The sequence below is a fragment of the Salvelinus fontinalis genome, chromosome 30 (assembly GCF_029448725.1).
Source record: "Salvelinus fontinalis isolate EN_2023a chromosome 30, ASM2944872v1, whole genome shotgun sequence".
In the NCBI taxonomy this organism is placed as follows: domain Eukaryota; kingdom Metazoa; phylum Chordata; class Actinopteri; order Salmoniformes; family Salmonidae; genus Salvelinus; species Salvelinus fontinalis.
In genome coordinates this window covers 25,299,486-25,371,574 of record NC_074694.1, presented here as the reverse complement: position 1 = coordinate 25,371,574, position 72,089 = coordinate 25,299,486, and the positions used below count along the sequence as shown (strand labels likewise).

General features: G+C 43.6%; 2 protein-coding genes across 11 annotated transcripts in view; both read left to right on the top strand.

Moving 5' to 3' along the window:
* The window catches only part of sdk2b (sidekick cell adhesion molecule 2b), a 506,291-nt gene extending 486,709 nt beyond the window's left edge, over positions 1-19,582 (top strand). For 4 of the 10 annotated variants that reach the window (XM_055890147.1, XM_055890145.1, XM_055890143.1 and 1 more), the window contains 3 exons: positions 368-509; positions 10,402-10,458; positions 14,094-19,582. In XM_055890147.1, coding sequence (XP_055746122.1) covers positions 368-509; positions 10,402-10,458; positions 14,094-14,543 — 649 coding nt within the window. In that variant the 3' untranslated portion in view covers positions 14,544-19,582. The remainder of the gene's footprint in view (positions 1-367; positions 510-10,401; positions 10,459-14,093) is intronic. The other 6 variants (XM_055890151.1, XM_055890149.1, XM_055890148.1 and 3 more) reach the window with 3 other exon arrangements.
* A 10,772-nt stretch (positions 19,583-30,354) lies between these two features.
* On the top strand, positions 30,355-61,824 carry cdc42ep4b (CDC42 effector protein (Rho GTPase binding) 4b). Its single transcript, XM_055890140.1, has 2 exons — positions 30,355-30,467; positions 57,076-61,824. The coding sequence occupies exon 2, from the start codon at positions 57,306-57,308 to the stop codon at positions 58,326-58,328; it is 1,023 nt and encodes a 340-aa protein (XP_055746115.1). The 5' UTR covers positions 30,355-30,467; positions 57,076-57,305; the 3' UTR covers positions 58,329-61,824.
* The last annotated feature ends 10,265 nt before the right edge of the window (positions 61,825-72,089 follow it).

Here is a 72,089-nt window from a genome sequence, read left to right as displayed (position 1 = left end):
GTGCCTGGAGAGTTCAGTACATTTCACTGATCATCCGTGTGTATCCTTCAACTGCTTCCCTGATTCCTTTCATACAGTTTCTCTGTGCCATGTCACTCTGATGTGTGAGTGTGATTTTTTTGTGTGATTTAATACAATTTGCCTAAGAGGATGGAACTTTCTGTTTCCAAAACGCTATATATCCATTTTCAGAAATGTTGGTAAATTAGCTTGTATTGTTGTGAAAGAGATTGGTGTGTTTTTTCACTATCTAATCATGGCATGGGGTTATTCGATGACAGCATGTATTTGTTTAAAATCCATCACTTGATGGTTTCATTTTACGGTATGTATATATATATATATAAATATGGTCCTGTCTCCTCAGGTCTCCTCCTCGGCCCAGCCCAGGCAGTCTAAACTACTCTGATGAGGATTTGAGCACCACCAAGTACAACGATCTGATCCCGGCTGAGAGCAGCAGCCTGACCGAGAAACCATCTGAGATATCAGACTCTCAGGTACCAACAGTATGTACTACTACTCTTAACGTCTCCCATCTCACTGTATGTCACACTGTCTGTCTGTCAACATATTGAATACCTCTGCACCTCACCTTCACATTGATGCTATGCCCCTAGATGCTGATCTAGGGGTGTGGGAACAGCATTTCCCCCACTAATGGTGAAGATTAGGCCTGGGGGGTAGCAGCTATATCCTAGATCTGTACCTAGAGGAAACAGCACGCCAGAGTGATTGGCTCAGTACATTATCCAGACACCTGGTTGTGATCTAATGTAACCTTGTCTGTGAGCACACTCAGGGCATTGATAGGTTTGGAAGTGAAATGTGTCCCATGTCTCTCCTGGTCTCTATGGGGCTGTCAGTCTGAGCTGGAGGCAGGTTCTGGGAGTAGATCCAGTGGCCTGTGCCCAGCTCTGGTGGTGGTCGGAATCAAGCACAGAGGATGCACATGCACACATACACACACAGACTGGAGTGTCGGCTGTGTTCTCAGGCCTAGACTGGATTCCTTCCACAGCCCTGTCCTCGTCTTGGGCAACCGTTACCCATAATGCCCCTCAATACCGGTCCCAGTCTGCTGTTGGCATCTGCTGAATCAGAGGGACAGACAGGGCTGGGGCCCAATGAACAGCTTTCATCAATGGACTGGATGTCTCTCTCGCTTCCTCTCTCTCATCTTTCTCTCTCTCTCTGCTTCTCCTCTCTCTCTTTATCTCCCTCTCTCTTTATCCCTCAGATCTCAAATGAAATTTGAATCTCGCCTTCCATTTTGATCTTTTTCCTGGCTAGCTCGTTTCCCCCTGTGTCTATACTGATCCCCTTGTTGCTGTTTTTGCTCACGCTCTTTCCCTCCTGTACTCTGCTCTTGTGGTTTGTGTGAAAACCCTGTGGTTGGTAGTCTGGTTTTGATGGCAGTCAGATGAAAGTGAGGGGAAAGCGGTTCTAAAATCCCCTGGTTTCAGCCTTCCTTCTATGTTTTCTTTCATCTTAGAATTTTCTACTCTAGCTTTCCCAAATGATCTAGGACTCTATTCCCTATATAGTGCACTCATTTTGACCAGAGCTCTATGGCACTGTAGTAGTGCACTATAAAGGGGATAGGATGCCATTTGGGATTCAGTTTCTACTAAATCCATCCCAGTGTGAATTCAGTTTCTACTAAATCCATCCCAGTGTGAATTCAGTTTCTACTAAATCCATCCCAGTGTGAATTCCAAAGAGCCAGAAGTCTCTCCACCTTATCAAGAGCTTAGCTTATTTCACATCAATGGAGAAATCTCCCACTCAATCAACTGCTACGGACAGGATCTTTCCCTACAACCAAAACATCCTCCAATATGAGACATTTTTACATGTCATCATCGGGCTGACATATCTACCGTTCCACACCCCTGTATTGTCAAACAAGTTCAACTACAGTAGCCATATCTAGCCCTCCAGCCTTCCAACAACCCCTGCCACCACCCCAGACTTAAGGGGGCCAGGCAGGAGTCCCATTTGATGGGCTTGGCAGCCGACAGAGCCTAGCCTGTTCCTCTTAGCCCCGCGGCTCCCCTGCCATACCCTCTGACAGCACAGCCATATCATCACCCAGATGACCAGGAATGTGATGCTCCTTTGAAGTTTTATTGAGAGGATAACTCCAGGTCATCAGCTTTCACACACGCACACGTACGCACGCATGGGTTGGGGTTGGGGCTGTCTTCATTAAGCCCTATAGGCCTCCAGTCCAGTCCTCCAGTGGCAGGTATAAGTTGGCTATTGTCTTCCTCTTAAGAAGGGATTTGGAAGAAAAATAAGTTAATGTGGGGTTGTCATGGCAACCAGGCCACCACAACTGTGCCTGGGCTGTCTGCAGGTAGACAAGACAAACAGTCTCCAGAAGCCAGGAGACAGTGTTGACTTAGACGGTTTGTTCAGTCAAGTGTCACCGTCTCTCTGTGTGTCTGTGTGTGTGACACTCTGGATAGAGACCAGCAGTAGAGAAGGGAATGAGCTCATCTCTGAGGCGATGGGAGATGGCTTGAAGATAATGGCTATGTCCCAAATGGCACCCTATTCCTTTTGTAGTGCCTTATTGCCCCATTTCAAAAGTAGTGCACTATAGAAGGAATAGAGTGCCATTTGGAACTCAACCAGTGTGTTGCTCCATCATGGGAGAGGAAAGAAAATATCTGTGTGTCCTCCACCCATGGACGTTGTGTGTTACTGGAGCTGAGACATAGACACCACATTGAAAAACGTCTGCTGTGTTATGATTGTCTCCCATAACAACGCAGATGATTGTTTTGAATGGAACTACTCCGAGGGTTCGTCTGTAGCATTATTAAAATGCCATTAAGTCATATGATGTCACTTCCTGGAACCAAGCAAAAATAGAATAGGATGTGAGTATGGTAGAGTCACTAAAACATAAAAAGATAGAGAAAGATTATTTCCATTAAATGTTTTGTGTCTTCTCACTTTTGTTTTGTATTTCACTTGCTTTGGCAATGTTAACACGTTTCCATGCCAATAACGCCCCTTTGAATTGAATTGAGAGAGAAACAGAGGAAATACTTGACAATAAAAGACTATAATTCCTTACATAGATTTTTGATGTTATACTGAGACAGCAATGTTACATTTTCAGACAATAGCCTAGAGCCAAATCTGTCAGTACTCTCTGATGAATATGTGCATCCTAAACAACAGCAGTGTGTGTGCAGGGGGGGTTAAAACTCTGTAGTCACACTAAATCCCTGTCTCAAATGATGTACAGCTTTATTTTAGGGGATTCCGCAATCAACTTTTTATAATCATATTTACACACACACGAACACACACTTACACGAGCACATAAACACACACAAACACACCTCATCCTCCTCCCTCTGTACTGTCCTAGTGTTTGTCTGCTGCCTGGGGGTCCTGCTGTGCTCACTAACAATGATGAGAGTGAAATAGTGCACCCCATCCTCCCTTTCTGTTATAATCCATGATCTCTCTCTCTCTCTCTCTCTCTCTCTCTCTCTCTCTCTCTCTCTCTCTCTCTCTCTCTCTCTCTCTCTCTCTCTCTCTCTCAGGGTGGTAGGGTTATGGAGGGGCTATGGGAGATTCTTTTAACCCCAATTCCCAAGATAAAGTTCACAAGAGTTTGACAGCTAGAACAGCACTGAAGACCCAACAATGCATTCCACTCTTGCCCCCATCTATACTGAACAAAATATAATCCCAACATGCAACAATTTCAACGATTTTACTGAGTTACAGTACATATAAGGAGGAAATCAGTCAAGTGAAATAAATTCCTTAGGTCCTAATCTATGGATTTCACATGACAGGGCAGTGGCGCACCCACTGAGCAGCCAGGCCAAGCCAATCAGAATGAGTTTTCCCCCCCAAAAGGGCTTTATTATTTATTACAGACATAAATACTCCTCAGTTTCATCAGCTGTTCAGTGGCTGGTCTCAGACGATCCTGCATGTAAGTAACTGGATGTGGAGGTCCTGGGCTGGTGTGGTTATACGTGGTCTGCGGTTGTGAGGCCGGTTGGACCTACTGAGAAATTCTCTAAGACGACGTTTGAGGCAGATATGGAAGAGAAATTAACATTCAATTCTCTGGCAATAGTTCTGGTGGACATTCCTGCAGTCAGCATGCCAACTACACACTCCCTCAAAACTTCAGACATCTGTGGCATTGTGTTGTGTGACAAAATTTCACATTTTAGAGTGGCCTTATTGTCCCCATAAGAAGGTGCACCTGTGTAATGATCATGATGTTTAATCAGCTTTTTGATATGCTACACCTGTCAGGTGGATGGATTATCTTGGCAAAGGAGAAACTCACTAACAGGGATGTAAACATATTTGTGCATAACATTTGAGAGAAATAAGCTTTTTGTGCGTATGGAACATTTCTGGGAACTTCTTTTCAGCTCATGAAACATGGGACCAACAGTTTACATGTTGTGTTTATATTTGTTTAGTGTATTCTAGGGCAATGAGTCTTCTGAGAAGACTAGAGATTTTCTCAGAGAATACTGTATGTCACTTTGACTCCACATCTTCTGTATCTCTGTCTCCATAAAGAAGCTTGTCTTTATCCCTGGCTGTTGAGAGTTTTATCTCTAGGAGGACGAGGTCAATGTGATCTCTGACCTATTTTGAGTGTTATTCCATCTTTTTTTCTTTTCCTAAGACATCTTTTTCAGACCAGTTTCCTTCAAGTCATTAGCGGAAAAAATATATATTTCACCTTTATTTAACCTGGTAGGGCAGTTGAGAACAAGTTCTCATTTACAACTGCGACCTGGCCAAGATAAAGCAAAGCAGTGCGATACAAACAAAAACGCAGAGTTACACATGGAATAAACAAACGAACAGTCAATAACACAATAGAAAAAATCTATATACAGTGTGTGCAAATGAGGTAAGATTAGGGAGGTAAGGTAATAAATAGGCTGTAGTGGCAAAGTAATTACAATTTAGCAATTAAGCACTGAAGTGATAGATGTGCAGAAGATGAATGTGCAAGTAGAGATACTGGGGTGCAAAGGAGCAAAGAAAAATAAAAAATATGGGGATGAGGTAGTTGGATGGACTATTTACAGATGGGCTATGTACAGGTGCAATGATAATGAGCTGCTCTGACAGCTGATGCTTAAAGTTTGTGAGGGAGATATAAGTCTCCAGCTTCAGTGATTTTTGATATTCGTTCCAGTCATTGGCAGCAGAGAACTGGACGGAAAGGCGGCCAAAGTAGGAATTGGCTTTGGGGGTGACCAGTGAAATATATCTGCTGGAGCGCGTGCTACGGCTGGGTGCTGTTATGGTGACCAGTGAGCTGAGATAAGGCGGGGCTTTACCTAGCAGAGACTTATAGATGACCTGGAGCCAGTGGGTTTACAGTCTAACCAGACACCTAGGTATTTGTAATTGTCCACATATTCATAACCGTCCAGAGTAGTGGTGCTGGACGGGCGGGCGGGTACGGGCAGCGATCGGATGAAGAGCATGCGTTTAGTTTTACTTCCATTTAAGAGCAGTTGGAGGCCACGAAGGAGAGTTGTATGGTATTGAAGCTCGTCTAGAGGTTAGTTAACACAGTGTACAAAGAAGGGCCAGAAGTATACAGATGATGTCGACAGCAGCATATTTTAGCAATTCATCAGCATAAAATTTCAACCTTAAGTTGCTATCAACACGAAAATGAAAACCACCCTCCGCCAAAGAAAATGGCATTCAGAAATATTCCACATGTTAATGAGATGAAGTCTTAATCTCTCTAGATACTCTAGTTACTTAACATAATAATTATGCAAAGAGCAGTCTTGGATCTGCCACTGGCTGGTATGGTGTCTCTCTCTTTTCCTTAGATAGAAGGGTAACTCCCCTGGGGACTGTGTAGAGCTGAGTTTCATGCCTAAAGCCTTGGCCCATTCATAGCATCTCCCCTAATTAGCCTTTAATGTGTTCGAAGGAATCACCATTTCACAGGCTGTACCACCTCAGGGCATAATTTAACGCATCTTATTTTAGTGTAGATCCCACAATAGGACCCTTGAGTTTCTTTTGGACAAGGATGTGGAATTGAGAGAGTGAGGAAGGGAAAGGAGGGAGGGTGGAAGAGAGGGAGTGAAGAAGGGAAAGGAGGGAGGGTGGAAGAGAGGGAGTGAAGAAGGGAAAGGAGGGAGGGTGGAAGAGAGGGAGTGAGGAAGGGAAAGGAGGGAGGGTGGAAGAGAGGGAGTGAGGAGGGGAAAGGAGGGAGGGTGGAAGAGAGGGAGTGAGGAAGGGAAAGGAGGGAGGGTGGAAGAGAGGGAGTGAGGAAGGGAAAAGAGGGAGGGTGGAAGAGAGGGAGTGAGGAGGGGAAAGGAGGGAGGGTGGAAGAGAGGGAGTGAGGAAGGGAAAGGAGGGAGGGTGGAAGAGAGGGAGTGAGGAGGGGAAAGGAGGGAGGGTGGAAGAGAGGGAGTGAGGAAGGGAAAGGAGGGAGGGTGGAAGAGAGGGAGTGAGGAAGGGAAAAGAGGGAGGGTGGAAGAGAGGGAGTGAGGAGGGGAAAGGAGGGAGGGTGGAAGAGAGGGAGTGAGGAGGGGAAAGGAGGGAGGGTGGAAGAGAGGGAGTGAGGAAGGGAAAGGAGGGAGGGTGGAAGAGAGGGAGTGAGGAAGGGAAAGGAGGGAGGGTGGAAGAGAGGGAGTGAGGAAGGAAAAGGAGGGAGGGTGGAAGAGAGGGAGTGAGGAAGGAAAAGGAGGGAGGGTGGAAGAGAGGGAGTGAGGAAGGGAAAGGAGGGAGGGTGGAAGAGAGGGAGTGAGGAAGGGAAAGGAGGGAGGGTGGAAGAGAGGGAGTGAGGAAGGGAAAGGAGGGAGGGTGGAAGAGAGGGAGTGAGGAAGGGAAAGGAGGGAGGGTGGAAGAGAGGGAGTGAGGAAGGAAAAGGAGGGAGGGTGGAAGAGAGGGAGTGAGGAGGGGAAAGGAGGGAGGGTGGAAGAGAGGGAGTGAGGAGGGGAAAGGAGGGAGGGTGGAAGAGAGGGAGTGAGGAAGGGAAAGGAGGGAGGGTGGAAGAGAGGGAGTGAGGAAGGGAAAAGAGGGAGGGTGGAAGAGAGGGAGTGAGGAAGGGAAAGGAGGGAGGGTGGAAGAGAGGGAGTGAGGAAGGGAAAGGAGGGAGGGTGGAAGAGAGGGAGTGAGGAAGGGAAAGGAGGGAGGGTGGAAGAGAGGGAGTGAGGAAGGGAAAGGAGGGAGGGTGGAAGAGAGGGAGTGAGGAGGGGAAAGGAGGGAGGGTGGAAGAGAGGGAGTGAGGAGGGGAAAGGAGGGAGGGTGGAAGAGAGGGAGTGAGGAAGGGAAAGGAGGGAGGGTGGAAGAGAGGGAGTGAGGAAGGGAAAAGAGGGAGGGTGGAAGAGAGGGAGTGAGGAAGGGAAAGGAGGGAGGGTGGAAGAGAGGGAGTGAGGAAGGGAAAGGAGGGAGGGTGGAAGAGAGGGAGTGAGGAAGGGAAAGGAGGGAGGGTGGAAGAGAGGGAGTGAGGAAGGGAAAGGAGGGAGGGTGGAAGAGAGGGAGTGAGGAAGGGAAAGTAGGGAGGGTGGAAGAGAGGGAGTGAGGAAGGGAAAGGAGGGAGGGTGGAAGAGAGGGAGTGAGGAAGGGAAAGGAGGGAGGGTGGAAGAGAGGGAGTGAGGAAGGGAAAGGAGGGAGGGTGGAAGAGAGGGAGTGAGGAAGGGAAAGGAGGGAGGGTGGAAGAGAGGGAGTGAGGGAGGGTGGAAGAGAGGGAGTGAGGAAGGGAAAGGAGGGAGGGTGGAAGAGAGGGAGTGAGGAAGGGAAAGGAGGGAGGGTGGAAGAGAGGGAGTGAGGGAGGGTGGAAGAGAGGGAGTGGTGGATGGTAACATTTCAGGAGAACGAAACATCTGTTCCCCACACACTCCAAAGCCGTAGTGAGGGTGTGCCGGAGTGGGATGCAATCCAGTGTCAACCAGCTACACACACACACACACACACACATGCATGCACATAACACAAACTTCCCACGCTCAAAGTCTGTACACAAACATGCACAGCAGCAGCATTTCAGGACACAGCGTTAGCAAATACTTCTGGAGTGAGGTAATGTCACTTGACTTGGAGAGGCTTAATCTGTTCTGAGATCAGTGTGAGGGCTGCTTTGCTCGTTTGTCTCTTGTTGTGTTGCTGAAAGTGGAGGAAGCATGACAAGAATGCCTTTCATTCGGTCCCATCGCTGCCTAGTGGGGTTGAAGTGCTTACAATGAAGCTACAATGCTATAATGGGACACTCAGAGACCATTGATACTTCACATTGGATGATGCAAAACTTTTTATAGGGAATTTCCTCACTAGAGAGAAAAATGTTCATGTAACTAATGATATTACCACAAGATTTATTCGCTAAGCAACTCAAATTAAGTTAGGAAACTGTTAAACAGTGTGCTATATCCCTGTCTACTGAAGTGGTTTTAAAAGCTGAGGACTTTGCTGTATGCAATATCTGTTTTTGATTCACTGTAGAAAGAAAAGAAGAGGAGAAAGAGAGCACAGAGGAGGAGGGTGATATTTCTAGGAATCAGATAGCCGTGGCCTTTGATTTATCGCTGTCGTCAGCTCCTTTGGCAGTTCTAAATTCTTTTGACATACATTAATATACTAGTTTGGCATGAAAGCTGTAGTGGATGATGAGAGGTGGGGTATTGGGGGGCGATGAGGGCGCGGGGGCAGGGGAGGATGGAATATGAGCGTGGCCATGTGTAACACAGGTGCAGTAGTACAATAGCATGAGAGCTGAGTGTGCTCTCTGCTTTGTTTGTGGAACATCAGGGGCCAATGGCAGCGCCCTGGGGGGAGGGGGGCAGAAGGACAGGGAGAAAAGGAGAGAGAGAGGAACATTTGTGAGTGTAATGTTTACTGTTTTTTTTTTCACTTCTGTTTATTATCTATTTCGCTTACTTTGGCAGTGTGACATATGTTCCCAATGCCAATAAAGCCCTTAAATTCTGTTTAATAGAGAGAGAGAGTACACAGTGGCAAAATACCTGACCACTGTGACTGACCCAAAATTACGGTAAGCTTTGCTTTGCTATTGAGTAAGGTCACCGTAGACAGACTTGGCCCTCAAGAGAAGACAGGCACACTGCCTACAAAATGAGGTGGAAACTGAGCTGCACTTCCTAACCTCCTGCCAAATGTATGTATGAATTTGAAAACAAGTCCAAGTTTGATCAAGTCCCATATCTACTGGCTGAAATACCACAGTGTGCCATCACAGAAGCAGTATTTGTGACCTGTTGCCACAAGAAAAGGGCAACCAGTGAAGAACTTACACCATTGTAAATACAACCCATATTTATGCTTATTTATTTTCCCTTTTGTACTATTTGCACATCGTTACGAGAGAGAGAGAGGGAGAGAGAGAGAGAGAGAGAGAGAGAGAGAGAGAGAGAGAGAGAGAGAGAGAGAGAGAGAGAGAGAGAGAGAGAGAGAGAGAGAGAAATCTGCGCCACCATCCCTGGGCTGCTGAAAACGGACACTATCTGGAAAAGAAAAACTCTTTGTTACACTATCTTTTGTTATATGCTGCCTTAGCATTTTAGCTGAACATGATGAAAGCTACTGCCCTTGGTATGAGATAGCATTTTAGCATCTTTGGCTGTGATTGGTCGATTGGCAGCTTTCTTTAGGGCCGATTGGGTGATCATGAACAGACCCCACAGAGTGGTAAAAGAGTTGTTTCTTGTTTGTTCATCTGGAATGTCGGGTGTCACGAAACAAAGGAGCTTAGGCCCCGCATCTAGCAAAGACACAAGTGAAGGGTTCAGCGACTAGAATGTGCCTATTGGAAATACTCAAATTCCTGTTGCGATTGTTTGAATGAAATGGAGAGGAACATTGGTTGGCAGCCTACATCCTGAGGTTGGGCAGGAAGTTCACAGAATACATTCTATAATAATAATACAATTCTGTGGGTGTTTATAGTTGTCCTATTTCACACACGTACAAGTGTGTATAACACGCATGTAAATTGGAAACGTGTTTTTTGCATATCCCAACTCCCCCGACACCCTCGGAGAGCGGGGCCACAGGCTTGTTTGTCAGATCAGATTTAGGTGGTGGGTGTCAGGTATGGCTGGTAGAACAAGTGGTCCTCAGTTGGTAGAGCGTGACGCTTGCCAGTCTGGGCTGTGGGTTCGGTTACCAATACGGAAATTGGATGCACACACTGCTGTACGTTGCTTTGGATAAAAGCGTCTCCTAAATGGCATATTTTATTATGTTATTAAGGGAGGTGAGTTCACCGGTGTAGCGCCTCTTAAAGTGGTGGTGATGATGGTCCCAAAGAGGGATCTGAACCAAAGAGGTATCATGGTGGCCGTCATACTGTACTGTGGTGTTTTAAACCATGCATGTCTTTGTCCATGTCACCCATAGGAGGCCCTCGTGTTCTCGTATGGGACGGGTGGCCTGCGTGTGCTTCCACTAAACTGGGTGAGGATATGTGGCTTTCTGCCTGCTTGTGTGACTGTAGACTGGTAGTAGGAGACTGACTTATCGCTAGCCCCCATCCCCCTTGCTCCTCTCTTCCTCTTCTCCTCTCTTTTCCTCTCCTTCCGTAAAACTCCTCTAGGATCCTGTGGTATCTCTCCTGTGTCTTCCTGGTGTCGTACTGTGTATGATGGATGCCCATAGTAGATGTTAGCTCAACATGTGGCTGTTGTAGTGATGATGGTTTTAACGTTAAACCCAGTCATTCAACCCTTGTGTTAATGATCTGATTACTCTGCACGTCCAGTAACGAGTCACCCTCCTCTCCAATCATGATCATGCATAGACAACCTTGTGTGTTTGGTGGTGGGTGGGTGTGGGTCTTTGGTGGTGGGTGTGGGGGCGTATGTGTGGGTGTTTGGTGGTGGGTGTGTATGTTATCGAAAGACACTTTGCTCTAAACATCCCAATAACACACATTATCACATCTCTAACTTCTCAGGGAAATACAATGCCATCAGAAAGTATTCACACCCCTTGTCTTTTTCCACATTTTGTTGTATTACAGCCTGAATTAAAAACGGATTACATTGAGATGGTGTGTCACTGATCTACACACAATAGCCCATAATGTCAAAGTGTAATTATGTTTTTAGAAATTTGTACAATAAAAATGAAAAGCTGAAATGTCTTGAGTCAATAAGTATTCAACCCCTTTGTTATGGCAAGCCTAAATAACTTCAGGAGTAACAAGTCAGATAATAAGTTGCATGGATCTAACTCTGTGTGCAATAATGGTGTTTAACATGATTTTTTAATTACTACCCAATCTCTATATCCCACACATAAACATACAGTGCATTCTGAAATTATTCAGACCTCTTCCCTTTTTGCACATTTGATTACGTTACAGCGTTATTCTAAAATGTATTCAAGAAAAAAAATCATAATCAATCTACAAACAATACCCAATTATTACAAAGCAAAAAATAGTTTCTTTGCAAATGTATAAAATAAAAAAAAACTGAAATAGCTTATTCAGACCCTTTGATATTAGACTCGAAATTGAGATTAGGTGCATCCTGTTTCCATGAGATGTTTTTACAACTTGATTGGAGACAATCTGTGGTAAATTCAATTGATTGGACATTATTTGGAAAAGCATACACCTGTCTATATAAGGTCCCACAGTTGTCAGTGCATGTCAGAGCAAAAACTAAGCCCTGAGGTCAAAGTAATTTTCCGTTGAGCTCCGAGACAAAATTGTGTCGAGGCCCAGATCTGTGGATGGGTACCAAAAATTGTCTGCAGCATTTAAGGTCCTCAAGAACATAGTGGCCTCCATCATTTTTAAATGGAAGAAGGCAGGGACTGCGAGATTAATTAGGATTGAAGGGAAAGATGAATGGAGGAAAGTATAGAGAGATCCTTCATGAAAACCGGTTCACCTTCAAACAGGACAACGACCCTAAGCACACAGCCAAGACAACGCAAGAGTGCGCTGGGACAAGCCTCTGAATGTCCTTGAGTGGCCCAACCAGAGCCTGGACTTCAACCCGATCGAACATCTCTGGACCTGAAAAAATCTGTGCAGCAACGTTACCCATCCAACCTGACAGAGCTTGAGAGGATCTGCAGAGAAGAATGGGAGAAACTCCCCAAATACGGTTGTGCCAAGCTTGTAGTGTCACACCCAAGAAGACTCAAGGCTGTAATCGCTACCAAAGGTGCTTCAACAAAGTACTGATTAAAGGGTCTGAATACTTATGTAAATGTGATATTTCTGTTGTTTAAAAAAAAATGCAAACATTTCTAAAAACCTGTTTTTGCTTTGTCATTATGGGGTATTGTGTGTAGATTGATGAGGGGGGGAAACTATTTAATACATTTTAGAACATGGCTGTAGCGTAACAAAATGTGGAATAAGTCAAGGGGTCTGAATATTTTCCAAATGCACTGTATCTGTAAGGTCCCTCAGTTGAGCTTGTCAATTTCAAGTACAGATTCAACGACAAAGACCAGGGAGGTTTTCCAGTGGCTCGCAAAGAAGGGAACCTATTGATAGATGGGTAGAAGGAGAAAAAAGCAGACATTGAATATCCTTTTGAGCATGGGGAAGTTATTAATTACACTTTGTATGGTGTATCGATACACCCAGTCACTCTAAAGATACAGGCGCCCTTCCTAACTCAGTTGATGGAGAGGAAGGAAACCGCTCAGATATTTCACCACAAGGCCAATGGTGATTATTATTCTTTTTTATTATTCTTTTTTGTATTTTCTCCCCAATTTCGTTCTTGTCTCATCGCTACAACTCCCCAACGGGCTCGGGAGGTGAAGATTGAGTCATGCATCCTCTGAAACATGACCTGCTAAACACCCGCCCGCTTAACCCAGAAGCCAGCCGCACTAATGTGTCGTAGGAAACACTGTTCACCTAACAACCAAGTTCAGCCTGCAGGCGCCCGGCCTTCCACAAGGAGTCGCTAGAGCGCGATGAGCCAAGTAAAGCCCCCGGCCAAACCCTCCCCTAACCTGGACGACGCTGGGCCAATTGTGCGCCGCCCTATGGGACTCCCGATCACAGCCGGTTGTGATACAGCCCGGGATCGAAAACTGGTCTGTAGTGATGCCTCTACCACTGGGATGCAGTGCCTTAGACCGCTCGGGAGGCCCGCCAATGGTGATTTTAAACCAGTTACAGAGTTAAATGGCTGTGGTAGGAGAAAACTGAGGTCGGATGAACAACATTGTAGTTACTCCACAATACTAACCTAAATGACGGAGTGAAAAGAAGGAAGCCTATACAGAATAAAAATATTCCAAAACATGCATCCTGTTTGCAATAAGGCACTAAAGTAATACTGCAAAAAAATGTGGCAAAGGAATTTACTTTTAGTCCTGAATACAAAGCATTATGTTTGGTGGAAATCCAACAAACACATATTTTGAAGCCTGGTGGTGGTTGCATCATGTTATGGGTATGCTTGTCATCCACAAGGTCTAGGGAGTTTTTTAGGAAAAAAATAAATGGAATAGAGCTGAGCACAGGCAAAGTCCTAGAGCAAAACCTGCTTTCCAACAGACACTGGAAGACAAATCCACCTTTCCGCAGGACTATAACCTAAAACACAAGGCCAAAATGTAATATACACTGGATTTACATACCAAGACGACATTGCATGTTCCTGAGTGGCCTAGTTACAGTTTTGACTTAAATTGGCTTGAAAATCTATGACAATACTTGACAGAGCTTGAAGAATATATATTTTTTTATGATGGGCACAGACGTTGCTGTAATCACTGCCAAAGGTGATTCTAACATGTATTGATTCAGGGGGTTGAATACTCATCTAATCAAAATATATTTGTGTTTTATTTTCCATTAAAAAATGATATTGTAATTTTAATTACACTTTGACATTACAGAGTATTTTGTGTAGATCGTTGACAAAAAAAAGACAAATCAATTTTAATTCCACTTTGTAACACAACAAAATGTGGAAAAAGTCAAGGGGTGTGAATTCTTTCTGAAGGCATTGTATGTGCTAGTATTCTGATAATAACTCCTCTCTCCCTCCCCCTGTCCCATCACCCCCACTCCTCTCCCCCTTCCCTCTCCCCCTCTCCCCTCTCAGGGCAGTGACAGTGAGTACGAGGTGGACCAGAACAGACAGAAGACCCACTCTTTCGTGAGCCACTACATCAGTGACCCAACCTACTACAACTCCTGGCGCCGCCAACAAAAGGGCATTTCCCGGGCTCAAGCCTACAGCTACACTGAGTCAGAGTCAGGCGACCCAGAGCCCTGCGCCCCGCCACCACCCCTGCCCCCATTGCCACCCCAGCTCACCTCCACCACCCCTCCGCTTAAGCTCCAGACCCAGGGTCAACCTCAGGGCCTCCCACCCCAGGGCCAGGGTAGTCTCTTCAGGCCGAAAGGCAGTCGGACTCCGACCCCCTCTCAGCAGCTCTCCACCTCTACCCCCTCCAGCCACTCCAACACCCTGTCCTACTGGCCCCCCAGCAGCCCCAGCCCGGCCCCTGGATCTCGAGCCCCAATTGCCGGGTTCTCTTCCTTCGTTTGATGCAGAGAGAGGGATCCGTGCTCCCTTCTGAAAACAAAGCCCACCCCGCCACCCAATGTGTGTTTGTTTAGAGAGTAAACACCCAACACACAACAAACAAACCCTCGAAGTCTATCATTTTCATTTTGGTTTCTGTCATGGCTGGTGTTATTCAAAACAATTCTTGCTTGTATTTCTTTTTATTACTGAGTTATGTTTTAAGGATCATACTGTATACAGACAGGACAGAAGTTACATACTTTCTTTCAGTACTTTTTTCCTCTTGTGTGCGTGCGTGTGCTGGTATAGTTTTATTTTCATTTTTTAATGACGACAGCTACTGAGACAGCTCCTTAGAACATGATAGTATCTATTCGCTTTTCTGTTAGTGCTGCTGCTTGATCAAGTTGCATGAGGTTTCTTTTGGTATTATTTATTTTTATTTTTCATTGTTACACTTCTACACACATTCAACAAGAGAATAATCTAGTTAGGTTCTGTAAAAAGTCAAGATATTCTTGTAAAAAAATATCTAGAAGACGATAAAAGTGTCATGGTGTCGATCCCCACTCGGATAACAAGCACCAATGGAAGTGGGATCCCAAAATGGAGCCATACAAGCGAATTTGAATGATAGACAGAGGCACAGGGTATAGAAAGGACAAGGTGATGAAAGTGAAAAACAAGGAGGAGGGGGGAAATTGAGGCCGAAATGAGCCCACCATTATTCTGGCGGTTTTGAGATGCCGGGGCCTGTCCAATTTGGCCAAAGGAAGTTTCTGTCTTCATGTGAGACATGTTAGTGACCTCTGCCTAAAGATCTATGGACCATGAACCTCCTTGGAATCAGCTCTCTGGCGTGGCATAGCCTATAGCACATGCACAATTGAGTCTGACAGCATTTCGATGTCACTGGCAAGTCACATCTCTGTGTCTCTGTGCTGTACGTACTATACAAGGGCCCGGTCGCCTCGCCAGGGAGGAGATGGGAAATGAAGGGAAATGTACTATATGTCTAAAGAGAACATTTTCAGATTGGTCTTCAAGTTGTTTATTTCATTGTCCTTCAGTGTATCAGACATGCATTGGTTGATTATAAATAGGGATTAATATTGTCCGTAAAAATTACCACTTTTCCTTCCCGACAAACTTACAAGCCCTTCCCGGGAATAATGTTATTCCCGTTCAAACCGGAAATGCTATTTTAAAGCATATATTACCAGCAAAAAATATCTGACGGAGTTATACCACTGTAAATTGATAAATATACACAGGAATCTAACAGTTACTTGTATTTGTTGCATTAGACAAGTTATCTCAGTCAACACACATAAGTATATGAACCCTTTGGAATTACCTGAATTTCTGCATAAATTGGTCATAACATTTGTTCTGATCTTCATCAAAATCACAACAATAGACAAACACAGCCTGCTTAAACTAATAACACACAAGCAATTATACGTGTAAACATTCACAGTGCAGGGTGGGAAAGGTATGTGAACCCTTGGATTTAATAACTGGTTGACCCTCCTTTGGCAGCAACAACCTCAACCAAACGTTTTCTGTAGTTGCCGATCAGACCTGCACAACGGTCAGGAGACATCTTGGACCACTCCTCTTTACAAAACTGTTTCAGTTCAGCAATATTCTTGGGATGTCTGGTGTGAACTGCTCTCTTGAGGTCAGGCCACAGCATCTCAATCGGGTTCAGGTCAGGACTCTGACTGGGCCACTCCAGAAGGCTTATTTTCTTCTGTTGAAGCCATTCTGTTGTTGATTTACTTCTGTGTTTTGGGTCGTTGTCCTGTTGCATCACCCAACTTGTGTTGAGCTTCCATTGGCGGACAAATAGCGTTACATTCTCCTACAAAATGTCTTAATAAACTTGGGAATTCATTTTTCCGTCGATGATAGCAAGTTGTCCAGGCTCTGAGGCAGCAAAGCAGCCCCAAACCATGATGCTCCCTCCACCATACTTTACAGTTGGGATGAGGTTTTGATGTTGGTGTGCTGTGCCTTTTTTTCTCCACACATAGTGTTGTGTGTTCCATCCATCCAAACAACTCAACTTTAGTTTCATATGTCCACAGAATATTTTGCCAGTAGCGGTGTGGAACATCTAGGTGCTCTTTTGCGAACTTCAGACGTTCAGCAATGGGTTTTTTTGGACAGCAGTGGCTTCTTTCGTGGTGTCCTCCCATGAACGTCATTCTTGTTTGGTGTTATACGTATCGTAGACTCGTCAACAGAGATATTCGCATGTTCCAGAGATTTTGGTAAGTCTTCAGCTAACACTAGAATTCTTCTTAACCCCAGCATTCTGCGCTGTGCTCTTGCAGTCATATTTGCAGGACAGCTACTCATAGGGAGAGTAGCAACAATGTGGAACTTTCTCCATTTATAGACAATTTGTCTTACCGTGGACTGATGAACATCAAGGCTTTTAGAGATACTTTTGCAACCCTTTCCAGCTTTATGCAAGTCAACCATTATTAATCTTATGTCTTCTGATATGTCTTTTGTTCAAGGCATGGTTCACATCAGGCAATGCTTCTTGTGAATAGCAAACACACATTTTGAGAGTGTTTTTTATAGGGCAGGGCAGCTCTAACCAACATCTCCAATCTCGTCTCATTGATTGGACTCCAGGTTAGCTGACTCCTGAGCTTTTGGCAAAGTCATTAGCCTAGAGGTTCACATACTTTTTTCCAAACTACACTGTGAAAGTTTAAATGATGTATTCAATATCGACAAGAAAAAAACAATAATTTGTATGCTATTAAATTAAGCACACCGTGTTTGTCTATTGCTGTGACTTAGATGAATGACCAATTTATCCAGATAATTCCAAAGGTTTCACATACTTTTTGACACTGTATTTTAGTTGTAATATAGGACAATGAAGCACTGTTGGCCTACTGATAAAATATTATGAGCTTATTACAGCCTAGTGAAAATTATATTCATTTTAGCCTACCATTTACTGAAATATTTCAGCCAGCTTGTTGTTACTTCCCTCTCCCCTTGCACCTGGCTATCAGTGGATTGCAGGAAGGTTGTGGCTGTTTTTTCTTCATGGTAATCTGCTTATTGTGGTGACTTGGTCTCAGGGAACATATCCGATGCTGCACTAAACAAACAGATAAGCAAATGGCCGCAATAGCGGCGGAGATTCAGCACCATGGATGGAGCCGCAGTTTATACATTTCCCGCAAATCTGACTTTAAAGTCAAGCCCGTGACCTCGCTTCTGTTAGTGTAACATCATGGAACAACGTTGCAAATGTCTATTTCCTCTTGAGCGCTTTTGCAGGCACAATGTATCAGCCTTTTTGTTAACAGTGAGAAGCAGTTTATATTTTGGAGCTTCTGCCAGTGCCACACAGCTAAAGTTAGGAGATTTGTGAATGTGAGATGGAGACTGCGTTATTACGTTGAGAGGTCGCGTGTAGCCTGCTACAGTTTCATGATAGTCAACAATGCCAGTTAAAAATTAAAAGACATTTATTGGGGACTTGTGTTGAGTAGACTGAATTGGTAGGCTGCTTGTGTTGTGATCCCTAGACTAATGTGTGAGTGAAGTTGGATAGTTAAAATCCATTTCATGCAGATATTCGCACATGAGTATTTTGTATTTTTCCAAAGAAATTATATATTATTGTTCCAGAGATCGTCATTTTTTCTTCTCGAGAATCGGGAAGGAGCTTGGGATCCCTGATTCCTGTGTTAATCCCTAATTATAACATAGTTATTGTGAGATCTGACACCACTTAAGAATACAGACTGCTGAATGGGACCTTACCAGGGTCTGCGGCACAAATGGCACCCAATTACCTACATAAATAAATAGTGCAAAAAATAGTGCACATCCCACATGTCATTACTACTACAGGGGCTCATCAGCCACTATGAGCCTTCCCTTGATCTGATAGGTGGTGGGTGGGAAGACATCTAAAAGCTCTACCTACCCTGCTGATCTAACCTACCCTGTGGAGTCACGACTCACTCACAACCCTCATCAACACACCGTCACCGCACTTGCCCAGTGGCCCACAACAACAACATCAGACAGTGACATTGTCCTGCTTCCACATCAAACTATAAAGAGTGGAAGTTATAAAAACACAGCCAGCATCTTAAGTGTTCTTTGAGTTCAATGGTTCCTACATGCGGGCACACAGAGAGGAGCAGGCTCAGACACTGGGGCCATTTTTAAAAACAGACAGAAAATAGACAGTTCCGCTGGTCTCCACAGAGTTTTCAAACCCAGAGTAGATTCAAGGCAAAGTCTTAACATGTCATTACTTCCACCCTGTGAAAGTGATACTGACACTTTTTATTTTAGTCAAAAAGCAACTTTATATCGAAGGAGTGTTTTTGATTTGACGGCCCGCACGTGAGCTTAGCTAGCTAACGTCGCCATGACATCGCCTACAAACGTGATCGGGGATTTCTATTGGAGAAGCAGTTTCTGGAGGTCTTCATCTATAGGCCCTTTGGGATCTCTCTCATTTGGCTCAGATGCTGCTCTCTGTCAGTGACATTATCATGGGAAGTCTTTGAGCTCGCGCAAAGAGATGTCATGGAATGGATTCACCTCTCTCTCTCACGTTGTGTATCAGTGATGATGATGAGGATGAAGATGATGACGAGCGAAAGGCACAATGCAGGTGTGACTGACTGTAAGTCCTATTTGAATATGAGACTATTGTCTGTGCTGATGTGTGATTATTGATGATAACACTTCTTCAACATTAGCATTATCCACTGTGTGTCTGGATACAAGAGACTGTACAGGATTCCCAGGAGAAGAAGAGGGAGGGCAGGTAGGCACTGCCCAACTTGCGCCTGCCCTCCATGGCCAGCTGAAAAGTCACATACATTTAAGTACAGACTCAGTGGTGGTGTAGTCACAGTTGTATCATAATTCCAAAATTCTCATCTGCTTTTTTCTCTGTGGGGTGATTTCACTGTACGCAAAATAAGCCTATCATTATACTGAATCTGAATGGATATATGATCACGGTACATTTCCAAAATAAATTATTTTTCAATGGGTTTCCTGGTACTGTATGGATACTGTAAAGGAGGGGAAGTGATGGAAATAGTGGGGGAGGAGTAGACAAATAGGGGAGGGGTTGATGTGAATGGAGAGTGGCCTTGAAATTGTATGAGTGTAACCCTGGTAAAATACACTGAGACAGCGTTAAGCGTTAACAGTGAATGTGTAATTATGTATAATATAATGTGTCATGATAAAAACACAGCCTAAAGTGTTCTTTGAGTTCAATGGTTCCTGCATGCGGGGTCACACAGATAGGAGCAGGCTCAGACACGGGGGTCATTTTGAAAAACAGACAGAAAACAGGCACATCTGCAGGTCTCTCACTTGGATCAGGTGCTGCTCTCTATTGGTGACATCATAATCGTGGACAGGAAGCCTTTGAGCCGGCGCCAAGAGATGATGTCATGGAATGGATTCACCCCTTTCTCTCACGTTGTGGAACGACGATGATGGTGATGATGACGATGATGAAATGCACAATGCATGTGTGACTGACTGTGAGTCCTATCTGAATAGGGGACTGTTGTCTGTGCTGACATGTGATAATTGATGATAACACTTCTTCAACATAAGCTTTATACAAAGCATCCACTGTGTGTATGGATACAAGAGACTGTACAGGATGCCCAGGAGAAGAAGAGAGAGGGTAGGTAGGTACTGCCCGTGTGGCGCCTGCCCTCCATGCCCAGCTGAAAGGGCACTTCACATATAGGTAACTGGCAAAATAATGGAAACACAAGTGAACGAGGGATACAAAGTATATTGAAAGCAGCATGCTTCCACACAGGTTTGGTTCTTGTGTTAATTAAGCAATTAACATCCCATCATGCTTAGGGTCATGTATAAAAATGCTGGCCAGCCATTAGTTTGGCTACCATGGCTATGCCCATATAGGATGACAATGTCCCTATCCACAGGGCATGAGTGGTCACTGAATGGTTTGATGAGCAAGACAAGAATGCAAACCATATGCCATGGCCATCTCAGTCACTTATGGGAGATTCTGGAGCGGCGCATGAGACAGCGTTTTTCACCACCATCAACAAAACACCAAATTATGGAATTTCTCGTGGAAGAATGGTGTCGAATCCCTCCAATAGAGTTCCAGACATTTTTAGAATCTATGCCAAGGCACATTGAAGCTGTTCTTGCGGATAATGGTGGCCCAACACCTTTTATGTTGGTGTTACCTTTATTTTGGCAGTTACCTGTATATATACAGTACAGGTAAAAAGTTTGGACACCTACTCATTCAAGGGTTTTCTTTATTTTTATGTTTTTTACATTATAGAAAAATAGTGAAGACATCAAAACTATGAAATAACACATATGGGATCATGTAGTAACCAAAAATGTGTTAAACAATTCAAAATAGTTTTATATTTTAGATTCTTCAAAGTAGCCACCCTTTGCCTTGATGACAGCTTTGCACACTCTTGGCATTCTCTGAACCAGCTTCCTGAAGAATGCTTTTCCAACAGTATTGTAGGAGTTCCCACATATGCTGAGCACTTGTTGGCTGCTTTTCCTTCACTCTGTGGTCCAACTCATCCCAAACCTACTCAATTGGGTTGAGGTCGGGTGATTGTGGAGGCCAGGTCATCTGATGCAGCACTCCATCACTCTCCTTGGTCAAATAGTCCTTACACAGCCTGGAGGTGTGTTTTGGGTCATTGTCCTGTTGAATAACAAATGATAGTTCCACTAAGCACAAACCAGATGGGATGGTGTATCGCTCCAGAATGCTGTGTTAGCCATGCTGGTTAAGTGTGCCTTGAATTCTAAATAAATCACTGACAGTGTCACCAGCAAAGCACCCCCACACCATCACTCCTCCTCCTCCATGCTTCACGGTAGTAACCACACATGCGGAGATCATCCATTCACCTACTCTGCATCTCACAAAGACACGGTGGTTGGAACCAAAAATCGCAAATTTGGACTCATCAGACCAAAGGACAGATTTCCACCAGTCTAATGTCCATTGCTCATGTTTCTTGACCCAAGCAAGTCTCTTCTTCTTATTGGTGTTTTTTTAGTAGTGGTTTCACACAGTCTCACAGTCTCCTCTGAACAGTTGATGTTGATATGTGTCTGTTACTTGAACTCTGTGAAGCATTTATTTGGTCTGCAATCTGAGGTGCAGGTAACTCTAATGAACTTATCCTCTGCAGCAGAGTCTGGGTCTTCCTTTCCTGTGGCGGCCCTCATGAGAGCCAGTTTCATCATAGCGCTTGATGGTTTTTGCGGCTGCACTTGAAGAAACTTTAAAGTTCTTCAGATTTTCTGGATATACTGACCTTCATTTCTTAAAGTAATGATGGACTGTTGTTTCTCTTTGCTTATTTAAGCTGTTCTTGCCATAATATGGTCTTTTATCCAATAGGGCTATCTTCTGTATACCAACCCTACCTTGTCACAACACAACTGATTGGCTCAAATGCATTAAGAAGGAAAGAAATTCCACAAATTAACTTTTATTAAGGCACATCTGTTAATTGAAATGCATTCCAGGTGACTACCTCATGAAGCTGGTTGAGAGAATGCCAAGAGTGTGAAAAGCTGTCATCGAGGCAAAGGCTGGCTATTTGAAGAATCTCAAATATAAAGTATATTTGATTTGTTTAACACTTTTTGGTTAGTACATGATTCCATATGTGTTATTTCATAGTTTTGATGTCTTCACTATTATTCTACAATGTAGAAAATAGTAAAAATAAATAAAAACCCTTGAATGAGTAGGTGTCCAAACTTTTGACCTGTACTGTATATACACTTACAAGTACAGACTCAGTGGTGGTATAGTCACAGTTTTATCATAATTCCAAAATTCTCATCTGCTTCTTTCTCTGTCGGGTGATTTCACTGTACGCATTATACAGAATCTGAATGGATATACACTATATACAGTGGAGCAAAACATTTTTTAGTCAGCCGCCAATTGTGCAAGTTCTCTCACTTAAAAAGATGAGAGAGGCCTGTAATGTTCATCATAGGTACACTTCAACTATGACAGACAAAATGAGGAAAAAACAATCCAGAAAATCACATTGTAGGATTTTTAATGAATTTATTTGCAAATTATGGTGGAAAATAAGTATTTGGTCACCTACAAACAAGCAAGATTTCTGGCTCTCACAGACCTGTAACTTCTTCTTTAAGAGGCTCCTCTGTCCTCCACTCGTTACCTGTATTAATGGCACCTGTTTGAACTTGTTATCAGTATAAAATACACCTGTCCACAACCTCAAACAGTCACACTCCAAACTCCACTATGGCCAAGACCAAAGAGCTGTCAAAGGACACCAGAAACAAAATTGTAGACCTGCACCAGGCTGGGAAGACTGAATCTGCAATAGGTAAGCAGCTTGGTTTGAAGAAATCAACTGTGGGAGCAATTATTAGGAAATGGAAGACATACAAGACCACTGATATTCTCCCTCGATCTGGGGCTCCACGCAAGATATCCCCCTGTGGGGTCAAAATGATCACAAGAACGGTGAGCAAAAGGCCCAGAACCACACGGGGGTACCTTGTGAATGACCTGCAGAGAGCTGGGACCAAAGTAACAAAGCCTACCATCAGTAACGCACTACGCCGCCAGGGACTCAAATCCTGCAGTGCCAGATGTGTCCCCCTGCTTAAGCCAGTACATGTCCAGGCCCGTCTGAAGTTTGCTGGAGAGCATATGGATGATCCAGAAGAAGATTGGGAGAATGTCATATGGTCAGATGAAACCAAAATATAACTTTTTTGGTAAAAACTCAACTCGTCGTGTTTGGAGGACAAAGAATGCTGAGTTGCATCCAAAGAACACCATACCTACTGTGAAGCATGGGGGTGGAAACATCATGCTTTGGGGCTGTTTTTCTGCAAAGGGACCAGGACGACTGATCCGTGTAAAGGAAAGAATGAATGGGGCCATGTATCGTGAGATTTTGAGTGAAAACCTCCTTCCATCAGCAAGGGCATTGAAGATGAAACGTGGCTGGGTCTTTCAGCATGACAATGATCCCAAACACACCGCCCGGGCAACGAAGGAGTGGCTTCGTAAGAAGCATTTCAAGGTCCTGGAGTGACCTAGCCAGTCTCCAGATCTCAACCCCATAGAAAATCTTTGGAGGGAGTTGAAAGTCCGTGTTGCCCAGCAACAGCCCCAAAACATCACTGCTCTAGAGGAGATCTGCATGGAGGAATGGGCCAAAATACCAGCAACAGTGTGTGAAAACCTTGTGAAGACTTACAGAAAACGTTTGACCTCTGTCATTGCCAACAAAGGGTAAATAACAAAGTATTGAGATAAACTTTTGTTATTGACCAAATACTTATTTTCCACCATAATTTGCAGATTAATTAATTAAAAATCCTACAATGTGATTTTCTGGATTTTTTTTCTCCTTTTGTCTGTCATAGTTGAAGTGTACCTATGATGAAAATTACAGGCCTCTCTCATCTTTTTAAGTAGGAGAACTTGCACAATTGGTGGCTGACTAAATACTTTTTTGCCCCACTGTATACAAAAGTATGTGGATCTCTTCAAATGAGTGGATTCAGCTATATCAGCCACACCTGTTGCTGACATGTTTATAAAATCGAGCACACAGCCATGCAATCTCCATAGACAAAGATTGGGAGTAGAATTGCCTTACTGAAGAGCTCAGTGACGTTCAAAGTGGCACCGTCATAGGATGCCACCTTTCCAACAAGTCAGTTCCTAAATTGTCTGCCCTGCTAGAGCTGCCCCGGTCAACTGTAAGTGCTGTTATTGTGAAATAGAAACATCTAGGAGCAACAGCAGCTCAGCCGTGAAGTGGTAGGCAATACAAGCTCACAGAATGGGGCCACTGAGTGATGACGTGCGTAGCGCGTAAAAATCGTTTATTCTCGGTTGCAACACTCACATCCGAGTTCCAAACTGCCTCTGGAAGCAACGTCAGCACAATAACTGTTCGTCGGGAGCTTCATGAAATGGATTTCCATGGCTGAGCAGCCGCGCACAAGCCTAGGATCACCATACGCAATGCCAAGCATTGACTTGAGTGGTGTAAAGCTTGCCGCCATTGGACTCTGGGGCAGTGAAAACGCGTTCTCTGGACGGATGAATCACGCTTCACCATCTGGCAGTCTGACGGACTAATCTTGGTTTGGTGCCTGCCAGGAGAACGCTACCTTCCCCAATGCATAGTGCCCACTGTAAAGTTTGGTGGAGGAGGATTAATGGTCTGGGGCTGTTTTTCATGGTTCGGGTTAGGCCCCCGTCCAGTGAAGGAAAATCTTAAAGCTACAGCATACAATGACATTCTAGACGATTCTGTGCTTCCAACTTTGTGACAACAGTTTGGGGAAGGCCCTTTCCTGTTTCAGCATGACAATGCGCCCGTGCACAAAGCGAGATCCATACAGAAATGGTTTGTTGAGATCGGTGTGGAAGAACTTGACTGGCCAGCACAGAGCCCTGACCTCAACTCCATCAAACACCTTTGGGATGAATTGGAATGCTGACTGCGAGCCAGACCTAATCACCCAACATCAGTGTCCGACCTCATTAATGCTCTTGTGGCTGAATGGAAGCCCCCGCAGCAATGTTCCAAAATCTAGTGGAAAGCCTTCCCAGAGGAGGGGGGGCTGTTAGAGCAAGGGGGTGACCAACTCCATATTAATGCCCATGATTTTGGAATAAGATGTTCGTTGAGGAGGTGTCCATATACTTTTGGTCATGTAGTGTATGATCACTGTTTTTTCTCAAAATAAATAATTGTTCAATAATGGTACGGATACTGTAAAGGGTGTGGAGGAATGGTGTTGATGTGAATGCCGAGTGAAATTAAATTGTATGACTGTAACCATGGTAACATAAGCTGAGAAAATGTTTTTAGTAAACAGTGAATGTGTTGAGTAGAAACATCACATGAAATTATAACTAATAATAGGTCATATGCAACAATTATTATCTAAGATTGTTTCCCTATAAAGGCCCACAAGTCTTTCACATATGGATATCCAATACTTCAGAGGAACACTGAGGAGGATGAAGTCAATGTTTGTGTGACCCACTTGACTTTCAGCAGTGTGTAGGTGGTGTCTGTGTGTATGGTTAATGGGTAGTGATAAATCGTATCAATAGGCCTGTGAAATGATTTTACGTGGCTACAGCTGTCCCCTCCTGACCTTGCCCAGTCCACCCCAGTCCACTCTGCTCCACTCGGACCGCTTTATCAAGGTGAAGGAACACAGAGCCTCCCTGTACCTTATTTATGGCCTGCCTTGGTATGGTCTGTCAGCAAGCCTTAGTGCTCAAAGAAATACTTTCACTTTCTCTTGTTTTATCCTGCTCTCTCTCCCTCTCTCTTTTCTCACCCCTATCCCACTGTAACCAGCTAGCCAAGCCAAACAGAGTAACACAGAGGCTACAGTGAAACGAGAGAGAGAGCGCGAGAGAGTAATGAGGGGAAATGACATAACTCAATGATCTCAATGAGAGGAAGGAGTTGAAAAACATCAATGACAGTAAATCATTCATCAGCTCATCACTATTTTAAGCAGACTGTCCAAACTGCATCCCTGGTCCGAGTCATAGACACAGGCAGACTCAGACTGTGCCATAATGTTGTTTGTAGAGGATGTGTGTCAGATGGTGTTGAAGCTAATGTGATCCCAGTCAACCTGATCCAGCACTAACCTACTAAAATGTCCAAGCCAGGGATATGATTGGTTAGGACAGAGGATAGAGAAGATAGAGTACAGGGATTGGAATGGGCTGGCCTACACCCTTGGTTAATCCTTTTGTTGAAAACATATCTCTTGACGGGGGATAGAGGCAGGAGGCTATACCCATTAACTGGGGTTAGGGGACTCCTCAGAGGTACTGAAAAGCTTCACAGAGCCTCTCTGAGCCTCAGAGACAGACATACAGCCTGGAAAGGACATTAAAATATACTGACAGAAGCAAAGTTCAAAGGCCTTTGAAAGATTAAAATCAGGGCCTGTTTAATCATTTTGGGACTACTCCACTCATTTCCATCTGTGGCTTGGTGACTTTTCATAAAGCGATCCTCCATGATTGAATAGGGCTCTCCTTCTCCTAATGCCTGGCTGGGGGAGTTGGGACACATGGACCAGGTTGTAGGCTGTGGCTTCTGACAGAACTACTGTGGGAAATAAGAGACTCCCCATAAAAGCGAAAAAGTTGCTTTTACAAATCACACAAATTGAAATATATTTACTATTTTGCTGCTTTTCTCTGAATTGTATGTATTTTTCACCACATGCTATAGTTGCATGTGTCCTGTGAAACAGCTGCCCACAAGTGTTTCCTATTTTGGCTAAATCTGCCCATTATAAATGAATTAGCCAGGTTATTGCTTTTCCGGACCCTTTTGGGGTAATTTACCACATGTGGAACAATCTGGGTGAGATGTGTTCTACTTAAGAAATTAGAGGTCCCCTCCCTCTGGGTCATTAAAGTCCCTGTACCCCCTACGCACGCACACACACACACACACACACAGTCCGTGTTTGATTAGATAACACACAAGGGGGCACACAAGGAAGTAATCATAAATCCCTGGGCCCCCTGGGTAGAGGGATAGTGGTACCACTATCAAAGCATTGTATTTAGGCACCGTCCCATTGAAGTTCTGACGGACCCCGACTTCAAGAGCCAGCCATAAAATCCTGGACCCCTAATTGGCCTATTATGATATCTAATGACCTCTGATGATGTTATCGGCTGGGCGAGGGACCAATCACATAGCGATGGGATATTTAATCAATAAGGCATGAGGGGGTGTGGTATATGGTCGATATACCACGGCTAAGGGCTGTTATTGTGCCTGGATACAGCACTTAGCCGTGATATATTGGCAATACACCACTAACCCCAGAGGTGCCTTATAGCTATTATAAGCTGGTTACCAACATAATTAGAACAGTAAACAAGTAGATTTGCATCATGCCCATGTTATATTGTCTCATATACCATGGCTTTCAGCCAATCAGCATCCAGGGCTCGTACAATTTCTATTAAAAAAATTGATAGAGAACAGTTAAAACATTCCATCACTATGGGTGAGGCTTATTAAGATGATATATGTTTTGCTGTGTCCAACATGAAAGAGTAATTATTTCAATATAAAGATTAATTAAACCAATTGTGCCACATTTTGTTTTTGCTTTAGTGTTTTTCTCTTATGTCCACCAAATGTTTATTGATTTTTTTATCATTCACGTACGATTGATTTAAACAAATGATGCTGATTGATTTGACAGAAGGTTATGGAACAATACAACAGAAATAGCTTTGGTGATATCAAGCCTTCCAGAGATGATCAATATTCTCTCAGAATATCTTTATGTTATCATGATCTCATACCGTGACACTGGAAAAGCAATTTCAACCAGCTACTAGACACAGTGGTGGAGATGACTGTGGGACCTTCACAATGACAGTGTGCATTCCAAATGTGAAACCTATATTATCTACCAGGATTTATTGTAATATACTGAGTATGTATTCTGTGTGATGAAATATATTCTTTATGATACTATGATGAGAAAAATAAAATAATTTGAAGGCACTCTAATGCTTTACTGGCTCTGGGCATGACATTGAGGTGACCTGATCTGAATCTGATGATGACAAAAATACATTATTGCCGAAATAAAAAAAATATTAAAAAAATTACAAACTGTTGTTGTCGCTTGCTTTCTCTAAGTTACTATTTTGTGCATGTGTTAAAACTTCTTATGGCTGCAAGGGGCAGTATTGAGTAGCCAGATAAAAGATGCCCATTTCAAACGGCCTCGTACTCAATTCTTGCTCATACAATATGCATATTATTATTACTATTGGATAGAAAACACTCTCTAGTTTCTAAAACCGTTTGAATTATTTCTCTGAGTGAAACAGAACTCATTCTGCAGCACATTTCCTGACCAGGAAGTGGAATGTCAGAAATCGATGCTCTGTTCAACTTCCTGCCTATACATGGGCATAAAACGTAAGAGTCTGCGTACACTTCATAGACCTTCCCCTGGTTGTCAAGAGGCTGTGAGAGAAGAAATGTTGTGTTCATCTTGGTCTGAGGTGGAATTAAAGCTCTTTGTATGACGTGACCGTCCATTTCCTGTTTCTGGAGCGCGCGAAAGGGGACATGGATTTGCCTTCTGTTTAGCTGTCGTTATGGACGACTAACATCTCCGGTTTAGATTTTATTTGATACATGTGACCATATCATCGTAAAGTATGTTTTTTCAATATAGTTTAATCAGATTATTGAAATTTTTTCGGGAGTTTTGCCGTGTTCCGTTCTCTGACTTTGTTGACGTTGGAGAGATCCGTGCCACTTGGCAAGTGCCCATGCTAAATGAAGAGGGAAATTTGCTGTTCCAGATCCAAACAACGACTGTTCTGGACAAAGGACACCTTGTCCAACATTCTGATGGAAGATCACCAAAAGTAAGAAACATTTTATGATGCTATTTCTAATATCTGTCGCGCATGTGAACTGGTCGTCGGCGCCCAAGTGTTTCTGGCTATTGTGGCTACGCTAATATAACGCTACATTTTGTTTTCGCTGTAAAACATTTAATAAATCGGAAATATTGTCTGGAATCACAAGATGCCTGTCTTTCAATTGCTGTACACTATGTATTTTTCAGAAATGTTTTATGATGAGTAATTAGGTATTTGACGTTGGTGTCTGTAAATATTATGGCTGCTTTCGGTGCAATTTCTGACTGTAGCTGAAATGTAAACTATGATTTATACCTGAAATATGCACATTTTTCTAACAAAACATATGCTATACAATAAATATGTTATCAGACTGTCATCTGATGAAGTTGTTTCTTGGTTAGTGGCTATTTATATCTTGTGATAGCTACTGATGGAGTAATAAACTGTTATAGTAAAAAAAAGTGGTGTCTTTTGCTAACGCTACATATTTTGTCTTCCCTGTAAAACATTTTGAAAATCGGACATGTTGGCTGGATTCACAAGATGTGTACCTTTCATATTCTCTATTGGACTTGTTAATGTGTGAAAGTTAAATATTTAAAAAATATATATTTTGAATTTCGCGCCCTGCACTTTGAGCTGGCTGTTGTCATAAATGTACCGACGTCTGGCTTGCACGCCAAACAGGTTAAAGCTGCAATATGCACCTTTTTTTGGCAAACCGAGTTATATATCTGTCATTCTCATTGAAAGCAAGTCTAAGAAGTGGTAGATCTGTTCTATGTGCACTATTTCTATGCTTCCCGTACTTAAGTATAATTTTTGTATTTTGTACACCAGCTTCAAACAGCTGAAAAGACAATATTTTTAGTTATGGAAAATATATTTCACAGTGGTTAAGTGATACAATCTCTACACAATGACTTCTTGTTTTGTCACATAAACTGAGATTAGGTGAACTTTCAGAATTTTTGCAACCAGGAAATAGCAGATCGATTTCTGCATATTGCACTTTTCATATGATCATTATGATGGTGATGGTGATGATGATGATGATGATGATGATGATGATGATGATGATGATGATGATGATGATGATGATAGTGATTATGAAGATGATGACTTGTAGAAACTGAATGTGAAACTTCACAAAAGAAAAAGAAGCCAACTTGATTAATCAAGTAAGATGTAATTAGTCAAAATGTGTACACAGCTACATTCGTTTTTGACTCAGCCTATATATTGTTACTGGCCCTTTAATAAACCGCGGCAGGAGGTGGGAGAGGTGGTTCTCAGAGAAAGGAGTGGGAAGGACTGTTTTGTGCGCCACTGCACTACAAACTTGACGGACGTACATGAGGACAGCGCACCGATAACTTATCTTATTGCTGGGCTGGTGGAAAATTCATAACACTTTGGAGGTGAAGTACTCAGATTTAAAAACTATTTTAACGATATTTGATTCTGTGAAAGGATGAGATCCATTGTCCTTTAATAACAGCGGTTGTATCCTCTTACTAACGTGACATGTAATCCTGCTCTGTTCAGAGCTCAAATGTGAAATTCAACTTTCTCTTATCTAATTGGAATTTTGTTAACCTCCCTGTCAGGAAATGAAAGTAACATTATAATTGTGGATCTATTTGTATGGTTTGAACTGCTGAACAGCGTGAAGACGTATTTTTCTGTTTCTTTATTTACAGTTTTCATATTTTTTTGAGGATCATAACATCTTTCATTTTGCTTTCAAATAGCTTTACTGTTGAATCGGAGGACAAAGTTGGTAGATTATACTTTTTCCTTTTTCATTTCATTTGAATGTCAAATATGTTTGCGGGAAATCCCAGCGCCGTGCAGCTTGTTCGGTTTGACTGGCTGGTTCCTTATGGGACATCGTAGTCCATTGTGCGTTAACTATGAACCAACCATACAGGCTAGGATTCCCCTTTTCTCTTTATCAATGTCTGTAACTCTACCCACCGCAGAGTATGTTCAAAATATCTTATCATCTCGGTTAGTTTTGATAAGACCCCCATCATTACAACAATTGAACCTCACCTTGGGTGAGCTGCTTGTCTGAAAGTTGTTGCCTACCACTTTAAATCAATGACCTATGGGATTAATGTATGTATTGCGTAGGCCCTTTGTTACTGCTATAGTGCAGTAGCATGTGCTGGCTGCATTACTTGAAGCGGGAAATATGTGACTAGTAGGCCCAGGTGCAACATTACTCAGCTCTGCCATCCCGCGCGCGGCCGTTCACACACAGGCATGTTGTTTACAAGCTCTTTTGAAGTCTTGGCTGGACAGATCTGTGAGAAGATCAAAGTAATGTGAGCTACTTGATTCCTCCTTTTATTATATGAACTTTAATTGAGCATAAGAGGATATAAAGAGGCTTAAATGTTTATTTGAGATTACGAAGTAGTTTATTTTGAGAGAAAAACAACACATTGACGCTCCAAATCACTAGTTTGTTAATATTGTAGATAGAATGTTCTGTAGGACTTGGCTATATGCTTGGCTTAATCTGAAAATGAAAGATGTGGTAATAGTGCATCACTGATCCAATAGTTTGACAGGTTACATAACAATTACTCTACATGGGGAAACAATGAGCATCACCATCTCATGCCATTTTAACATGATTAGAAATGTACAAAAAGCTAAACAAACTAGACTGGAGTTGTTCTGAGTTGATGCTTTTGTTTATTATTAAATGTTTTCCCTGAGTGTTTCTCCTCTTCCACAGCCAAATTGTATGTTTTACCAGTTCATTATATATGCCCTGAGGCAACTTGGCACCCCTCTTGTTCCTTGGTGGATGGGTATCACATCAGCTGAGTGATTTCGATTAGCCCTGATGGATAATTACAGGAACTGGTATTGTGTTGTATTTGAGTCATCATGTACTGTAAGTATTTAGGGCAATTATCAGCTATAAACAGTATCAGCCATAACATAGCCCCCAATTGACCACGTATTTTCTCAATACAAGTTCAGTAAGTATGCAAGTATGCCTCCCTTCTAGTAGCAACTGTTATTCTAAACAAAAGTATTGAGACATGTTGACAAATGAGCTTGGTTTGGTGTTGGGTTGCACTGCTTTATTTGAAGCTGTGTGATTGATGGTGTCTGGGTCTCTTGGTAACCCCTCTCTACTCGGCTGTACTGGATTCTAAGGTCAGTGTTTGGCATTTAGCAGACAACCTCACCCCATGACACCTGGAGAGGAGATGCAGAAGAATGGGAAACTGAAAGTGGTGCAGTGTGGGTGTTCTAGCTCATGGACAGACAGACAGACCAAAGCTGAACTAGAGGAGCTGTGTGCCTGTCCTCGCAGGCTTTCTAGCTGAGCTTTAGGGCGAGTGATACTGCATTGATGTTCACACTTCTCTCCCCCGTTCTCTTTATATCATTCTCTACTAACCAACCCTAACCTTCTATCGATCTCTTCCTTCCCTGCTCTCCTCTTACAATTTGGTGTGCTGTGTGGACAGTTGGCACACACTCCAGACCCCTCAACTCTGTCTCAAAAGCCTCTCTTGGTCTCCCGGTGATCGTTCCATCCCAATCTATTGTGTCTATTAGTGTGTGTCATCTCTCCCGGAGTCTAGCTGCTTTATAGCTGCATGGGACCTGCTGCCTGCTGGTTTGTGTTGTGAAGGCTGATGCTCCTGCTGGCTGCTGCACAGTAAAGGGGCTCAGCTGGCTACCTGCCCAGTTCTGCTCTGCACTTCTCTGAGGTCATACTCTGCCTACAGTCTGCAGCACTGGAGAAGGAGGGAGGGAGGATTCAGACGCATTGACCACGGCTGCTTTTCATAAAACCGCTGACTTCAGGCGTCTTTCAGTCAAATTGTGTACATTTTCTTGAGTTGCCAAACAAATTCCCCAGTGATTTGACCGTGAGTCAACGAGTTCAGTGAAAGTTGCATTGTCCTCAAAGTGATTCTTAGGGCTGTAGACTGATACTCATGGCCCATAAGACCAATTTGAGTAATGGTTTTCTGTGTGCACTTGTTTGTGTATCCTACTTGTGTATTATTGATTTATGTTTTAGTCAAACATATCTGTTTGTGCTTCTTGTGGTCAATTTGCCATCTACAAATGATTTGTAATTATGTTCCTGCACGGGGCTGGATCTAGTTGCTGATCCCTGTCCTAGGGTAAGATGAGAATACCCCTGCTATAGGCCTTGCTAGTGTGTGCACAAGTTCTTGTGGTTGATAACAGGTTACTCGTCTTGGTTATATTCCCTCCTGTTGATCTTGGACAGTACTGGAGTCCCAGACAAGGGATATTGTGTCTTGCACAATTACAGGAACTACCTTTCTCCTGAAAGGGAAGCAGATGCCTTTGAGCTTCGAGACGTCTTGTCGAGGCCATATAACCGTCGAACCCTTTTCAACATTGAAGTAAGAAACAGTTCAACTTGAACATTTTGTGTTTGAACTTTACCTGTTTGAACTTAAGTGTTGAACTTAATTTTTATGGGGCTTAGCTATCTTCACCTGCTGGAACTTGAATGAGTATGAAATGTTTCTGAAATTGCAAGTTGCCTAATTTATTAACCTTGCGCCAGTTTTTAACAGAAGTTGGCATTTATAAAAATGTAACTCGACTTGAGAATGTGCTCACCTCCCTGCAAACTTTAGACCACGCGTACGCACATCTGCGAGTTGTTGCAATATTGCAAGCTGGCAAGTAAGTATCTTGTGCAAATGGGGGAAATTATGAAAAGCATCCATAAAAATAAACAGGGAAAGTTATTAACAAGAATGCAACAATTTGCCGTTTACTGAGAATAATTTTCCAGTGTAATTGCAAAAAAATGTATTTGCCTGCCCTACAATGTTTCACAATTCGCGTTCAGTCCATCATATTTCGGTTGGGGGGGAAAAGTCCATGCCAGACATTGTTGAATTCAAACGTTCAGCTGACAAGTCCACAACAATTTGCCATTGTTTTCTCTTTCAGAAACTGACAATCCTTTTCCAGGTACAGCATAAATGACTGCTAAAGATTGAAACATTCTGACAATACAGTAAATAGACCAGTAGCTTATGTAAAATATTTAATAGTATGGGTAGGTCACTGTATTGCTGTGAGATAGGAGAGAGACATTGTTGCCTATTTAATCTTAGAGCCTAAACAGAAGCAGGACATATAAACACAATCTATTGATAAACTAAATATTGAATAACAATCCTTCTTTTGCATGCTGTGGCCTAATGCCAATAGTTCCAAATTATACAGCAAATAAAGGGCATTATTGTCACCATAAGGTGACTGAGTTTTCCAGGCAGAGTTTTAATGCTCGTTCACTCATGCAGGTTTACGACAGGTCTGTTGTATAACGGGAAACATACATATTTATGCCATGAATCTTTTATAAATGTATTTACGCAACTGTTATGGACGCTGTCAACTGAGATTGTAGTTAGCTAGCTAACCCTTGGAAAAAGGCAACCACATTCCAGCTCTTGTCGTCACTAGGCTGTAATCCTATGACCCTTCTCTGAGCTACTTGCAGGGTTCTCCTGTGGCTCTAACTCTAGTGCAGTGGCTTACTACACGTTGTAATTTCTCGCCAACAAAAATAATGGCCATGTCCGAATACCCATACTTTCGTTCTAAATAGGCCATTTGATTATGCGGAAAAGGAAAGTGTAATACCATGCGATGTTTAGAAAGTCAACTATACTTTAAATGCCCGGATGTCATACTCTTTTCTAACTAGTTTTTGTTTTCCTTAATAAAATGACTGCGTATTGCATTGTAGGTTACATCTTTGAAAACAGAAGTATTTTTTGTGAGGGGTTTTCTGTTTTCTTACTGAAAAGTATTTCTTGTTCTCTTGGCCTTCGTCAGCGCTTTTAAACTAAATACTTAACCATTTATTTTTATTTCTGAATGTGACGGCACCGGGGACTCGGGCTGTAGCTGCGTTATTGATGCCAGGTTTATCTTTTTATTTGAACATGGATTGTTTTAGTTTGTAAACTAGGCTATCTTGGGGCTCCCGAGTGACGCAGCCGTCTAAGGCACTGCATCTCAGTGCTAGAGGCGTCACTACAGATACCCTGGTTCGAATCCAGGCTGTATCACAACCCGGCCGTGATTGGGATTCCCATAGGGCGGAGCACAATTGGCCCAGGGTCGTCCGGGTTTGGCCGGTGTAGCCCTTCATGAATAAGAATTTGTTCTTAACTGACTTGCCTAGTTACATAGATATTTTTTTATTTCATTTATGGATCAAGCCTCAGCAATAGTAACCAGCCTGCATATAACCAGCCTGAGTAGGCTTGTAACTCCATTCCTATTCTATTCATAGTTTAGATAAATTAATAGAATTGGAAACTAGCTATTATCAGGCTGTTGAATTTGGAATAATCCACCTGCGCTCAGCCCATCTACTCAGCAAGTCAAGAGCTGCTGCGTACTTTTTACTAAACAGTATGTGCTAAATAATATTCGACGAGGAGCACATAGTATGCTATTTAAGTATGTTGTACGTTAGTATGGTATTCAGACAAGCCAGTGACAAAAATATTAGTCAAACATATATATTCTTTTAAATTTGAAAGATTGTGAGCTTTTCAGTGATCAGCAGAATGTTAATATTAGCAGTACAGATGCGAAGTGCAGTTCTGTACAGCAGTGGGAGGGATGCGCTGAACCTGTTCAGTCTACATCAGCTGGTGAGCTGCGGGGGAGCAAGCGATAAGGCACATCGCGCAGGCAACTCTTGCTTTCCTGTAGCTAACCAGTCACCAGCCTTCTAGTTAAGGGGCCACGTTTAGTTGCAAAAAGTTCTCTAGTTAACTACCCTTGCTTAAGAAACACAAGCTGCTTTACGAAATAAAAACAATAGCAGCATTGAGTTTAAAGGTAAAACCACAGTTTAGGTATTTATTTATTTTTTTCCCCCCTTGCGTATAGAAAAGTAGGCTGTCTTTCATTTTGTAGTCTTGCTCAACTCTCCCACTTTCTCCACTGCATTTTATAGCCAGGTTCTGCAGCCAATGTAGCCAAGTCTCTCCTTTTCCTCAGAGAAACAGCTTGACAGCTAGCCCTTACCGTTCCTCAGAGAAACAGCTTGACAGCTAGCCCTTACCGTTCCTCAGAGAAACAGCTTGACAGCTAGCCCTTACCGTTCCTCAGAGAAACAGCTTGACAGCTAGCCCTTACCGTTCCTCAGAGAAACAGCTTGACAGCTAGCCCTTACCGTTCCTCAGAGAAACAGCTTGACAGCTAGCCCTTACCGTTCCTCAGAGAAACAGCTTGACAGCTAGCCCTTACCGTTCCTCAGAGAAACAGCTTGACAGCTAGCCCTTACCGTTCCTCAGAGAAACAGCTTGACAGCTAGCCCTTACCGTTCCTCAGAGAAACAGCTTGACAGCTAGCACTTACCGTTCCTCAGAGAAACAGCTTGACAGCTAGCCCTTACCGTTCCTCAGAGAAACAGCTTGACAGCTAGCCCTTACCGTTCCTCAGAGAAACAGCTTGACAACTAGCCCTTACCGTTCCTCAGAGAAACAGCTTGACAGCTAGCCCTTACCGTTCCTCAGAGAAACAGCTTGACAGCTAGCCCTTACCGTTCCTCAGAGAAACAGCTTGACAGCTAGCCCTTACCGTTCCTCAGAGAAACAGCTTGACAGCTAGCCCTTACCGTTCCTCAGAGAAACAGCTTGACAGCTAGCCCTTACCGTTCCTCAGAGAAACAGCTTGACAGCTAGCCCTTACCGTTCCTCAGAGAAACAGCTTGACAGCTAGCACTTACCGTTCCTCAGAGAAACAGCTTGACAGCTAGCCCTTACCGTTCCTCAGAGAAACAGCTTGACAGCTAGCCCTTACCGTTCCTCAGAGAAACAGCTTGACAACTAGCCCTTACCGTTCCTCAGAGAAACAGCTTGACAGCTAGCCCTTACCGTTCCTCAGAGAAACAGCTTGACAGCTAGCCCTTACCGTTCCTCAGAGAAACAGCTTGACAACTAGCCCTTACCGTTCCTCAGAGAAACCGCTTGACAGCTAGCCCTTACCGTTCCTCAGAGAAACAGCTTGACAGCTAGCCCTTACCGTTCCTCAGAGAAACAGCTTGACAGCTAGCCCTTACCGTTCCTCAGAGAAACAGCTTGACAACTAGCCCTTACCGTTCAACATTTTTATTCTTTCTATTGATCATTGGTTGGCTGGATTTTACATTGATAACTCATATCATGGGCCATTTTAAGGCTAGGCTACTTGCGGACCGGACCGTAAACCATTTGTTAAAAAATGGTAAAACAAGGCTATGTATGGAAGTCAGTGATTTTATGTTTACTATAGGTTCATGAGGCAAAACAAATGTGATGACTAAAATGGTCCACTGTTTTTGTCATTTTGACAACTACACTAAATCATTATTAAAATGTGACTTAATGATATTTTAGTCAAAATGACGTTGACTTAGGGCTGTTACGGTGACCGTAACAGTCAAATTCCACGTGACCGTTTTAGTCACTCTAATTGGGCTCCTTCAAGCTCTGGTACTGCTGATGGTCATTACTAGCTTACCAAACTTGCTAACTGCCTGGTACTCCACACTATTGTCCCTCTAATCACTCTGACATCAATGCAAATGTTTTCAAAAATCTAATCAAACCCTTCATGGAAGCCCATGAGGTCATGTTGCGCCACATTTCAGTCGACTATGAGAAGTGTTGATGGGAATCCTCTTTCTAATAGATTCCATCTGCTTTCTAAAGGCTAGGCCTACTATAATTATTTCTCAACCTTCTTAATATTAAGCACATTGCTTATATTTACAACAGGAGTATAGCCTACCTGGCTGGCATTAAAATGAACCATGGGAAAAGCGTCCTCCATTCGCTATTTAAATGCATAGATGACATGTATTTTTTCCCCCCCTGCTTCTTTCTTGAGACCGGTGCATGATGTGGTCCATTCTAAATCAAAACAAATTTCACACGTGTATATGTAAAGACAAGATTAAATCAAGAATAGTCTGATGGGTGACAATATTAGCCTATCACTTGTGAATGATATATTATCACTTGTGAATGATTCCCAGCTTGTGTAGTAAGGCATGAAACAGCGCATGCCTGTTTTTGGTGACATTTTCTAATCATAGTCGCACACCTCACGTAACCTGGCCTATATGTTTTAATAAGGTTTGTATCACAACTAAAGTGGCCAAATAACTTATTTTAAAAGTAAGCACAATCTGCTTTACAAGGGGTGTAGAGCCTAACTGGCATACATACGCATTGTGTGCGTTTCATGTTTGGGGAATATCATTTTCACCATAAAAATGCACCTTTATAATAAAAGCATTACATGCATAATTGCATTTGCGGTCACTTTTGAGAATGGTGTTTTCCTGCTAATTGATTGCATTTTGGAACATTCAAGCTGTCACGCCATGACCTGAGAGATCTCTGTTTTCTTTATATTTTGGTTAGGTCAGGGTGTGACTAGGGTGGGTACTCTAGTTTTGTATTGTCTAGGGTTTTTGTATTGTCTAGGGTTTTTGTATTGTCTAGGGTTTTTGTATTGTCTAGGGTTTTTGTATTGTCTAGGGTTTTTGTATTGTCTAGGGTTTTTGTATTGTCTAGGGTTTTTGTAGGTTTAGGGTTTTTGTAGGTCTAGGGTTTTTTGTAATTCTATGTAGGCCTGATATGGTTCCCAATCAGAGACAGCTGTTTATCGTTGTCTCTGATTGGGGATCATATTTAGTTAGCCATTTCCCTTTTGGTGTTTGTGGGATCTTGTCTACTTTGAGTTGCCTGAGTGCACACCTGTAGCTTCATGTTTCGTTTGGTTGTTTGTTGTTTTGTTTAGTGAGTTTCTCTTTATAAAAAATATGTGGAACTCTACTCACGCTGCACCTTGGTCTCATCTTTACGACGAACGTGACACAAGCTTATAGTCAGTCTACTGCCTTGCGCACATTGCTGCGCTTATAATGTGAAGAAATTGCCTAATAGTTTATCAATATTTTAAGCTAAACATTTTGATCTGTTGCATCAGCCTCATTGCTTTAAAAAAAATGTTTTGATGCAAAAGGTTGTATTTAATTTGGGATCTATCGCATCTCACAACTGTCCCAGACTTTGCTCGGAATATTTATTTCTCGCATAGAATAGTTCAACTTTTGTACTATGGGGGATAGTAGAATGACCTAGGTTTGTTAGGCCTATTCATCTTGTCTGACAAAGTAAATGTGGACATTTTTTTTCTTTCTCCCCCCCCAACATCTTCAATATTCAGGTGCGTCCCCGACGTGCCTGTCTACACTTGTTGCCTGTGAGAACGACCCGAGCACATGATGGGCATTAGCTCAATTCTTATTAGCTATCTAAGAGAGCCATGTGAGGGAGAGGTACTTTGGAGCACGCAGCCAGAAGATGGAAATTATAAATGTTATTTTCAGCCCAAGGGCACAATGGACACTGGCTGCAAAAGGCATGGACATTTTTTTAGGGGGCGTTAAGGCCGCACAAAGGGGATGCCACCGGGAAATTTGAGGCATGATCAAGTACTTGTCAAATTGTAAATGAGAGACTGATGAAGTGCGTGCAGCCTGCTCAAAAAAAACAAAGCAGAGCTCATGTCTTTCATGCAACTTTTTTCAAATCATTAATCATATTATGCAGCCTTAGAATGTATTAAAAATCAGAACTAAAGTGTCATAACTCTAAATGAAGCATAATAGGAGGACCTTTTTCTTTTGGTAACCGCTCGACACACTCCCTCAAATCGACTTGAGAAAATATCCTTTCTATTTTATTCAGCCATCTTCTGTTCTATTCTTCGTACTATAAAATAATGACACATAATTCTAAGCAGATCTTGTCTGCTAAATAAACTAGTGTAGCCCACAGCTGTATGGCATTCTGTTTTTCTGAAATAAAACATTTCTTTATATCATGCTTCTATAGACCTGTCCTTAAACAAATCATGGATTTATTGTGATGGTGTAGCTTATATTAAACGGATTTATTTTTTTATTTTTTTAGTGTAGATGTTCCAAAGGTCTGCATCAGCGGCTTGTAGGCTGTGTGGAAGCCAGGAGATGCAAAATGTGTTTATTAATTAACGGTCAATTACCGTGAGATCAGCAGTTATTTGCTTGACAATCACCGACTGACAATTTTCATGGCTGCCACAGCCCTACTATGACTAAACAAAATGAACACTGGTTACAACCCCACCAAATGCCTTGGGCCATGCCGTAAAGGACAGAGTTTAGCCAGGGATAGGTAGGATGATACTCAGAAGCTAGCTGGCTCTTAGCGCTGTGTTGAGATGCACCTGATTCTATACGGTGCATTCCAAAAACCTACCTGCGTTGGTTACGGTCAATGTAATTTGACAAGCATTTAGATACATTTCCAGCCAAACCGGCTATGTATGACTCTGTGGTTCAACACTACTCCGGGCTGTTGTATTCAGTTTCTGCTTGACAAGATTGATTGTGATCTAATGGTTGTAGGACTACTGGTTCTACTGTAGCACTTGACCATCAGCTATTTTACACAGCTTCTACAGTACAGTTTTTAGCCTGAAGTCTAGGTTTGAATGACTCATTATTATGACAAGTGTTTAGAGAATGGATGTGGAGAAGCTGTGAAATTTCAGATAATACTACCTTATTAGCATGTCCTGAGCTAGCTCAAAGGTAAAGACAAAAAATCATGTAATTTTGTCAGGGTTAGTCACGTTCTGAGGCATCATCGGTAGTTTGTGGGACTGACACTTGTCACAGTACAATACATTCCTTGCTTCACCATGAAATGACACAACTCGACACACCTGTCCTACTCTGCTCTACCCATTCACTGGAATCTGTCACCGAACACCTGAACCTCCCAACATGTTTTGAAACATTTGTCACAGCCACCCAGTGATTTGAGCATTCCAGTGAGGACTCCACCTGAAAGGAGATGCATACCTACAGCTGGAGTCATGAAACCCAATCTCGACCCAACCTCACCAACACTCTCTTGAGAAAGAGAACCCTGAGTCTTTATGTGATCTCATTTTTGTCTCCATAAATTGGGTCTTTAGTCCAAAAATGGCTGACTTTTTGGTGGGGGGGACATCACTGTCTCTTCAACCAAATTGAACAGTGTTTTAGGGGAGTGTTTGTGTTCTCATGGTCATTACAATATGTAATTGATGCAGCAGTGTTTACACATTTGTAGATTCAAGTTGAATTGTCCCTCCTTATGGTGGGACTCGGTTGTCTGTGTCCTGATTTGATAAAAGGTCTCTATGGAGACAAGGTTAACCATTAACCCTGACCGGGTTAACTCCCTTCAACTCTGACACACCGTCACTGCTGTGACTGGCCTAGTAGTCGGGCAGTTGAGCAATATGTGTAGGCTAGAGGAGTCTTATGTATTCAAAACACACATTGTGCGGAGTAGTGTGCATCTGGTCTGTCCATCAGTGAAATGCTATGGTCTGTTCACAGTTCAGTGGTTCTCCATTGTTCCCTCTCATCGTTCTCTCCCTCCGTGTGGGCTTAGAAACCGGTGGTATCTCTCAAGCGTAGGCTTCAGCTGCTGAAAAGACAAAGGAATGCCGTCATCTCTCCCCAGTGGTCTCCTCTGTGCTAGCCTTGGACACTCCAATAGAGGGCTTATCCATCCCGTGACTCCTAGACCACTGTGCCCCTAGGCCTGTCTATATAGGCAGAAGTAACACTACCCTGATGACTTAATATCTCTAATATTCATTTGTCTGGCAGCAGTATCCTTGTCATGCATTTCCTTTTACTCTGGGTGAATATGAATAGAGGGTGTTCTGGGGCTGGACTGTCCGGATATGTGTGCTGGGTTGGTTCTCAGGAGATGGCTGTGTGTGTGTCCTGTATGTGGAACCCCGTTAAGGTTTGGCTCCTGTCTCCCTTTTACACTGGAAGCACTGCTTTGTTTCTTTTTGATCTGGGTCCATTGTGATCTCAGTGACTTTGTCGGTTCGTCAGTTCCACTGGCTTTGTGGTAGCCTATAGGGACAGACTGGGGCAGTGTTTGTGTGTGCTTGTTAGCCGTGAGAGAACGTGTGTTTACATCTCTGTAGTGACGCCTCAAGCACTGCATTAGACCGCTGCACCACTCGGGAGGCCCAACTAGCTACTCATTATGTGATCAAGATTAGCGATTCTACCTCTCGCTTTGCTCAAACACACTAACACTCAGTGCTGTGTGTGTATGCGTGCGCACTGTGCAAAGCCTTTATGACCCTTGACCTCCATATGGGGCTGTGTGAGTAAGGAGCTGTTGATGGACTGAGTTTATTGCGCCCACACACACACACACACACTCTTATAGCCTGCGAACTAGTAAACATGCATGAAGACATTCTCCCAGAGCTCTACTGCATGTTGTCTCACTGTCGTCAAACATAAATCGTTTATTGTTTCCAGGAAATCAGACCTGCTTGTTAGTTGAATGCAAAATACACACAGAGAAAAATGGTGAGGATAATTACAGTACAAGGAGGCAGAATGAGACTGGGTGATAAGAGTGGTATGTGGGTAGAAGAGGGATTCATCTGGCTGATCATGAGCTGCCCACTGATTTTGTGATTAAGTGCCACAGTGTCTCAAAGTATTTGTCTCTATCCATTAGATGTGACACTCTTTGTGCATTTCCAATGAGGATTTCCCCCAGTGTTTTATCCATGTCTCACTGGGCCATGGCTCCGGTGGACCTGCTTTAACTTGGGGCGGAAGCAAGGCCACTGGTACTTTTCAGCTCTCAGCCATTGTTAAGTAATTAACTGTCAACTTAAAGGAAAAACGCTCACACACTGAAATGTTATTTAAGTTTAATGTATTTTTTTTTAGCGGCAGAGGTCAGAACAAACGGACAACACAAGTTTTTAGTGCCGCACTCCTGATGGAAACACAATAACACTAGAGCATACATTAACGTAGAACACTGTTGTAAGTCTTAATGGAAAACACCATCTGTCTGAGTATCTGTTCAGCAGGATCTGGCTGGATCAATGCCACTGGTTTGCATCACATTGATCATATTCCTCCATCCTCCCCTGGCAAATGTGTCCTATTACCCAGTCCTCCCCTGGCAAATGTGTCCTATTACCCAGTCCTCCCCTGGCAAATGTGTCCTATTACCCAGTCCTCCCCTGGCAAATGTGTCCTATTACCCAGTCCTCCCCTGGCAAATGTGTCCTATTACCCAGTCCTCCCCTGGCAAATGTGTCCTATTACCCAGTCCTCCCCTGGCAAATGTGTCCTATTACCCAGTCCTCCCCTGGCAAATGTGTCCTATTACCCAGTCCTCCCCTGGCAAATGTGTCCTATTACCCAGTCCTCCCCTGGCAAATGTGTCCTATTACCCAGTCCTCCCCTGGCAAATGTCACATCCCTATCATTCAGCTGTCTCCCGGGGAGAAGGCTGTTTGGCGTGTGTGTTTGTGGGTGAGCTGAGGCCTGTAACCCATCCCCATCTGCTGGGCCTGAACTGGGCATTCCTGCAAAGTTGCATGGAATAAAAAGTGTGTGTGTGTGTGTGCGCACAGTATGCTGGTCAATTTAGTCAGGTTCAATTAAATCAACCCAACGATGTAGTGATTTTTCAGCTTGTCAAACTGCTGTGAATCTGTATTATGGCTGTAGTAAAGAGATGTTTGTGAGGCTGTCTGTGTTGTCTTTGGGGCCAGGTTTTGTTGACATCTGCTGGTGTTTTTGAAAGAGCGCACCTTGCTGTTTTTATTATCTCATTCTTGTCAGTGAGAGAGCGAGCTGCTCAGTTACAACTCCATGAGTTTCACTGTAACTGTGTGCTAATCAGCAGTAGCTGCTGCGTTGGCTGAATGGATTATGCACTGTACAACGCTGGTATCTGCTTATCTTTCTGGTGATTTGGCAACAACAAAATCAGCTGCTGCTCCGCTCATTCTGGGGCACAGGCAGAGCAATCGAGCTGTCATGGGGGAGCACTCTGCTTGTGCGTGGCTCTCCCATTTGGAGGGAGAGCCAATCAATGTTCCAATGTCCAGTAACATCGTAGTGATAACGTCACCTGAGTTTTGATGAGATGGCACATTGTCATGATGGTCTTTTTTCTACTACAAGGGAAACGGTAGCCTAATTCTGTCAGTAGTATGGGCATCTTTTCCAATCTAATAAAGTTTTGGTTCCAGCTTCTCCTTTTATGCAAAAAGGTTCTATTGAAGACCAATGTCCATCCATAGTGAAGCAGCTGTTAGCCTGTTGAGTGAGTCCATCCCCCTGGCCTGTATTCTCTTAGCTGCTGCTTAGGCCTCTCTGATAGAGGGAGGGGTTCAGATCAAACCTACATTTTATGTCACATGCTTCGAAAACAACAGGTGTGGACTAATGCAGAGAGAAAGAAAATGGAGAAATAGTAGAAAAGTAAAACGTGTACTAATAGATACACTTATTAATCTCTCACACACTCGATCCCCTTCTGTGCCTCTCTATGGGGATAATGACAGCAAGCGCTGCATGCAAGACTTGGAGGACAGTGTAAAAGCATGTGTTAACTGTTGGCATGCGTTCCTCCTGGGCAAGGAGTGCGGGAGGGTAAAATGGTAATATGCCACTTTCCCTCAATTTCCACCCCTACCATATTATGTTTCTCTTTGGTGCCCCTGTCTGTCTTTCCTTTAGAAAGTCCCTGTTACTCCACAAGGGCAGGGTGGTACGCCTCCTATCCTTGGCTGGCCTCGGCCCTCTGTTGGCTTGGCCCTTAACCTCTCTGGGGTAGTTGGGACGCAATCGAAATAAGGCAATCGAACCAAAGGCTTCCGCATGCTTTGGTTTGGCTCACGCCTAGCCGCGAACGAGTGTGACTTGGAAAAAGTGTTGAATGACAAACACTTCATTGAAGAATGAATTTGGCCGTGAATGGACGTCGACTTCGACTCCGAAGTCTTCAACTTCCCTTGAGAAATAATTTGTGCACAAACAGCCAACGAAACCGTTGTCCAAGACCAAAATGTACAAAAATGTCGTCATAATATATGTTCTGGATGGGAAGCATGCGACTCCTTTAGGAGGGAATGAGCGGTGGCGACGTTTGTCACACAGGATGTTATTCATAGAGGTACAACGGAGGGGAATCCAGAGGGAACGCCAGGGCATCATCTTGTACAGAGGGAGATTTTGACAAGACTGAAACATCATGTTCATCATCCATTTGATTGCTGGTAGCAGGTTTCTAAAAGCAGTGAACTAGCGCAGCGTGGGGAGGCAGGCAGACTAGTAGTGAGTCAGTTTGTTTTGGAAGCCCCTAGCTGCTGACTAATGGCAGGATATGGAAAGATTAAAAACATCTCTCTCCTGCAGTCCGCCACAGGACCACGTGGCTGAAATGTGTTACATGAGATCAACAGTTACCGGTTAGCTAGCAGTGCAGTGGTGAAGATATAACAAGGGATGAACAACAATAAGCTAACCGCAATTACATGAGATGGATTTGAACCATGACGCTGTGGGAAATGGGTAGTGGGGCGGGTGTGGAGGGTAGGGGGTGTGTGCTGGAGAGGGGGCCACACAGAGTAGAGTAACACACTGCTGGCTAGTTGCTGGTTGAGGCACGCTGACGTTATGTTCCCTTGTTGAACATGCTCCACTTAATGCTCCTGTGGGTTGTTTCTGTGTGCATGAGGCCCGTTAGGTGGGTTTAGACACACACTTCCTATAGTGTTCCTGCTGAGGTGGGTCTATTTACCCAGTCAGCTGTCCAGGCTTGCCTTGCAGAACTCTCTACATCACTTCACCATGCTGTCCACCAACCTCCTGTATTAATCAGGTAGCCCACACAGACAGGGATAATGTTACTATACCGCTCTCTTGCCCTCAGCCTGACCCCCATGCTATAGGCTAAAGTGGAGTGTTTTGTATTTGCCACAGGCTATTGACCTTTTCCAGTGTTTTATTCTACAGGTCATCAGGGTCAGGATAGCCGTGTTCGTTTAAGTTGTCAATTCAGAGTTTTTTTTAAACTAGCGTAAAAATTGCTCTAGTTCAAAGATTTTTCTCCCTCACTTCGACTTTAAACGCATTGAGTGAGCGTTGTTGTAAACAAGCTTAGCTGTGGCTTAGCTGTGGACAAACCCTACAGGGATGGACCCTTGACCTCCATATGTTATGTAAAGGAATTATTTACACATTCTGTTTGCTGATAGTTAGTGATGCCTTAGTCAGTACGGACCAGGAGCTGACAACACCATTTCCACATATAGGGAGGGGTATTTCTCTCGCTCTTTATTTCCATAGTTCTTTCTCTCTCATTAGTCATATGAAGGCTAGCCTCAGATAACATACTAACCCATTTGGTTGTGAAGATAAACTAGAACAGGTTATGGTGACAATGGCAAGTAACTACTCTGAGCACAATGGGACATTACGTAGACAAAATACTTTGTGACACTGCCCAGAATAACGATTGTTTACATGGCCATTATCAGATTATACCTGATATGATATTGACATCATTCTACAACGCTGCCTACGTACATCGCCCTGAATTCACCATGTAAGAATACTGTTAGATATTTCCTGGAAACATATCCAGGTCGCAATATTGGTCAATAATTGTTTGGCTTAGATTCAATGGTTTGTATTTAAGTTACAGGAAGGTATATGTCTTTCCATCAAAACATGATAAACAAGCAATGTGCTAGTCAGGTCTACCTATTATTATCCATATAGGTTGGGTTACATGTCTGTTTCACCGCTGACCTACAGTAATGTCATTCATGATGCAGTTCCATATAGGAGTTACACCAGTATTTTATCCAAAAGGCCCAGAATTTTCTGTTTCCATCTAAGCGGGCCGACACCCAGTGTCTCACTGGGCCATGTCTGCTGCAACTGCTCTCACTTGGGTCAAAGCCAGGCCACGGGTACTTTTCAGCTTTCATTTACTTAACAATGGCTTAACAACTGAACACATTCTCACAAAACGGTTTGATTATTTACATTTTAGTCATTTAGCGGACACTCTTATCCAGAGCAACTTACAGTAAGTAGCGAGTGGATACTGTTAAAATGTGTTTATTTTCCTGTACTGGACCCCCGTGGGAATCGAACCCACAACCCTGAAGTTGCAAGTGCCATGCTCTACCAACTGAGCCACACGAGACCGATTTTAAGGGAAAAGGGGGGTACAGGCAGTTAACCCACTGTTCCTAGGGCGTCATTGAAAATAAGAATTTGTTCTTAACTGACTTGCCTAGTTAAATAAAGGTAAAATAAATAAAAAATGTATTCAACTGAAATGTGTTTTCCGCATTTAACCCAATTATGCAGAGGTTGTTGATTCTGCTCTTCACAAGTTCTCACACTGTCAGCCCTAGCTATAGAAACACAATTTCCTTAGTTTAACATAAGGGTGTACAGAGCAGCATGTTGTGATATGTTTGGACCTGCAGGGCCCATTAAGGTCCCTGATGGCACCGGAGTTCTTTGACACTAAATTGTGAACTTGTTGCCTTTGTTGAAATCATTTGTAATTGTATTGATGGGCCGTAACAGCTTGCAGCAGCCCCATCCTCCTAATGACATTAGCACCTCAATATGGGTTGTTTGTCAAGGCGGGTGAGTGATGGGGAGGGATGGGGGGTAGGGGAGATGAGGGATTTACCAGTTCATGGTTAACAAAACAGGAATACTCTCATTGGTTAAATGGATTAGGCTAGTTATAGCTTTTCACTACACCCTAGTAGTAAGCATGTGGCGTCAGTTTTCCAAAATATGTTTTGCCAAATCGATAGTATTGATCTCATGTGCTTGCGTGTACAAGGCATCGTCCAGATGTGATATTAACTAAACATGGGTAATGTAATATACCATGTCTAACATAATTACTGTGTTAGGCCATGAAATAGTTTACCCGAACATGGCTGACACATGTTGGTAGTATGAGCAATGGTTGTGGAACCATAAAAGGAAACTACATTTTTTGTTGTTGATTTGAGCTACTTATGGAGCAAGAATGTCAACTTTTTAAAAATGTGTTTCTTGTTAACAGCCTATAACATTGTTAATGTAAACTAAAATGTGACTATGCCCAGTCAGAATTCAATATTTAACAGGGCATAAAGTATGTTACAGTGACTCTGCAGTTGCGTAAGATCCACTACTGTTCACAATACACCACCAGCACCTTCCCTTCCGCCTAGTGAAAAAGTCATGTTCTCTCTCACTCTCTCTCTCTTTCCTTTGAAAAATGTAAAGGGCCCAAAAATACAACTAGCATAGTTGTGGACTGCGACGTGTGCTTGTTTCTCTTGAAGGTGGTCCAGCTGTGAAAGGAGAGACGGAAGATTGACTTGACAACAAGGATGACATTTCCAAAGAGGGATAGTAATCGGTGCGGAACATGATTGGAACATGGTTGTAGGATTGTGGCCTAGCTGGTAAACCAGGAGGACTATCAGAGTAAGAGGTTGATTGTGTGATATAAAAGTTAATGGGGACGTTCCTGGTTAACAGTACAAGCTAAGATGTACTGGGCTGGTCACTTTACGCATCCACCATAGTTCTAGGAACCATGCTAGAAAGGAAAATGTGGAGAGAAAAATATCCAAGTTAGCACAGTATGGGTCAGGTTAGCCTTATAGTATGAATCTGGCATTTTATGATGTCATCCTCTATGTTGGTGCCCTGGCGCTGAGGGCAAGCATAAGAATCTGTTAATCATTCATAGACCTTTTTGCCAGTTGGATCTGCTATCATGTGATGCTTTGAGTGCTTAAAGTTGCACTATGCAGAAATCACTCCGCCATTTCCTGGTTGCTAAAACTCGAATAGTTTGCATAATTTCAGTTTGTGACAAAATCAGATAGCATAGTGTAGAGAATCATTGTACCATCTAAACCACAGTGAAATATTTTCCATAGCCAAAAATGTTGTTTCAGCTGTTTGAAGCTGGTATTCAAAACTGAAACTAAAAGACGAAAAAATTTAACTTAAGAACGGGAAGCATAGAAATGTCATACACAGAACAGATGTACTGCTTCTGCTTTTTAGACTTGCTTTCAAGTAGAATGATCGATCTATAACTCACATTTCTATATGAATTTGGTCGGGTGGGTCCAAAAGTTACGTATTTCAACTTTAAAGTGTGTTACATAAAGTCACCATCGCTGGCTAATGCTTTGGCATGATGCTCAGTTTCAAAACACAGATTGAAATAGAACATTCATTCTCATCTCCACCCATTTTAACTAGTTACTGAAATTAATCTGGACACCATATTTGAAGTTGAAACAAAGATTTGCAATATCATGTGTGTTTCTATAAGTCTGGAGTGTAGCTAGCAAGGCCTGCTCAACTAGTCCAGCTCTGAGCAGCATTTGAAAGATTACTGAGATGGAATCCAGACCCCGGCTGTGTTTTTAGAACGTGTGGGTGTGGGGAGCAGCATATTTTGGGACATACAGCTTGGTTGTCGATTCCCAAGTGACTACTCTTACCCATCCATGCATGACGTACTAGGCAAAGAATCAAATGGCCTGGCTTTTGTTTTTAGTAGTATTTTTATAGTTGTCTAGACTTTTCACTGAGGTGAAATGGTGCTCAAAGTTAACTGCCCAGCTTTGTCGCCCCTGGCCTGCAACGAAGGGGCTACAAATAGGCAATCGGTTTGGAATGTTTTGAGCTTGATGTGGAATGTCTGTGGCTTCATATAGCTTACATGATTTATGTAAACTCATATTGAAAGGATGTAATTGAAGATGACAGTGCTGCCTGGAGTCTTCTCCTCTCCTTTTGTCATGCATGTGATAATGGGACCAAGTGGTAATACTGTTGCTATAAGACACTGCCCCCGAACACACACGGGGGCCCTTATGGGCCATTTCTTGTAAGGACACAAGGTGTGAGGTTTGGCCCTTTTGATATTTGAAGAGAACCGACTGATCTTTTATCCAGAGTGTGAATATCTTCTAATGATGAATCACATCAAACGCATTCCATTGCCTCTAGTTTAGCAGTCCTATTGTGGTCATTCTATTCTACCTCTTATTCCACTCTGAGCTCAACAGGTAGGGACTGAGACATGGGATGTATCCCATATGACACCCTATGCCCTTTATAATACTCTGCTTTTGACCAGAACCCATAAGGGATAGGATTCCATTTGGGACTGAGATGGTCACCCTGGAGGGGATAAGGGCCACTATTTGAGGCTTACGGGCAGGAAGTTAGCTAGCTGGGCAGCCAAGCAGTACTTGGCTTAAGGTCGCCATGGAGACATGGGCAGAGAACTAGTTAAGGGCAGGGAGAGACACATGGAGTCTTGACTGAAGTCCAGGACAGGGCCCTCTCTGTTGTCAATCCATGTTGCCAAGTCTCCCTAGTTGGCTGCTTCCTCCTGGCCTGGTAAACATGGGCATGGGCACTCTGTGTAGGTTATTACCAGGTAGTAAACTTAACTGCTGTTGTTGAAAGTGACATATTATCCATTGGGAGTAATTTCTTGCTTTTTCAGCCTTATTGAAAATGTCAACCTATTAAACCTTACACTACGATTGGCAAGCAACGTGTTGTTGTATTAAAGTGTTATGATTATATAAGTGGGTTGTCCTTTGCCTGGAGTGGTACACTACACAGCCACGGTCATATGCCTGCACATTAAATGAGACCGAGACGCTGACAGGCTGGCACGTAGAGGAGAAGCAGACCGGCTGGAGGATTGCGTTCTCATGCATAGTGAGTTGTGTAGTAATGTGTCCGGCTAATAATAATAATAGGTAATGATGGATCACCCTGCAGTAATGTAAGCTAGGCCTACTTAAGAGACTCTTAGCCACAATAGCACAATGTGAGGTTTCACAATTGTGTCCCCTGAAAGCTGTGATGACCAAGCTAATTAGTTTGGTTGTTTTGAAACAGTTTGCGCTTTCATAATGGCTAAAGTGTTTCAGTTGTTGGTGAAGACTTAATAGTTTGTTAAGTTTCTACTTTTGCAAACCTCTTGTGCAGCTAACAAGGTCTGCTCAACTAGTCCAGCTCAACTAGTCCAGCATTCATGCTCAGTTTTTGTCTCCTTGCTCATATAGTTTTCATTGTGTTTGTCTAAATGGAAATTCTTTCTTAAGGGGACAAAACCTCTACACACTGAGTCCTAATGACTGAGGAACGATTATTGAATAAAAAGGTTAATCCACAGTAGGCAGACAAGAATATAATTGAATTGTCCTTAGGGATGTGCTGTCCTTTTGAAAGGCGAAGAACTGGGTTAACACAGCTATCAAACACCTGTCTGTTCTCTCTGCTGCTACAGTTGCCTTTTCAGTTGAATCGGCCCTTGTTGTCTTAGATGTAAAAGTTTGACGGAGACATTGTTTTGGAATATTGTACCAGAGACCCTTCATCCAGAGGTATGAACACACGAGACCAGAGTAGGCCTGTGAAGTGTGTGTGTGTGTGTGTGTGCATGCATGCGCTCTGGTTTGAAAACACAAGAGAATGCTTGGATGGTGCCTAGCAGCCACAATTTGAAACTGTTGACGTCACCTAGGCCTACTCATTTGCCTACTAGGCCCTATTGCAGGCTCCTGCCCTACTTGAGGGAAAAGACGAAAAGCCACCAACTTTGCTGATCTGTCCACTCACACCATTATCAAATCAAATACATTTTTATTTGTCACATACACATGGTTAGCAGATGTTAATGCTTGTGTAGCGAAATGCTTGTGCTTCTAGTTCCGACAATGCAGTAATAACCAACAAGTAATCTAACCTAACAATTCCACAACTACTACCTTATACACACAAGTGTAAGGGATAAAGAATATGTACATAAAGATAAATGAATGAGTGATGGTACAGAACGGCATAGGCAAGATGCAGTAGATGGTATAGAGTACAGTATATACATATGAGATGAGTAATGTATGTAAACATAAAGTGGCATAGTTTAAAGTGGCTAGTGATACATGTATTACATAAAGATGGCAAGATGCAGTAGATGATATAGAGTACAGTATATGCATATACATATGAGATGAGTAATGTAGGGTATGTAAACATTATATTAAGTGGCATTGTTTAACCTGTTGAGGATGGGGGCGCTGTTGTCACTATTTATGGTAATCTTGTAATTTTTGAAACGGCTTCCTACAAAACTCTTGATCGTACAATATGCATATTATTATTATTATTGGATAGAAAACAGTCTATAGTTTCTATAGGAGTTGAAATGTTGTCTCTAAGTGGAACAGAACCCATTCTACAGCAATTTCCCTGACATGGAGTCAGATTTCAGAAATTTTGGCCACTGTTCTGTAGTCAGTTTTAAAGCCAATGTTATTCCTATGAGTATACGGACACTGCTTACGTCTTCCCCTGGATGCCTTTACGTGATGACGATTTGAATGGGGTCGATTGCGCGTTCACAGGCACTATAAATTAAAAAACCCTGTAGCTAGTCACTCTTTTGGAGCTGCGTTATGCGCGTGGAGGACACCGACCCGCACCTGTTCCAAGCATTAGTGTTGGGAGTAATCTTTCTCCGGTCATGTTAAGACTCGTTATAGGAGTTAAAAACATCATAAGGTAGTTAATTTAAAGCGTTTTATAGCAATTTATATCCGTTTAGTGCGATTTTGGGACATTTATTTCTGAAACGCTGTGAATTGCTGGGCACGCTTCCAGTTCATCCCGAACGCAGTTGGCATTTCCACATGGCAAGAGGACAGCTTTCCACCAAAAGACGATTAGACCCAAGAAAGGATCCTTTGCCCAAGATACTGATGGAAGAACAACTCAAAGTAGGACATTTTTATTATGATAAATCGTGTTTCTGTCAAAATGTTAGTGGCTTAGGACGCCATGTTTTTTGACGTAGCTTCGCTTGGCGCAAACTGTATTGAAAAGTAAGGATAATTAAAAAAATGTAATTCCGCGATTTGTATTAAGAATTAAATTGTCTATCAATCCCTGTCCACCCTATATTTTTTAGTCACGTTTATGAGTATTTATGTATAAGAGTAGATCACTGTCTAATATGGCGCACGGACATTTTCTCACCAGCTGGGCTACATTTCACATTGTCTAACTTTGGTGGCTAAATATAAACATTTTCGATCAAACTCTATATGGATTGTGTAATATGATGTTACAGGAGTGTCATCTGAAGAATTCTGAGAAGGTTAGTGAAAAAATTAATATATTTTGGCGATGTTGACGTTATCGCTCACTTTGGCTAGAATCAATGCTGGGCTGCTATGTGCTATGTGCTATGCTAATATAACGATTTATTGTGTTTTCGCTGTAAGACACTTAGAAAATCTGAAATATTGTCTGTATTCACAGGATCTGTGTCTTTCGATTAGTGTATGCTGTGTATTTTTACGAAATGTTTGATGATTAGTAAGTAGGTAAACACGTTGCTCTATGTAGTTATTCTAGTCCATTTGTGACGGTGGGTGCAATTGTAACCTATGCCATCTACCTGAAATATGCAAATTTTTTCTAACAAAACCTATCCCATACCATAAATATGTTATCAGACTGTCATCTGATGAGTTTTTTTCTTGGTTAGGGGCTATAAATATCTTAGTTTAGCCGAATTGGTGATAGCTACTGGTGTTGGTGGACAAAGAAAAGATGGTGGATTATGCTAATGTGTTTTTAGGTAATAGATGTACATCTTTACATATTGTGTCTTCCCTGTAAAACATTTTAAAAATCGGACATGTTGGCTGGATTCACAAGATCTGTGTCTTTCATTAGCTGTATTGGACTTTAATGTGTGAAAGTTAAATATTTAAAAAAATATATTTTTTTTGAATTTCGCGGCTCTGCCTTTTCAGTGGGGGTGGGGGGGGGGGAGTGCCGCTAGCGGCACTCTCATCCTAGACAGGTTAAAGTGGCTAGTGGTACATTTTTACATAATTTCTATCAATTCCCATTATTAAAGTGGCTGGAGTTGAGTCAGTATGTTGGCAGCGGCCACTAAATGTTAGTGGTGGCTGTTTAACAGTCTGATGGCCTTGAGATAGAAGCTGTTTTTCAGTCTCTCGGTCCCTGCTTTGATGCACCTGTACTGACCTCGCCTTCTGGATGATAGCGGGGTGAACAGGCAGTGGCTTGGGTGGTTGTTGTCCTTGATGATCTTTATGGCCTTCCTATGACATCGGGTGGTGTAGGTGTCCTGGAGGGCAGGTAGTTTGCCCCCGGTGATGTGTTGTGCAGACCTCACTACCCTCTGGAGAGCCTTACGGTTGTGGGCGGAGCAGTTGCCGTACCAGGCGGTGATACAGCCCGACAGGATGCTCTCGATTGTGCATCTGTAGAAGTTTGTGAGTGCTTTTGGTGACAAGCCAAATTTCTTCGGCCTCCTGAGGTTGAAGAGGCGCTGCTGCGCCTTCTTCACAACGCTGTCTGTGTGGGTGGACCAATTCAGTTTGTCCGTGATGTGTACACCGAGGAACTTAAAACTTTCCACCTTCTCCACTACTGTCCCGTCGATGTGGATTAGGTGGGTGCTCCCTCTGCTGTTTCCTGAAGTCCACAATCATCTCCTTTGTTTTGTTGACGTTGAGTGTGAGGTTATTTTCCTGACACCACACTCCGAGGGCCCTCACCTCCTCCCTGTAGGCCGTCTCGTCGTTGTTGGTAATCAAGTCTACCACTAGTGTCGTCCGCAAACTTGATGATTGACTTGGAGGCGTGCATGGCCACGCAGTCGTGGGTGAACAGGGAGTACAGGAGAGGGCTCAGAATGCACCCTTGTGTCAGTGGCACTGTATTGTCCTCAAAGCGAGCAAAAAAGTTATTTAGTCTGCCTGGGAGCAAGACATCCTGGTCCGCGACAGGGCTGGTTTTCTTTTTGTAATCCGTGATTGACTGTAGACCCTGCCGCATACCTCTTGTGTCTGAGCTGTTGAGTTGCGACTCTACTTTGTCTCTATACTGGGACTTAGCTTGTTTGATTGACTTGCGGAGAGAATAGCTGCACTGTTTGTATTCGGTCATGTTTCCGGTCACCTTGCCCTGGTTAAAAGCAGTGGTTTGCTCTTTCAGTTTTACGCGAATGCTGCCATCAATCCACGGTTTCTGGTTTGGGAATGTTTTAATCGTTGCTGTGGGTACGACATCATCAATGCACTTTCTAATGAACTCGCTCACCGAATCAGCGTATTCATCAATGTTGTTGTTGGACGCAATGCGGAACATATCCCAATCCACGTGATCGAAACAGTCTTGAAGCGTGGAATCAGATTGGTCGGACCAGCGTTGAACAGACCTGAGCGAGGGAGCTTGCTGTTTTAGTTTCTGTTTGTAGGCTGGAAGCAACAAAGGAGGGCGGGGGAGGGCCTTATTTGCATCGCGGAAGTTAGTATAACAATGATCCAAGGTTTTACCAGCCCTGGTAGCACAATCGATATGCTGATAGAATTTAGGGAGTTTTGTTTTCAGATTAGCCTTGTTAAAATCCCCAGCTACGATGAATGCAGCCTCAGGGTGTGTGGATTCCAGTTTACAAAGAGTCAGATAAAGTTTGTTCAGGGCCATCGACGTGTCTGCTTGGGGTGGAATATATACGGCTGTGATTATAATCGAAGAGAATTCCCTTGGTAGATAATGCGGTCGACATTTGATTGTGAGGAATTCTAGATCAGGTGAACAGAATGACTTGAGTTCCTGTATGTTGTTATGATCACACCACGTCTTGTTAATCATAAGGCATACACCCCCGCCCCTCTTCTTACCAGAAAGATGTTTGTTTCTGTCGGCGCGATGCGTGAAGAAACCAGCTGGCTGCACCGACTCCGTTAGCGTCTCTCGAGTGAGCCATGTTTCCGTGAAGCAAAGATGAGATGGTGTCACCATTGACCCAGCAATGAAACACTAAGACAGATTGGCCTGGGTAAGCAGATACTCCTCACCAGGTTCTGAAACGGCCCATATTGTCTGGCTTATTGAGTAATAGATCATAGTGCTGCCAGGTTGCAGATCAAAGTATCTGCTGTGAAATCCAGAGCACTTAAGCAGTACATCATCTCCCAATGGCAGTGCTGTATGCTTATCAGGGTCCCTGACTCTAATCAAAAGTTCTGAACACAGTGATCAGTCACACCATGCTTTCAGTAATGCAAGTCACTGGTGACCATATGGACGATGTGGCGGTGGGAGTGAGCTTTAAACAACCTCTTAAAGGTGTCTGAACTGAGAGAGCCACACACAGAGGGAGAGAAAAAGCCAAGACTGAGTTGATGTGACAGAAGGGTGCGAGCAGAACAATAGTCAGTCAGTGACCGTCTGATCGGTTGTTCTAAATTAATCCAAGCTGCTGAAGAAATTATGTTCCTCTCCATTCCTTTTTCCATAATGTCTTTATCCCTGGCAGCTGGAGCCACTGGGCTCTCAGTATCCTGTGACCGTAGGGTTATGTAACAAAGGGAGGCATGCAGGGGCACAAATGGGAACTGCAGCAGTGGAGCAGAGTACTGTTTTGGCAGCGCGGACTTCAGACGACAGCCTCCTAAAAATTGAAAAGCCAAACTGATTAATATTCCGGCTGCCACTTTTAAACAATATTTCAAAATTTTATGGGAGCTTGGAAGTGCCATTTTAAGAAATAAAGTATTGGCATGAATACCAATGTATTACAATCAATGACTTGTGTGTTACCCCCTTTTTTTTTTTTACTTGGAAGGTTAACGAGTTTCAGTTAAGTGAGAAAGAAATTAACCTCTCAACTGGAGGTTTTATTTCAAAGCCCCAGCCTGTCAATAAAAGTTTCCACATTTGAGGCACAGCAGCATAGATTAAGAAAGTTGTCTTGATTCTGTGCCTCAGATGCAATCAGCAGCTATTGGAAATAGTTGCTGTTTACTGTAATTTCCAGTTGTTTGCTTCCAGTCCAAAGGAATAAAATGACAAAGCCACTCTGTGTTAAGTTGTAGTTAGTTTCCATGTTCCCTGCCAACTTTGAGGATCTGAGTTGGTTTGCATAGGTCTTGCAATGTGGTTTTAATGTGTCCTCTCTTCTGTTATTCCCTTAGGTTGATTTGTGGATTATCTGCACCAGACCTCAACATAGCTGTTTGACGGACCACAATGGCTGTGTACTCCAGATACCTGGATCTCTCCTTGCCTTGACAATACAGTTTACAATTAAACGTGAGAAAGACAAACATCTCATAATACTTAGCACCAACCAGGAGTTTCTTTGTTGAACTGTTTCTGTTCTTGTTGAGTATTATATCACTGAGCGACTTCATCAGACATCACCATGCCTATCCTCAAGCAGCTAACCTCGAACCAGTCCAAGCGTCGCTCCCGAGCCGACCTGACTGCAGAGATGATCAGTGCCCCTCTCGGGGACTTCAGACACACCATGCATGTAGGTCGTGGTGGCGATGCCTTTGGGGACACCTCATTCCTGAGTACCCGGTCTGGGGAGCCCCCTAAAGAACCAGCTCCAGAGGTGCAGCAGAGCTCGCCTGGACCTGTCCCCAAACCAGGCCTGCTGTCCCGAACCTTCAGGAGCAGTAAGCGCTCCCAGTCAGTGAACCGTGGCGAGAATGCATTGGAACCCCCTGGTGGCTCGCCAAACTTTGTGAAAAACGCCATCTCACTGCCCTACCTCAACGACGATGATGCGGGCAGGATGGGCGGTGGTCCCCAGATGCCCAAGAGCGTCTCCTCCAGCCCTCTGAAGAAGCTGCCCGAGGTCGAAGGAATCAGAAAACCGGTCAACGGTGCCGCGGCCATGGACCTGGAGTTCGATGAGCGGAACTTCGGAGAACTGACTGACCTGCCACCGTCCCATCTTCGAGGTGGTGGGATGAAGCATGCGGAGTCCATTATGTCGTTCCACATCGACTTGGGTCCCTCTATGCTGGGAGACATCCTCAGCGTCATGGAGAAGAAGGGCTGGGTTGAGGACGACCTGGGATACGAGGAGGGGAAGGGCAGCGAGGGCCGTGGGTCACCCCCCCTCAGACCTCCCACCACGGAGGACAATGTTGAGGACCAGGTGGATCTACAGCCGCCAGTCAGGCCCCCACGCAGCACCTATCCCCAGCAGAAAATCATGGCAGACCCCCCCAACACCCCTCCCAGGAACTACCACAGCCACCTGGACAGCTGCTCTTTTTCCTCCTCCGGCTCCGCCGCTCTTGAGGAGAAACCACTCCACCACCTGCAGGAGGGGGACACGGACAGCGCCAAGTACAGCTCTCCGGGGGTTGGGGGGGAGGATGACAAAGACTTCTCCTTCATGGACGAGGACGAAGATGAAATCAGGGTGTGAAACAAAACAGGGCTGTAACACCACCGACACAGAACGTGATTTATAAAGACACCAGAACATGGTTTGCGAGGACACGGCTGGAGATGCGTATTCTTCATGAGTTTTGAAGCTAGTACAAGCCTGGGAGGGAAGGGTTGGTGCACCTACATTTTTACATATGGATCTATCCAGAGAATCTCTATGTGCACACCTTATTCTGCTATACTTCCTGTATTAGGATTCAATCACTCACCATCTGTTACTGAGCCTTATTCACTCCAGTGTGTGTGTGTGTGTTCTACAGTTCACGGAAACAAAATTCCTGTCCTATGAGTCCTTTTACTCTAGCCATTACAGAATTACACACACACACACACACACACACACACACACACACACACACACACACACACACACACACACACACACACACACACACTAGTTATTGGTTTGAGGATTTCCTTTTGTAGAAATACAATCTGTCATTATGATGATCTAATCCCACAGTTCCAATATGTCATCAGTGTGTTTATGCTTTAAGGGGGCACATCTCAAGGATCTCAACCCTCATATCCACTTATATCCAACATGAACATATCCCACCCACGCCCCCATTGTCTTTTCATCCAGAGGATTTCCCTTCCCTAACATTCCTTATAGCGCATTAATAAGGAAGGGAAAGCCAACCACCAACCAGCGATCTTCACACTGTCACATTTTTTAAAAGCGGAAGTATGGAGGTTGACCGAGGTCACTTTTGATCAAACGGCAGTCCTCCTCGAGAGAGGTGTGATGCGTTAGGTGGAGGCCGGGTCATATGATGTAATGGGATGAACGGTATGTTTTTCACACAGCTTTGGAGGAAGGAAGAGGGGGAAAAGAAATGAAGAAGAGAAAAGTATCCCAGGGTTTAGCTAGCGTAGCCGCATAGCCTTGGGGCCTTGAATTAATTGTGTGTGTTGAGTGAAGTGAGAATCGTGAGATGCAGTTAAAATATTGGTTTGTTAACGTTCAGAAGTTTTAAGTTTCTAGTTTTTTTTCCTACATTTATACATTGTATGCACATACATACATAATTGGTCTTCTACATAATTGGTTTGTCTTCTAGCAGGTTCTAAATGTCACAACTTGGTGGTTCATTATTCTAACCATTAGTCAGCTTTAGTGTCAACTGTTCACTTACAATGGACCAGTTTTCTAAACATGCTCTATACATGCCCAACACACTCTGATGTCATAAATGAGCCAACAGTTTCATTTGTTAGTAACTACTTAATGGATGTGCCCTGTTTTAAGTCACCATGTTGATTAAAGGGAGCTTTGTTAAAGTTAGGGTGGATTTTGGAGATCTTTAGTTCATCCAAGCCTAAGGTACTATCCAACCCAGTGAGACAATTTAGGCCTTAGCTTTGGAGTTGTTTGTTAGGCCATGAGTCCATGACACTTTGTTAGCTCAGATCAATGGACTCAGTAGAAACATAGAAACACACACAACAACACTGATCTCAGTCATATTTCCCCTGCTAGCACTGCCAAGGTATAGCAAGATGGCTCACTCCCTAAAACACTACTGTACATAAAGAATCACTTTTTTTTAGTTTTCATGTACATTTTTCTCTCTTTTTTTTGGCTTTACTTATTATTAATGGACAAATGTCAATTTTGCTAAGAAAATTTGCCCTTTTTGTTGCCGCTTTCATGTCCAGTAGCACTTTTATTGTACATATGTTTTAGAAACCGATTTTAAAAGACAATTTACAGTAGCAGAGAAAGTGGTTGTGAACAAGTGGTGACTGTACAATAGTAGACTGTCATGTCTACAGATGTAGGATCTTAATTTGAGCCAGTTTGCTACAAATAATCCTGCAGCAACAGGAAATGTGAATTATTATGTGAATTATAATTCATCTACATTTTTGTAGGGGTTGATACATTTTTCATAAGGGGAAATCAGGTCTGAAACTTCAGAAGCCTTTAAACCTTGAATACACTACACGTTTTACATTTCTTGCATTGCAGGAAAGTTCTGCAACAGGGTGATCTAATTAAGATACTAAATCTGTATGTGGTCATCTCTTGCCCCACACACACCACAGGCTTGTAGGATCAGCAGGTTAGGAGCAAGAGGAGAGACGTCTGAAAGGAGGATATAAGTAATAAGAGAACACTAGTGATAAGTGACTGTTACCCGCCTTTCTCCATTGCGCCGTGCAGGCCTGGGCTACCGTAGGAGAAGATTGCATCAACACCATCTGGCCTCCCTCCACCCTCTCATTCATAAACATATTTGGCTTATTGGTCGGTAACTGACCCAACGACTCATCCATTCATGAGTCACATGTCTGGGAAAGGAAAGGACAGGTGGACCTGTTTAGTTTCTCCTACAGTTGTGTGCCAAATGGCACCCTATTCCCTATATAGAGCACTACTTTTGACCAAGGCCCATGTTGCAAATAGGGTGTCTTTTGAGATGCCTGCAGTGTGACTAGGTTCCCCCCTCACTCACATTCATTAATTTGGTCAGATTATGATCTCATCTGTTATGGTAAAGCAGGAAGTACCTGCTCAATCCTTCCTGGATCCCTGAGTAATCTATTGCCTTCATGCCTGTGAAAGGAAATTATATTTGTGACACTGGGGGAGCACTGTTTTTGTTTCCTGTTATGGTGTTGGTTGGGCGAGTGAAGGGTGGGGCACATTATCCTATGGTGTTGAAGTGAGGGGAGGGACAATTCCAGGATGTGACATCACTCAGCCGCGTTCATGCTATGTATGTTAGTTTCATGTGTACATGTATGTATTAAAGAGATCAGTCGAGTACATTGATTAAAATGACCAGGTGTAAATGTGCCAAGTATGTAATAGTCATCCTTTTTACATTTTTTATGTTTCTTGATTTTTGAATGACACATTTACAGGCTACAGCAGTATAGGCTACTTACAATAAGTCTCAGGCCTCTCTCACTGTTCATTTGTAAATGGGTCAAATTTGGGATTGCTTTGTTATTTGAAACTCCGTTGCTTGTTCCATTTGTTGTAGAATTTGTCCATGGAAAGTGGGTTGAGCTGCTGTAATCCCTTACCTGTTCTTACCCAATATGGGGATATTTTCATCTATCAAAACACTCCTTCCTATTCACCACCATTTTATTTGCTGCTGAAGAGAAGTAGATGAATACTAATTGTATCGTATATGAAAAATGGTAACTATTGCTATGTTTCGTTATAGGCATTATGGCATAGTGACGCTAATGTAAGAGCCATCAGAAGGTAAAGTGGCTTTCAACTGCAAGCGGATTTCAGTGCCCTGGCCTGATGCCTGTGGTAAAAAGGGGAAAGGATTGTTCTTTTTCAGTCTCAGCTGTAGAATGTTACATAGTTTTTATGCCAAGTATGTGCTATTTTTCTTCTACTTTCTCTCGTTCTACTGTATATTAATATATTTACCTCCCTCACTCTTCCTCTTCTGAAATAACAGCTATATTTTTAAATAAAAAGGGAAAGCTGGTCATCTTTACCAGGAGCAGTGTTGTGGCTTATTTCACATTCTATGTTGTCTGTCACTATAGGAGCTTTTTCAGTGGGAAAATACTTATGAGTCAGTTCACGTTTTATTTACCAAATTTAAGACAATTTACACGCATAAGGAGCCTGAGGCGACTTGTTAGACACTGGTATTCACACAAAGCAGTGTTAGAGATGCACCTCTCCAAAAATTCCACACAGTTAAGCATAGAGAGACAGCCAATCTGTTTTTTCCCCCAAGTTAATGCCACGTGTACATGTACAATGACATTTCTTGCAAGCTCTAAAACCCAACAATGCAGTAATCAATAACCTAATACTAAAAATAACAGTGCATTTGGAAAATATTCAGTATCCTTGACTTTACCCACATTTTGTTACGTTATGGCCTTATTTTAAAGTGGATTAAATAGCTTTTTTCCCCCTCAATCTATATACAATACCCTATATACAATACCCCACAATGACCAAGCAAAAACAGGTTTTTAGATTTTTTTTGCCAGCTACAAACTTGGCACACCTGTATTTCGGGAGTTTCTCCCATTCTTCTCTGAAGATCCTCTCAAGCTCTCAGATTGGATGGGGAGCGTCGCTGCACAGCTATTTTCAGGTCTCCAAAGGTTTTTGATCGCGTTCAAGTACAGGCTCTTGCTGGGTAACTCAAGGACATTGAGACTTGTCACAACCACTCCACCACTGTCTTGGCTGTGTGCTTAGGGTTGTTGTCCTGTTGGAAGGTGAACCTTCACCTGTGCTCTGGAGCAGGTTTTCTTCAAGGATCTCTCTGTACTTTGCGCCGTTCATCTTTCCCTCGATCCTGACTCGTCTCCCAGTCCTTGCCGCTGAAAAATAACCCCACAGCAGGATGCTGCCACCACCATGCTTCACCGTAGGGATGGTGCTAGATTTCCTCCAGATGTGACGTTTGGCATTCAGACCAAAGAGTTCAATCTTGGTTTCCCATCGTCAGAGTCCTTTATATTATTTTTGGCAAACTCCAAGGGCTGTCATGCCTTTTACTGAGGAGTGGCTTCCATCTGGCCATTCTACCATAAAGGTCTGATTGGTGGAGTGCTGCAGAGATGGTTGTCCTTCTGGAAGGTTCTCCCATCTCCACAGAGGAACTCTGGAGCTCTGTCAGAGTGACCACCGGCTTCTTGGTCACATCCCTGACCAAGGCCCTTCTCCCCTGATTGCTCAGTTTGGCCGGGCGGCCAGCTCTAGGAAGAGTTGGTGGTTCAAAACTTGTTAACATTTAAGAATGATGGAGGCCAGTGTGTTCTTGAGGACCTTCAATGCTGCAGAAATGTTTTGGTACCTCTCTCCAGATCTGTGCCTCGACACAGTCCTGTCTCGGAGCGCTATGGACAATTCCTTCAACTTCATGGCTTGGTTTTTGTTCTGACATGCACTGTCAACTGTGGGACCTTATATAGACAGACAGGTGTGTGCCTTTCCAAATCATGTCCAATCAATTGCATTTACCACTGGTGGACTCCAATCAAGTTGTAGAAACATCTCAAGGATGATCAATAGAAACAGGATGCACCTGAGCTCAATTTCGAGTCTCATCGCAAAGGGTCTTTCTAAAAAACAGTTTTTACTTTGTCATTATGGGGTATTGTGTGTAGATTGCTTAGATTTTTAAAAATCCTTTCAGAATAAGGCTGTAATGTAACAAAATGTGGAAAAGAGAAGGGGCCTGAATACTTTCCAAATGCACTGTAAGGTAGAAAAAGAACATAAGAAAAAAGAACAAGAGAAAGTAAGCATACTATATACAGGGTCAGTCAGTTCCAGTACCATATTTACAATGTGCATGAATACTGGAGTGATAGAGGTAGATACAGTATGTATAGGTGTAAGGTGACTAGGCATCGGAATATATGATAAATAGAGTAGCAGTGGCGTGTATGGTATGTGAGTGCGTTTGTGTAGAGTCCGTATAAATGTGCAGTTGAAGTTGGAAGTTTACATACACCTTAGCCAAATACATTTAAACTCAGTTTTTCACAATTCCTGACATTTAATCAGAGTAAAAATTCCCTGTCTTTGTTCAGTTAGGATCACCAATTTATTTTAACAATGTGAAATGTCAGAATAATAGTAGAGAGAATTATTTATTTCAGCTTTTATTTATTTCATCACATTCCCAGTGGGTCAGAAGTTTACATACACTCTTAGTATTTGGTAGCATTGCCTTTAATTCTTTAACTTGGGTCAAACGTTTCAGGTAGCCTTCCACAATAAGTTGGGTGGAATTTGGCCCGTTCCTCCTGACAGAGCTGGTGTAACTGAGTCAGGTTTGTAGGCCTCCTTGCTCGCACACGTATTTTCAGTTCTGCCCACAAGTTTTCTATAGGGTTGAGGTCAGGGCTTTGTGATGGCCCTGATAAACTGATAAACTGCGGTTTAAATTAACTACCTTATGATGTCTTTAACACCTATAACGAATAAAAACATGACCGGAGATATAGAAATACTAATACGAAAGCGTTTGCAGGACGCCATTCTGATGTCTTCATGCGCCAAGCGCACTGTTGAAAAGAACGGTACTTCCTGTTCCACGGTCTAATATAAGGTCCCAGATTGCGCAATCGACTCCATTCAAAGTCTCACCGCTTACTGACATCTAGAGGAAGGCGTATGCAGTGCATGTACCCTCATAGCTTGCATGGTGACTTATAAACTGATCTCAGAACAGGGACCTGGATTTCTGAAATCTCACTCCCTGACAGGAAAAGTGCAACAGAATCGGTTCTGTTTCACTCAGAGAAATAATTCTAACGGTTTTAGAAACTAGAGAGTGTTTTCTATCCAATAGTAATAATAATATGCATATTGTACGAGCAAGAATTGAGTACGAGGCAGTTTAATTTGGCCACTATTTTTAACCACTGGAGAAACAGCGCCCCCATATTGACAAGAAGTTAAGCCATTTTGCCACAACTTTGGAAGTATGCTTGAGGTCATTGTCCATTTGGAAGACCCATTTGCGATCAAGCTTTAACTTCCTGACTGATGTCTTGAGATGTTGCTTCAATATATCCACATAATTTTCCTCCCTCATAATGCCATCTATTTTGTGAAGTGCACCAGTCCCTCCTGCAGCAAAGCACCCCCACAACATGATGCTGCCACCCCCGTGCTTCACGGTTGGGATGGTGTTCTTCGGCTTGCAAGCCTCACCCTTTTTTCTCCTAACATAATGATGGTCATTATGGCTAAACAGTTTTTTTTTTTGTTGCATCAGACCAGAGGACATTTCTCCAAAATGTACAATCTTTGTCCCCATGTGCAGTTGCAAACCGTAGTCTGGCTTTTTTAATGGCGGTTTTGGAGCAGTGGCTTCTTGCTTGTTGACCGGACTTTCAGATTATGACGATATAGGATTCATTTTACTGTGGATATAGATACTTTTGTACCTGTTTCCTCCAGGATCTTCACAAGGTCCTTTGCTGTTGTTCTGGGATTGATTTGCACCTTTCGCACCAGAGTATGTTCATCTCTAGGAGACAGAACGCGTCTCCTTCCTGAGCGGTATGATGGCTGCATGGTACCATGGTATTTATACCTGCCACATTGTTTTGTATTGTTTGTACAGATGAACGTGGTACCTTCAGGTGTTTGGAAATTGCTGCCAATGATGAACCAGAGGTCTACAGAGGTCTGAGATCTTGGCTGATTTATTTAGATTTTCCCATGATGTCAAGCAAAGAGGCACTGAGTTTGAAGGTAGGTCTTGAAATACATCCACAGGTACACCTCCAATTGACTCAAATGATGTCAATTAGCCTATCAGAAGCTTCTAAAGCCATGACATAATTTTCTGGAAATTTCCAAGCTGTTTAAAGGCACAGTCAACTTAGTGTATGTAAACTTCTGACCCACTGGAATTGTGATACAGTGAATTATAAGTGAAATAATCTGTCCTTAAACAATTGTTGGAAAAATTACTTGTGTCATGCACAAAGTAGATGTCCTAACCGACTTGCCAAAACTATAGTTTGTTAACAAGAAATTTGTGGAGTGGTTGAAAAACGAGTTTTAATGACTCCAACCTCAGTGTATGTAAACTTCCGACTTCAACTGTTTAGGCATATTATGTGTGTTTGAGAAAATTATGAAGTGAGTGTTTGTGTATTTGTAGCAGCTGCTCTTCCTGGGGTCCAGCAAAATTAAGGCATATATACATATTCAAAACAGATTTCACAACACACCAAGTGTGTGCCCTCTGGCCCCTACTCCACTACCACATATCAACAACACAAAATCCAAGTGTACGTGTGTGTGTATACTGCGTATGTTATCGTGTGTGTATGCATGTGTCTGTTCCTGTGTTTGTGTTGCTTCACAGTCCCCGCTGTAACATAAGGTGTATTTTTATCTGTTATTTAAATACAATTTTACTGCTTCCATGAGTTACTTGATGTGGAATAAAGTTCCATCTAGTCATGGCTCTATGTAGTACTTTACGCCTCCCATAGTCTGTTCTGGGCTTGGGGACTGTGAAGTGACGTCTTGTAGGGTATGCATGGGTGTTTTGGCTGTGTGCCAGTAGTTAAAACAGACAGCTCGGTGCATTCAACATATCAATCAATGCCTCTCACAAGCACAAGTACTGTAGTGATGAAGTCAATCTCTCCTCTACTTTGCACCAGGAGAGATTGACATGCATACATGCATACAATGTAAATGTAAATGCATACATGATGTACTGGGTTGTCAGCACCACCCTCTTTAGCCTACCCTCACCACCTGGGGTCGGCCCGTCAGGAAGTCAAGGATCCAGTTGCAGAGGGAGGTGTTCAGTCCCAGGGTCCTAAGCTTAGTGGCGAGTTTGGAGAATACAACTGTGTTGAACTATGAGCTGTAGTCAATGAAAAGCATTCTCACATAGATATTCCTCTTGACTAGGTGGGTGAGGGCAGTGTGGAGCACAGTTGAGATTGCGTTGTCAATGGATCTGTGTGCAAACTGGAGTGGGTCTGGGATGATGGAGTTGATGTGTGCCATAACCAGCCTCTCAAAGCACTTCATGATTACAGATGTGAGTGCTACGGGGCAGTAGTCATTGTGGCATGACGCCTTAGAGTTCTTGGGTAAAGGAATGATGGTGGTCATTTTAAAACATGGGGATTACAGACTGGGACAAGAAGAGGTTGAAAATGACCGTGAATATGCCGGCTAGATGTTTTGCACATACTCTGAGAAGGCCCCCTGGAATACCGTCAGGCCCTGCGGGTGATGACCTGATTAAAGACCTTACTCGTGTTGGCCTAGGAGAGTGAGATCATCCAGTCCTCTGGGTCGGTGACGGCCCTCACACCCGGCATGATGTTGATATTGTCAGAGCGTGCATAAAATGCATTAAGTTCGTCTGGTAGAGAGATATCGTTGTCACGATCGTGTGGAGGAGAGACGGACCAAAACGCAGCATGTGGAAAATAAGCCATCTTCCTTTATTATTGAAGAAGGCAAAACGAGACAAAACACTTACAAACTAACAAAACAACAAACGACCGTGAAGCTATAAACGTAGTGCACATACACAGGCTACAAACGTTCACCATAGACAATTCCCCACAACAAACTAAAGCCTATGGCTACCTTAAATATGTCTCCCAATCAGAGACAACAGAAACCAACTGTCTCTAATTGGGAACCCATTCAGGCAACCATTGACTTTCCTAGACAACTACACACAACATAGACACTGCTAGACAACTATACTAAACATAAACCCAACTACTCTAAATAAACCCCCTAAACCTTACAATCACCCTGGACACTACAAAACCCACATAAATACCCATGTCACACCCTGACCTAACTAAAATAATAAAGAAAACAAAGAATACTAAGGCCAGGGCGTGACATAGCCCCCCCCTTAAGGTGCGAACTCCGGGCGCACCAGCACAAAGTCTAGGGGAGGGTCTGGGTGGGCATCTGACCACGGTGGTGGCTCAGGCTCAGGGCGAGGTCCCCACCCCACCATAGTCAATCCCAGCTTATATCTCCCCTTACAAATGACCACCCTCATATTACCCCCACTTAATCTTTTGGGTAACATCGACACAAGGGGCAGCACCGGGATAGAGGAATAGCTCAGGACATAGGGATAGCTCAGGACAGAGAGGTAGGTCAGGATAGAGAGAAAGCTCAGGATAGAGAGGTAGCTCGGGATAGAGGGGCAACTCCGGACTGAAAGGCAGCTCCGGACAGAGAGACAGCTCTGGACTGAGAGGCAGTTCTGAATAAATAGCCGCTCTGGGCTGAGGGACAGCTCATGACTGGCTGACGGCTCTGGACGCTCATGGCTGGCTGACGGCTCTGGACGCTCATGGCTGGCTGACGGCTCTGGACGCTCATGGCTCACTGACGGCTCTGGCAGATCCTGTCTGGTTGGCGGCTCTGGCAGATCCTGTCTGGTTGGCGGCTCTGGCAGATCCTGTCTGGTTGGCGGCTCTGGCAGATCCTGTCTGGTTGGCGGCTCTGGCAGATCCTGTCTGGTTGGCGGCTCTGGCAGATCCTGTCTGGTTGGCGGCTCTGGCAGATCCTGTCTGGTTGGCGGCTCTGGCAGATCCTGTCTGGTTGGCGGCTCTGGCAGATCCTGACTGACTATCGGCTCTGACAGCTCGGGACAGACGGATGGCTCAGACGGCACTGGGCAGACGGATGGCTCAGACGGCGCTGGGCAGACGGATGGCTCAGACGGCGCTGGGGAGACGGATGGCTCAGACGGCGCTGGGGAGACGGATGGCTCAGACGACGCTGGGGAGACGGATGGCTCAGACGACGCTGGGGAGACGGATGGCTCAGACGACGCTGGGGAGACGCATGGCTCAGACTGATCCTGTCTGGCGGAAGGCTCTAGCGGCTCCTGTCTGGCGGAAGGCTCTGTAGGCTCATAGCAGACGGGCGGCTTTGCAGGCTCATGGCAGACGGGCGGCTTTGCAGGCTCAATACAGACGGGCAGTTCAGTCACCATTGGGCAGACGGCAGACTCTGGCCGGCTGAGACGCACTGTAGGCCTGGTGCGTGGTGCCGGAACTGGAGGTACCGGGCTAAGGACACGCACCTTCAGGCTAGTGCGGGGAACAACAACAGGGCACACTGAGTTCTCAAAGCGCACTATATGCCTGGTGCGTGGTACCGGACTGAGGGCACGCACCTCAGGACGAGTGCGGGGAGAAATAACAGTGTGTACAGGACTCAGGAGACGCACAGGTGGCTTAGTGCGTGGTGCCGTAACTGGAGGCACTGGGCTGGAGACACGCACCATAGGGAGAGTGCGTGGAGGAGGAACAGGGCTCTGAAAACACACTGGAAGCCTGGTGCGTGGTGTAGGCACTGGTGGTACTAGGCTGGGGCGGGGAGGTGGCGCCGGAAATACCGGACCGTGCAGGCGTACTGGCTCCCTTGAGCACCGAGCCTGCCCAACCTTACCTGGTTGAATGCTCCCCGTCGCCCGACCAGTGCGGGGAGGTGGAATAACCCGCACAGGTCTATGTAGGCGAACCGGGGACACCATGCGTAAGGCTGGTGCCATGTAAGCCGGCCCAAGGAGACGTACTGGTGGCCAGATATGTAGTGCCGGCTTCATGACATTTGGCTCAATGCCCAATCTACCCCTACCAGTGCGGGGAGGTGGAATAACCCGCACTGGGCTATGCACCCGTACAGGAGACACCGTGCGCTCTACTGCGTAACACGGCGTCTGCCCGTACTCCCGCTCTCCACGGTTAGCCTGGGAAGTGGGCGCAGGTCTCCGACCTGCCCTTGGCCCACTACCTCTTAGACCCCCTCCCCCAAGAAATTTTTGGGTAGTACTCACGGGCTTTTCAGGCTTCCAGCCACGTCTCCTTGCTGCCTCCTCATATCTCCGCCTCTCTGCCTTCGCTGCCTCCAGCTCAGCTTTGGGGCGGTTATATTCTCCTGGTATTTCTCGGTCCAGAATTTCCTCCCAATTCCAATAGTCCAGTGTAGGTGGGTCCTGTTGTTGTTGCACACGCTGCTTGATCCGATGTTGGTGGGGAATTCTGTCATGATCGTGTGGAGGAGAGACGGACCAAAACGCAGCATGTGGAAAATAAGCCATCTTCCTTTATTATTGAAGAAGGCAAAACGAGACAAAACACTTACAAACTAACAAAACAACAAACGACGTGAAGCTATAAACGTAGTGCACATACACAGGCTACAAACGTTCACCATAGACAATTCCCCAACAACAAACTAAAGCCTATGGCTACCTTAAATATGGCTCCCAATCAGAGACAACAGAAACCAGCTGTCTCTAATTGGGAACCCATTCAGGCAACCATAGACTTTCCTAGACAACTACACACAACATAGACACTGCTAGACAACTATACTAAACATAAACCCAACTACTCTAAATAAACCCCTAAACCTTACAATCACCCTGGACACTACAAAACCCACATAAATACCCATGTCACACCCTGACCTAACTAAAATAATAAAGAAAACAAAGAATACTAAGGCCAGGGCGTGACAATCGTTAAGAAGATCACGACTGGGTATTCCTTTGAAATCCATAATAGACTGCAGCCCCTGCTGCTTGCGGCGGGCGTCGGAGCCTGCGTAATATGATTCCACCTTAATCCTATATTGTTCTTTGGCTCGTTAGATGGCACTGTTTTCTTACCAAATCAACATCATACTGTATAATGCACTTCATACCAATACAGCTATTCTAGCTTGTCTATGCTTACAGGATGTCATTATTAATGATCTGTATAGTTGTTAGTTTAAAGAATAAGTCTAATGTATTGTGTTGGCTTTGTCAGACAGATACAGTAGGGTACAGATCATTAATTCCAGAGAATTGTCAAGCTTACTTTTCCTTGCTGACAATGAAAAATACGAGGCACCTCCACAGTCAGATTGGGATTGGGTTCACAAGCATTGTACTTTCTATATTTAGCAACTCTGATTTAGGGCTACATGTCATCCATCAGGCTGAATGGAGGGCACAGAATAAGTGCGACAAAAGGCCTAATGAAGCCTGTTGCATAAATCACAAGTTTCTGCTTTTGGATCATAGCAATGGACTGGATTATATAACATTCATTTTTCATATAAGTAAGTATTAACTAGAAGACTATTGCAGAATTCAAGTGCATAGGCTACTGTTAGATTTGGATGCAGTCTACTGCTTGAAATTACTGAACGTTTATTAAGAAGTGATCTCATTCCCTGTGTGATCCCATGGCGTGATTGAACCCATGAGTTGTTCAAGTGTGGCAATGCCAATCAGCCCAGCCCCAGTCACACAATGGCTGCTTTGTGGCAGTGGAGTGCCCAGTCCAGAACTATTCTGCTGAGAGAGTATGGCATAATATGAGTGTACTTATTAGGAAGAGGAGGAAGCAGGAGTTTATACAGAGAGAGTATGGCACAATTACAATGGAGTTCAAGACTGAAGCTGCATGGGTCTTGGTGACAATGACAACATGATTGTGTTAATAAATACAGTATTAAACATATTTCCTCCACAACATAAGAAGTGAATACAGGTGTATTTCTTTGAATGAAAGGCATAAACTCAGGGAAGCTGAATGACTATAGGATTGAATGTACACAAACTAGAAGAATTAGATAGGCTACTGATGATGAGACTCACCTACCTTATTTTCTCTATAGGGAATGAAAATCTTGCTGCATCCCTGTCTGTGTTGTTTTCTCCTCCTTGCCGGTCCAAATAAAATATTGAAATATTGATTATGTTTTTGACAGAGGCGCACGTCAACAGAAAGACGAATCAATCTCATAACAGTATTCAGTTGGTAAGAGACAGACATTCAGTCAATACTAGGAATAGGTTGTCTACCATCTAAACTACCATCCATCCCTTTTTCAGGACCATGTCTTTCAAAGATAATTCGTAAAAATCCAAATAACTTCACAGATCTTCATTGTAAAGGGTTTAAACACTGTTTCCCATGCTTGTTCAATGAACCATAAACAATTAATGAACATGCACCTGTGGAACGGTCGTTAAGACACGAACAGCTTACAGACGGTAGGCAATTAAGGTCACAGTTATGAAAACTTAGGACACTAAAGAGGCCTTTCTACTGACTCTGAAAAACACCAAAAGAAAGATGCCCAGGGTCCCTGCTCATCTGTGTGAATGTGCCTTAGGCATGCTGCAAGGAGACATGAGGACTGCAGATGTGGCCAGGGCAATAAATTGCAATAAACGTACTGTGAGACGCCTAAGACAGC

What these genes read in the sequence shown, in the direction of transcription:
- cdc42ep4b (XM_055890140.1), top strand. Translation starts at nt 57,306, where the DNA reads ATGCCTATCCTCAAGCAGCTAACCTCGAACCAGTCCAAGCGTCGCTCC.